Here is a 70,696-nt window from a genome sequence, read left to right as displayed (position 1 = left end):
TTATTGGTATCAGCCAGTAACTATCCTCCACGTTTCCCTTCTTGTATGACGCGAGCGACGACGCGTGCCAAAACCATGGATACACGAGTAGCAGCTCTTGAAGGGTCGGTTCAGGAAATCCAATCTTCCGTTGCGACGATCGGGTCGACAATGCAGAATTTGTCCACCGTCATAGCATCAATGGAGTCTCGATTTGCAGCCTTGGAATTTCATTTTTCTGGTGCTGATCGTCCTCATCGTGCTCCCGGGGATCTTGGAAATTCTTCAAATCCAATGGGGAGTTCTGAAGAAACCTTGTCCGATCGAGTTGATCATATGGGTCAGCGTTTTTTCCGTCAAGATTCATCATTTCACCCACGGCCGCCATTGATCAAGCTTGAGTTTCCTCGGTTTTCTGATGGCGATGATCCTTTGGCATGGGTTTATCGGGCAGAGCACTATTTCGATTATTTCTCGGTTGACGATGCCCAAAAGGTACGGATGGCTTCTTTTCATATGGACAACGAAGCTTTACAATGGTTTCAATGGAGGAATTGTATCAAGAATCACCCAACCTGGGCAGATTTTGTTCATGTCTTCTGTAAAGAATTTGGGCCTTCTGAATTTGAGGATTTTACCGAAGCCCTAGTTCAATTGAAGCAGTTGGGTTCCCTCAAAGAGTACGTCTCGGAGTTTCGTCGATTGGCGAATCGGACTACGGAGATAGGTCCGGTCATGCTACGTGGTTGTTTCATCGGCGGCCTGAAACCGGAGTTACGTCATGACGTCAAATTGCTTCGGCCATCTGATGTACATGAGGCAATTGCGCTGGCCTTCCAAGTGGACATCAAACTATCTGATACCAAGGTTCGAAATTTCTCCAGAAATTCTGTTTCTTCTTTCAGTAATGCTACCAACTCAAAATTTGTGCCTCTGTTATCTGGTAGTAATTTTTCTTCTAGCACATCTAGGGCTAGTAATATGAGGAAAATGTCCTTTGAAGAAATTCAAGATCGTCGGAAAAAGGGGTTGTGTTATTCTTGTCCAGAGAAATGGGTTCGGGGGCATGTTTGTGCTACTCAACAACTACTGTTATTAGATGTCTCTGCTGATAGGATTGAAGATTTCGATGGTGAGGACTGTGATGACCAACAGGTGGAAATCACGGCTTGTGCAGTTTTTGGTTCATCGGCTCCTCAACATATTCAGACTATGAAAGTCTCGGGATTAATCAAGAATTGCCCAGTTATTGTATTGTTGGATTCGGGTAGCTCACACAATTTTATTAGTTTGTCTGTTGCCAAACAGTTGGGGTGGAAGGTTGACTCAAAACATTCTTTTGAGGTGATGATTGCAAATGGGGGTACTATTGCCAGTAAAGGTTGTTGTTCTCAAATTAAGTTGCAGATTCAACAATATGAGTATATTTCTGATTTCTATGTACTACAATTGGGTGGTTGTGATGTGGTTTTGGGAGCTCAGTGGTTAAGAACTTTAGGTCCTATTCTTTGGGATTTTGACAAACTCAAGATGGAATTTACTTTGGGCAAGAAGCACTATTGTATTTCTAGTTCTCCACCTCCTGCACCAACGTCCATTTCAACCTGTCAGGTGGAGAAATTGCTTTCTCAAGGTCCTTTTGGTGTCGTTCTTTTCTTCCTAGAACCCGAGACTCAGGTTGCTATTGTTGGGGATCTCACTATTCTGCAGGAAACTGAGTTAGAGGGCTTATTATCTCGATTTGCTTCTGTATTCCAAGCACCAACCACACTTCCTCTTTCACGTTCTCATGACCATAGAATTCCTCTTTTGGACGGCAGCAAGCCTCCCAGTGCCAGGCCTTATCGGTATGGTCCCTTACAAAAATCTGAAATCGAAAAGTGTGTTCAGGAATTATTGGATTCGGGTTTTATTAGAGCCAGTAACAGTCCATTTTCTTCACCAGTTCTCTTGGTTAAGAAGAAGGATAATAGTTGGCGGATGTGCATGGATTATAGAGCTCTAAATTTGATAACCATTAAGGATAAGTATCCAATACCCTTAATTGATGAATTGTTGGATGAGTTGTTTGGTGCTCAATTTTTTTCGAAGTTGGATTTGCGGGCAGGATATCATCAGATCAGGGTCCATACTAGTGACATTGAGAAGACAGCATTTCGCACCCATGACGGTCACTATGAATTTTTAGTAATGCCATTTGGGCTTACTAATGCCCCAGCCACTTTCCAAAGTTTGATGAATGAGATTTTCCGCCCCTACTTGAGGAAGTTTGTTTTGGTTTTCTTTGATGATATTCTCGTGTACAGTGACTCTTGGGAATCCCATCTTCACCATTTGTCTCTGGTTTTCAAAGTTCTCCAAGACCATCAATTGTTTGTCAAGCGAACTAAGTGTGACTTTGGCAAATCACAAATCGAATATTTGGGCCATGTGGTGTCTCGGCAAGGGGTGGCAGCAGATCCAAGTAAGCTTCAATCCATCCAAGATTGGCCTCTTCCTCATTCGGTTAAGGCTCTCCGGGGTTTTCTTGGCCTCACTGGATATTATCGGAAATTCATTCCGAATTACGGGAAGATTTGTGGACCACTTACTGCGCTCACAAAAAAGGATGCATTTAAGTGGACTGATGAAGCTACTGGGGCCTTCCAGGTTCTCAAGGATCTCATGGTATCTCCTCATGTTCTTGCTTTACCTGATTTTTCCAAACCTTTCATTATCGAAACTGATGCTTCCAATAATGGTCTTGGTGCTGTTTTACACCAAGATGGGAGGCCAATTGCTTTTACAAGCAAAGCTTTAGGCCCACGAGCTCAAGCAATGTCCACATATGAACGGGAAATGTTGGCTATCGTCCATGCCATCAAGAAGTGGCAGTCATATATTCAAGGGAGGCATTTTGTCATTAAAACTGACCACCATAGCCTGAAGTTCTTTTTACAACATCGAGCTCACACCCCTTTTCAACAGAAGTGGGTTTCCAAACTTCTCGGTTTCGACTACGAGATACAATATAAACAAGGTTGTGATAATGTTGCTGCTGATGCTCTTTCTAGACTGCATTCGGATGGGGTATTGTCGGCCATCTCTTATCCTTACATGGGTTGGTTGGATGATATAAGGCGGCATAATGAACAAGATCCTTGGATAATGGAAAAAATTCGGGAGTTACCTGCTGATGGTGCTTCTTCTTCCACAGCTCGGTACCATTTTGATAATGGTTTTCTTAAGTATAAAGGGCGGATTGTTTTCAGTCCATCTAGTGGTTGGAGGGATAAGATTTTCTATGAGCATCACTGTACTCCAGTGGCAGGTCATTCTGGTTTTCTTAAAACATATAAGCGAATTTCCCGATCTTTCTACTGGCAGGGTATGAAATCTGATGTTATGCAGTGGGTGGCAGCTTGCTCAGTTTGTCAACAAAACAAGACTGAAACTTTGGCTTCTCCTGGCCTACTTAATCCACTTCCCATCACATCTACTGTATGGACGGATATAGCAATGGATTTTATTGTTGGTCTTCCTCCTTGCAAGGGTAAAACCATTATTTTTGTGGTCGTTGATCGCCTTTCCAAGTATGCTCATTTCCTGCCCATGTCTCATCCATACACTGCCCATTCCGTAGCACAGATATTTGTTGACCATATATTCAAACTCCATGGTATGCCATCCACAATAGTAAGTGATCGCGATCCTGTTTTCTTGAGCTCTTTTTGGAAGGCATTTTTTACATTGAACGGCTCCAAATTGTGTCTCAGTTCGGGTTACCATCCTCAAACCGATGGACAAACAGAGGTCACTAATAGAGGTTTGGAAACATACTTGCGGTGTTTTTGCAGTCATCAACCAAAGAAGTGGGTTCACTGGCTTCCGTGGGCAGAATGGCATTACAATACTACTTTTCATACTTCATCCAAACTGACACCATATGAAGTTGTGTATGGGCAACCACCTCCCGCTGTACCTACTTATGAATCTGGAGCAACTAAGATTGATTTGGTTAATCGGAGTTTAGAAGAAAGGGGAAGAATTTTGTCTCAGCTCAAGACTAATCTTGTATCGGCTCAAGTGCGGATGAAGCAGCAAGCAGATAAACACCGCACTGAGAGGTCTTTTGAGGTTGGAGATATGGTTTTTCTGCGATTGGTACCTTATCAACACCAATCACTTGCTAAACATCCCTTCCATAAGCTTCAGCCACGGTTCTATGGTCCATTTAAGGTGTTGCAGAAGATTGGTCACGTGGCTTATAAAATTGACTTGCTTACCACATCCAAACTTCACCCAGTTTTTCATGTTTCATGCTTGAAGAAACAGTTAGGCTCTGATATCATTCCTGCAGTTCCATTACCTGTCGTTACGGAGGATGGACTCTTGGAGGATTATCCCTTGGCAATCTTGCGGCGCAGGTTAACAGGTCAGGGCAGTTCATCTAAGACTGAGGTTTTGGTGCAATGGAAGCATCGGCCTAAGGAGGATGCGACTTGGGAAAATTATGCAGAGTTTGTCAACAGGTTTCCTGCATTCCAACCTTGAGGACAAGGTTCATTTTTTAGGGTGGGGTAATGATAGGATACTGTTATTAGTGATAATTGTACAACATTGTGGCGAGCTAATGTTGTTAATTGACAGATGTCTTGTAGTCATTAGTTGAATGTTGTGGATAAGAATAATAGTTTGTTAGATAAAGATTAGATTTGGGAAAATATCTTGTTAGGACCTTAGCCTGCGTTCTGGTATAAATACTGGATAACTGTGCAGATGCAGGGTTATGATTTGTAAAAGAAGTTGTTGGAGTAATACAAGAGAAATACTAGCATACATGTGCAAGGTTAGAACAAGGGGTTCTATTAGGGAAACGAGAAGATGTGAATGGCTCTTGTACACAGGGAGAGATGTAAGGTTCTTCTATGAATGACGACTTTCATACAAATTATTATGGTTAGAACTTAGACCATTGTGTACCATTTGCGGGAGTTGAGTCTAACACCTCCCAAGAGAAGAATACTACTTAACCATAATATTAGTTGCAACCATCATCATTGAGTTAGGATGTCCTCATTGGTGTTTACTAATCATTTCCTGTTCTTTCATGAAGCAGTCAGAGAAACAAGAAGGGATACCGCCTCAAATGTTTAAGACGACGATGGCAGCCAGCTATTCAAAATTTTCTTCCATGAAAGAACAGGTGAATTGCCTAATTCTTCTTGCTCTCTACTATTTTTATTATATGAGACACTTTTGTACAACTTTACGATGTAAACTCAAAATTATTATCATTCTTGCTCTGACTGCTTCAATTTTAATATTACTAATACCTGAAACCTTTTTTCGTTTAGGATGCTTATGAGTTCTTTCTACATTTTCTTATTCAAATTAACAATCTTCATACTGACGGTGGGAGGCGCGGGAGACCTATGTTTGATCCTTCGAGCGGTTTCACCTTTGATATTGATCTTCGTCCCAGCTGTGGAGTTCCTTTTTTCCATCGCTGTTTCTCTTTCCCTAATAATTCCAACTAACGGTCCTTCAACAAGCATTTCTCTACGAAATTGTCTTTCGTCCTCGAACTTCAACCTTTCAGAAAAGAGAATGTATGAACAGAGTGACTGGTACACTAAGGAGAAGAAAACAATTATGTAAGCTTTCTGATTATTTTCTGGTGTCAATGTATTCTCTTGATGATGTTGTGTCTGCTAAAATTTGTCAACATACTACGATGAAGATAAATTATTGTCAGTACACGATGATGTCTCTTAGTAACCATATCGAAAAAACAAAAACAAAAATAAATGTTGTCTCTCTCTCTCTCTAACCTCCCTGTTTTTTTAATAACTGCAGGGAAGCACGTCTAAATTCGTTCCCTAAGTACTTGGTGATGCACATGCAAAGGTTCGTAAAGGAGCCGGGGGTGGAGAATCGATGAGGCATCGTTCTCCGAATCAATCGAAGAGGCGCTCGCTTTCTCAAAAGCTGGGCTGCTCAGAGACCACGAGGGCCGATCTCAGAATTCGAAGAGGCACCTACTTTTCTAGCCTTGTCAGCACCTGTCACACGCACACTCAGCTTTGCAGAAATTATGGGCATTCTGTCGAAGACTTCTGGTGAAGTAGAAAGCACATGAATCTTACTGTTCAATCACCCACTTCCCACACGCAACAATAGCTCATGGGTACCACAGATAACTTTGCCAAAGTTCTCTGCCAAAGTTGAGCACGTGAAGCTTGCAGCTCAGCTCCCACTACCTTTGTGCTTCGTGGCAAGGTAGACTAGCAAACATGCCCAACCTTTACTCACATTCGAGACAACACTCCCAACAAGATTGCTTGCTCCAAAATCGAAGAGGCACCGCCCTCCGAATCTCGAGAGCCAGACTCCCAACATGATTACTTCCTCAAAAATCGAAGAGACACTGCTCCCCGAATCTCGAGAGTCAGACCCCCAACATGATTGCTTTCTCAAAAATCGAAGAGGCATCGTTCTCCGAATCTCGAGAGCCAGATACCACAGACCACTTTTTCAAAGTGCTCTGACAGAGTTAAAACATGTGAAACTGGCAGCTCCCACTACCGTGCTATGACCAAGCAGGGTAAAGGAATAGCATTACTACTTGTTGTTAGGGAGACTCCTATATATGTCGACCTTCATCCCCAACGGACAGGCAGACCTGCAAAAATGCTCAACCCTTCATCATATCTGAGAGGGCACTCCCAACGAAGCCTTTCGAAATATTCAGCTTTCTTTCCCCCCGATAATACCTCTGCAAACAAGCTATACTAGAGCAAGAATATCTCATATCATCAGGGTTAAAAGCAAGAGTATCCCATATCATGCTTTTTCCCTGTCTTTTCTTTTGGCCTTGTTTTTACCTGCAAGACAAGGAGAAAGAGAGCAATCAGTCAGCACTTGGAATCAAGCTTCCAGCCAGGAACTGACTGCCTGGAATCCCTTACCTGATTACTTACCTGGCATTGCTCTCGAGTACTCATCTTCAACATCTTATGTTCCCAGGGAAGATTCCGCATCTGCTTGAGGAACAGATAGGGCAAGTGCGAAGGATACAAGGAAGCATGTGGAGACAAGCGTAACAGCACACGTGCCGATACATCCATTACTCTGTCAAAAGCAAAAGTATCCCATATCAGCAGGGTGGAACGTACTCTAGATTTGATGGACTTGTTTTGACCCTCAAATTCTTCAGTCGGCCTTATACTCTGGAGGAAACCAGAAAACCCTCCAGCTCAGTTCAAGAATAAGCCTGTGGAAAGTTACTTCTTCAAAAGCAAAAGTATCTCATATCATCTCTTCTCATTTTTCTTCTCTTTATCCTTCATGCTGCTGCAAGATGGGGAGAAGGTGAACAATCAGTCGGAGCTCTGATTGCTTACCTTGTCTGTCACCTCTTTCAGCAGACCCCCTAGCTCGGCGACTTGGGGGACTCCTACTACATGGTTTGTATCGCGCTTGACCAAGCCTGAAACTACAAGTAAGCTTCAAGTGAAATTGATACATTACCTTGTGCATCTCCACCAGTTAAAGATACCACCCTTGGATGGAGGAAGAGTACTTCCAGAGAAGATGCCACATCTACCTATGAGACAGATAAGGCAAGTCAAGACGACACCACACTCCGATACTTAGAAGTTTCGTGATTACGAGATCATTCTCCCACAATATTTCCTAATGTCATTTGTACTAAATCATTCACTTGTAATCACTAAAGGAGAGCTTGAACCTATGTACTTGTGTAAACCCTTCACAATTAATGAGAACTCTTCTATTCCGTGGACGTAGCCAATCTGGGTGAACCACGTACATCTTGTGTTTGTTTTCCTATCTCTATCCATTTATATACTTATCCACACTAATGACCGGAGCAATCTAGCGAAGATCACAAAAAGCGACCGTTTTCGCTACCTAGGATCTATCTTGCAAGAGAACGGAGAATTAGATGGAGATCTCAACCATAGAATACGAGCTGGATGGAAAGAGTGCATCCGGCGTGTTGTGTGACCGTCGTAGGCCACTGAAGCTCAAGGGAAAATTTTATAGGACGGCAATAAGGCCAGCGATGTTGTATGGCACAGAATGTTGGGTGGTGAAGCATCAACACGTACACAAAATGGGTGTAGCGGAGATGAGGATGCTTCATGGGATGTGTGGGCACACGAGAAAGGATAAGATTGGGAATGAGGATATCCGAGGTAAAGTAGGAGTAGCCGAAATTGTAGGAAAGATGAGAGAAAATTGGCTCCGGTGATTTGGACATGTGCAAAGAAGGCCGACTGACGCTCCGGTTCGAAGATGTGACTACGGGACAGAGGTTCAGGGCCGAAGGGGTAGAGGAAGACCTAGGAAAACTTTGGAAGAGACTCTAAGAAAAGACTTAGAGTACTTGGATCTAACGGAGGACATGACACAAAACCGAGCGTAATGGCGTTCTAGGATTCATATAGCCGACCCCACTTAGTGGGAAAAGGCTTTGTTGTTGTTGTTTGTTGTTGTTCCTAGTTTGTTTCTATTTATGTTGAGTTTTGAAGGATTCTCATTCTCTTGTCTCTAATTTATGCAGATGTCAGAATAGATGTTGATGATATCATAAACATTGGCCATTTACACAGGGAGAGAGATCAAAATGGAGGAAGTTAGTTTCTCGTACCTAATCTTTCTCTTTTCTTCTGCACATGTATGAGAAATTTGCACAAACACCACACAAACTACATGGACGTCAAAATTAAGGTTGCGTGTGCTGAGAAGTTTTAACTGAATTGTTGACCTAAAACTGTGTAGATGGTACGTACATTGACACGAGATGTAAAGTCTTGGTGCATGTTTATATGATCTATTCGATTAATCAATCAGAGTATTCTCACATGTAAAACAAGATAATATACACTTGTTAGGCTACGTGCAGGGTATAAGCTATCAAAGTATTCTTTACATGTTATGTGTTTGTTTTGTATGTTTTTCAACTGTTAGTTGGCTATGTACAGGGTATGAGCTTATTGGATTCATAAGTCATCTTGGAACCTCTATTGATGATGGTCGATATATTGCACACATCTTGAAACGGGGGAGCTGGGTCGTTTTTGATGATGACAAGGTTGGAGAGTATTGTGAGGGAGGCATCCCTGACAAAGGCAAAGGCTATATTTATTTCTTCAAGAGAATAGAAAAACGAATTTTTTAAGACACAATTTTTGTAGATGATTGTGTGGAAACCTGCAACAAAATTATTGTTATTATTATTATTATTATTATTATTATTATTTTGAAATACAATAGTATGCTAAATATAAATAGTTAAACACCATTTTTTTTAAAGAGAAAAAAAATACCATTGTTTGCGAGATGCTATTTCAACTGGAGTTTTGTGGTGCTAATGTTTTAAATTTTGAAATTGGAATTAAAGATTAACATCTTTTGAAACTATGAACTGCTTGACTTTGCGTAACCCACCACAAGAATAAAAACAAAGCCTCATTCCACTAACTGACCATCAAGTGAGGTCTGTTATAACGTCAATGTGTTCGGTTTTGCACCAAGTATTTAGTTAGCTCCAATTACTCAATGTCTTTTCTTAAAGTCTCTTTCCAAGTCTTAATAAGTTTCTCTATCTCTTTTCCTCCAAGTTTCTGTCTCATAGTCGCATCTTCTAATCGAAACATCTGTAAATCTTTGGTTCACATGTCCAAACCAACTTAACCGATTTTCTTTCATTTTATGTTCAATTGTGGCCACTCCTACTTTACCTCGGATATCATCGTTCTTAATCATGTCTTTTCTCATGTGCCCACACATTTAACGAAACATTCTCATCTCCGCTACACTATTTTTTGCATGTGTTGATGCTTGACCACCTAACATTTGTGTCATAAAACATAGCTAGTTCATTATCGTTCTATAAATTTTTTTATTGGGGTTTAGTGACATATTAAATGAGGATATTTATAGTGGAGTTAAGGCGGCTATAACTTATCACAGTTGATAATAGCCCCCTTAAAGATTAGTTGGCAATGTTTTATGTTTTGAGGCTGTTTGGTTTGAGAACCGTGTGGTTAAATCCAGACTCCCCTCTTTGAAGTTTATAATTTTAACAGACGTTCTAATAAAACCGTTGTTGTTTCACCTAAAAAAATATTATAATAATTACATATAAAAAATAAAAAATAAGTAATTCATGTTCGTGTATTGTGTTTGATAATGGCTGATATCTTACAACCATATCGACCCCAATATAAGTTTTATCAATACCTTGTTCGTCATGGATGCTAACTTGATTGTCTTCATCTGTTATGATTTCTCTTCAATCATGACATCACTTTGAATTGGCGATTCAACTTCATTTTCTTCAATTTCTTCCTCCATCCTTTCTTGGCATATGGGATCATAATTTTTTTTTTCCTCCTTAGGTTTTCTTTAGAAACAACATTTTCCGTTCTTAAAAGAAATAAATCATATTCAAACGGAAACCATACCTTTACAATAACTTTCTTCATTCTACGCCAATATTGGATATAAATTTTTTCCTACTTTCTTTTGTGCCTTTTGCAAAACTATCCCACCAAAAAGCAATATTTCCCCGTAGATGAAAAAACAGCTATCTTGACCATCTTCTCCTCTGGAATATTTATTTTTTCAAAAAATTGCTCCACAACTGAAACCCAATCAAGAAAATCTTCTATGCATTCATCACGCTCAAAACAATAATTGTTCCAACATCAAGTGAACGAATTTGACTTGAGGCAAATCCTCTAGTGCATTCCCCATCAACAAAAGACTGTTTACAACCAACATAGATAATCTTTGGTGTGCCACACATAGCCTTCATCCCACAATCAACGTTGGAGAGAGATTTGCATCTCCCACGATCAATTGCTATTAGAACATGGCAAATCCCTACTCTGATACCAATTGACGCAACATAGGCGTAGAGGGTTGCAAAAGGGAAGGGTGCTCGAGGGGACCATATTTTAGATCTCTTTCTTCTATATGGCGGGAGGTTTATTTCGTATCAAAATCATCGATATCTCTTTCTTATGCATGGCAACAATAAAATAAAAGAAAGAGGGTTTGCCCGCCCAACACAAGTTAACAAGGATTACAAGAAAAAAATCCTTGAAGAACAATGTTTCTAGAATCCACCAGTTTGATAGAAATCCTAAAGGATAATTTGATTAATTGATGAGTTGATCATTACAATGGGAAACAGTCATGACTTAAATAAGCCATTTACAACACATTTGGACAACTCAAAAGGCTTAGGGAATTAAAACAAAAGTAAATGACATTAGTCGGACGACAATTAAAATGTTTCTTGCTGCTTTCTTGTTGCCATATCGATTGAATTTGATATTTTCCAACTTTAATTCTTCTTTACCAGAATTTGAAACATTTTATTTTCTTTATATTTCTTCGTCGGAATTGACCCATATCTTGGCCTACTTCATTTCCAAATGTGAGTTGTTGTCATTCTTTTGCTACCTTTATTTCAAATCGGTTTTTAATTATTTCAGGAACATGCTCCATGCATCATTTTTATTGATGAAATCGTGAGTATCGGATCTGTTTGTATGGAATCTGATAGTGGGAATCGTGACATCTATGAGGTGCATCATGTTAACTACATTGGAAGAGGCATGAAACTATCGAAATTACAGAGAAGAAGAAGATGAAGGTTTAGAACGAAATCAAAGCTTGTATTTGATAGTTGAACATTTTACAGAAAATGAGAGAGAATTTACAATTTATACTAGCCTACAAAGTAACTAACTCTAATCTTCTAACAAACTCTTACTAGACCAATCTCCACCATTCAATCATAAACCAATCTCCGCCATACATCTATTAATATTCCCCCTCAATCTCAACTGGGGTATCCCAATTTGAGATTGCAGCATAGTGAGTATGAGATAAACTGTTGAATACTGCAATTTGAGACATCTGCTTCTTATTGATCTTTGCAATCTCCAAAGTGGTCTGCCATGCACCCGGTCCAGACTCCAGTATATGACTCTTCTGCTATACCTGCCAATCATGTATCAAAGTTTTGGCACTAATGTTGATGCGCATTATCCTTTTCTTCTAAGAAGACAACCACAGTGGGGTAGCAGCAATAGAAATGAGAATTTCCAGAAAGCACAAAACCCAAAACCTCCATCACTTGTGAATACTCCAACTTGTTAAACAATGCACCACAATCTGAAACAGAAAGCACAGACAGAGCTAAACATGCTATCAATGTCATTAGACTCATTTTCTGCGTCATCAACCATATCATCTTCTATATCATCAACCACAAATCAAATAGTTTCCTCTTTGTGGACATATCATTCTGCAAACACTTGTTATTATACAAACTGAAAACTTTAGCAAGCGAACCAATGGACTGAAGCCATGACACTATTCCTTTACCTTTAACAGGAGCTTCACAAAGAACATCATCTTATAAAGTTGTAACACACCCTTATGCCGGTTATCACAATTTCTTGTGGGATTACCCTTCGTGGGATTTGCTGTCAACAACATCATTTAACATTGGCTTCGGCCTTCAAAATAGAAAATTAACAAACTATAGTGTGACATCGGCCTTAACTATAGTACCACGGGATCGCCCTTTGTGGATTTTACCAAAAAACAACTACTCTTAACAGTGGCATCGGCCTTCACAATTTCAACAACAGAAAATCAACATCTATGTAGGATTACCCTTCGTGGGTTTTACCTATTCACATCACCCTTCGTGGGATTTACCGCTAACAACTTCTTCAAATTTCATCGTATAACCGGACTTACAATAGATACATGCTAACAACTGAGCTAGTTAGACTCAACATTATAGGCTGAGATAAGCTCCTGAACAATTTAAACCCAATGAAGAGACAACAGAAATTCAAGGACTTACAGTATATAATCTTGAAACTAAGTCCCATTTGGAACAAATTATGATGGCAACAGCTGCACTATCAGGGACCATGAGTAACTTGACTAGCAGCACACCAAGGCCAGACAGACGGCAGAACAATTGATACAAAAGTTGTGGCATGAAGAAGATGGCCAATTCCCATGGTGAACATGTACCATGCACCTAGTCCAAGGCCAGGAGCTTTCACAGAGTCAAACAGTACGGAAGAAGTCAACAACATAAACAACATGAGGAGATGATCCATTCCAATAATACGAGCTCTCAATAGTTCAACAAAGGTATGAGGAAGTTTCAATCACCCAACAGAAACAAAATACTAAGCTGACAATACTGAAAATTTGGATGAAAACAAATGATTGTCACATCCCAAAAGTAATCACAGTGAGGAAGCAAAAGAGAGTAGATACCACCCATCACCTAAGTTCTGTTATATGCTTTTCAAAATACAATCTTATTACCACTGCCGAATCACTGCATTATAATCAATATATGATAATCAATGCCTTTGTTACTTCAAATGACATAGAGAGAGGATTGTCAACAATCTAATATCATGTTTAATGGAGATGGTATGACATTAACCACAGCGTCTAAAAGCATTAAAGATAAAACTTTCTACCATTGCAACAACTACTTTAACCATTTCACCAAACCTATAATCAGACATGAAAAGGGTAAAACCCAATCTTCAGGAGTGAAAGAATGACTGAGAAAGAATAGTAAAACCTCAAACACTTGCATCCAAGATATGTAGTTGCATTGTTCTGACATTCAATTTCACTGAATCATAAGATCGAACATGTGATATGCAAGAACCCATTAGCCAACAACGTTCAGAGACGAAGAGATAGCTGCCAAGAAGCACACTGCCAAGGAGATTGCCGCCAAGATAGATGTTGCTGCGACGATGAACTGCGACGGCGGGAAGGCCGGGATAACTAACCGGAACGGCCAAGATAAGGGAGGACACGAGAAGATGGAGTGCCCACATAGTAAGATTACGGTGCCGGACGTGAAGTCGATCAAGATTTACCACGCAGTTACATAAAACTAAACCATAACGGACCCAATTCAAGAACCATTGAAGACCTTTGATGAAAATCTAAAAAATCCCCAATTCAAGAACTTCCCACTTTTAATTTGGCCCAAAGGATCAAGATTCAAGCTTACAGACGAAGAAAAATTTGCCACAATTCCAAAGACCAAGATATCATATCACCGATGATCTCTGATCACAACCCAGAACGAAAATTTACCCAGAAATTACAGAACAAACTAAACGATTGAATAAGCACCAAAGAAATTAACGAAATCTCTAACAGAAAAATTAGAAAAGAAGTAAAACTAGAAATAGACGAAACTAATGAGAAGTAGAACCCACTAGAATCCATAGCGTGAGCCTGGTGGCTCTGATACCATGTTAACTACATTGGAAGAGGCATGAAACTATCGAAATTACAGAGAAGAAGAAGATGAAGGTTTAGAAGGAAAATAAGAGAGAATTTACAATTTATACTAGCCTACAAAGTAACTAAATCTAATCTTCTAACAAACTCTTACTAGACCAATCTCCACCATTCAATCATAAACCAATCTCCACCATACATCTATTAATACAGCAGACGACACTGGAGCTTTTAAACCAGCTTGATGGACTTGAGGCATCAAACAAGATCAAGGTACTGAACAGAATGTGGATTCACTGGTTAGAAACGCAGTGATTTATTTATGAACTTTTATCTTCTTGTCACCACCATCTTCTTTAAATTGCATCCTTGACAGGTTCTAATGGCCACAAATCGTATAGATATTTTGGATCGAGCCCTCCTTAGTCCTGGACGAATTGACAGGAAGATTGAACTAAAACTTCCTAATGAAGAGGAATACATGCCAGTCGCTATACTAGTATTGATGTTTGAATTAGGTTGGTTTATGTTGTCATAGGCCACCAACATGAGTGTTGTCTGTTTGCCATGGGAAAAGGCAGATGAGAAAAAAAGAATGTCATTGAAGTCGATCGGAGCCTCCATATAAACACAAAAAGCACATACAATTGCAGGAGCTGCTGAGTTAATGGAAGATGCCAAGTCTCTATGTCTTTTGTTCTTTTCCTTCTTTCCCTTTACCAACTGAATTATACAAGCAGGCTAGCTAGGTTAATTTTCAGTTTTTTTCTTCATATAATAAACCCTAGTTAAGAATGCATTTTCTATGGGTTGTGGTCAATCAAGTTATTCAAGCTTTCAGCTTGTGGTGCTAACTGGTACACTTGCCCATGTATGTTGTCTAGATCTGCTTATTCAATCGTACGTAGCCAATTATTAAGTTTAGTACGTAAACGTCATTGTTACTCAAAGTCATGTGCGTTATGCGTTGTCAATTTTTATGGCACGAAAAATATTTGAGATAGCCTAAATATGAACAAAGCATGCATCTTTGAAATTTCAACATTAGCATGCAAATCATGCAGGAGCATCGATCCAATATTCCATGCTGACTTCGACGTAACTTTTCCGCCGTCGGCAAATTAAGGACAAGAAAGCGAATAAGCTCATCGACAGACATCATATATTTGGATTCTTCCTCAACACGTTGCATGTCGAAACCAAATTTGAATGACACTTTAAAAGTTTGGCCTCTTTCTACTGTGGAAATGTCACAAATAACTAGTCAATACCAAATTTAAAGACGAAATAACTCGTTTTTTGGTGTTTGTATGTATGCTTTGGACAACTTGGACAACAAGTCAAACTGTTATTTGTGTGATCCAGATTGCTGTTCAAGCAACGGAGCAAGAGAGACTCCTTTTTCTAGCTCACGTAGTGTATATAATTTGATCAAGTGGAGTTGATTTGGTCTTTAGTGTGGTATTCCAATACTGCAAAAATGCATTGATTGACCAATATTAGCACAAAAATGCACCATCTACAATGAATGCACGTAGCAGATGTGAACACAATTACATTGTTAAAGTGAATGTGTTTCTCTATATGTATTAATTTCTAAACTCTTTCTTCACAAATTTATATTAGTTTAAAGTATAATCTCGCTATTATAAAGAAACGATAAATGTGTACATGATGACATGTGAAACTAATCGGTAGTTAGAGTACAAGTAGCATTCTCGTGATAAATTTTTATTTCTTGATTCATCTAAATGACTCAACAATCTCGAAATGAAATGAATTTTCTAAACTTGTTTGACATACAAGATATAATCAAAAGGAATTGCTACAATATGAATTAAGAAGATGAAATCAAGAATAAACGGATCTGTTTAATTTAATAAATAATTAGGTGAAATCCCAAGAGCTAATTTAGGGCCTAATAGTTACGTTGCGAGAAGTCGAGGTTATTTTAGTCTAATCACGTTAGTCATCGCTATCATCGCCACCAAAGAGACCGGAATAGCCGGTAAAAATATTCGTCAAAAGCGTACAATCGACCCCACACGGTGCTTAGACTAGTAACATTGTAACTGACACGCGTCCTGCGTTATCCAATTCACAATTCTCCCCTTTAAATTCTGAATCTAACCTCCCCAAAACTGTCGACTGTTCATTTTCCTATTCCAAACTCCCAAAACCATCGTCTCTCTCTCAAAATGTCCACCAGTCTCATCCACTTCCGGCCAAACCTAGCCGCGCCATGCGCCGCCGGAAATCGAAAGTCCAGCTCAGTTGGCGGGAAAGGCTTGCCGTTCAAGTGGTGGACCCCGCTCTTCGGTTGGTCATCCGAACCCGACTACATTGACCCGGAGGCAAAGACAGAGTCGGACGACAAGGCCCAGGGCGGAGCAGCCGACTCGAAACCACGGCGATCGCGGTTCTCGCCTGGCTGCTTCACGGAGGAGAAGGCGCGGCAGCTCCGGATGAAGACGATCGAAACGGAGACGTTTCATGACGCCATGTACCACTCGTCGATCGCCACCAGACTCGCCTCCGATTTTAAGAACCGGTCCGATCTTTGAGCCGGCGATTTAGGGATGATGATAATAATGTTTAGCCCCAAATCATCTATTTTTGTTTTTTCATAAAGTAGGATTAGGGGTGATGGAAAATGTGAAAGATGGTGACATCCATGATGTAATTAACGCTTGTTTTAGCTAATTGCGTGATTTAGACGATTAAGCATGTAATTATTGATGTTGTGTGTGTGTGTGTGTGTGTGTATAATTTTTTTTTTTTTAATTTGGTTTCTCATGAAATATTAAATGACATACCTAAAAAAATTGAGATTTCAACTTTTCTTGTAATTTCGATGATCAAGATGTTTAAATTTAATTGAGATAATGATGGTTATGTGACGATGATTAAGATAAACTAGGTTTGCTTACATCGGTTGAACCGTTCAAGATCAATAATAAATCCTAGTGATATTGGGGTAGGAGGTGACGAGAAGCCGAGAACGCATGACCACGGGTGCAGATGGGCATGGCACAAACGCCTTGCAAGGTCTAGGTCAAGTTGTTGGTTGTGGCATATTTGGATCTTTAGTAGGATCCTACAACTTGGAAAAGTATCCAAACTGCGAATATGCCCGTGAGGTATCGCACAGAATCCATAGATCATGAAACTCGTGATTCATGACAGGCACACCGTACTTGGGAGGCTTGGCCAGATAATTTCACCAAAAAAGTATTGATGTACCATATCGGAGGCCAACTCCGCAAGATAAACTTATATGCACCCGAGATGTCATGTTGGTGGTAGCCCAAGCAAATCGCTCACAGGCACACTGCTGCGTGAGAAAGTCCGAAAATCTTTCAAGTACTAAAGACGTGACACATGACATTGAATGAGGATCCTCTCCGGATCCTCTTTGTGAGGATCCTGGAGATTCTCAAATCGTGTGATCAAAAATTATTTTAAATACTTTTATTTAAAATTAATTATGAACAATACCTGAAGAAAACTGACCGCACAATATCCGATGAACGGACACGATTTGAGGATGAGGATCCTCATTCCACGACGTTGCCCGATTGGCTTGGGATATTGCCTGCGTGGCATCCTATGCATAGGCGAGTTAGTCTCCTACCCTGCAGAAGACAGACAAAATACAAGACTCCGGCACGCAATGTTAGCAAAACCAAGGCACCCCCCCCCCCCCCCCCCCCGACCTCTCAGCATAACAAAGCATGTACAACTGCAAGCATAACAAACCTAGCAATTGACAAAACCAGTTTTGTATTTATTCACTTGCAATTATAAGCCGGAAACAGATTGCAGTCTTGCATCTTCGGCCAATGAAAAGAAGACAAAATGTAGCATCCGTATAACTCCATAATAGATGGAGATAATCTGAAATTATCCTACGACAATGTATCAAAATAGCCTTAAGCTAATGTTGGTGCCACTGGAAAATTGACCTGAAAGAACCCGCAAAACGACTCATGTTGTTGAAGAGGTGTAAGCTACCGCACATCTCAAACCATGCTCTTGACATTCACTTGCTCTCAACATCATACAGATCAGTTCTGAATACATCTATTAAGGATAAAACACAACAGAATGTCGAGAAGACAATAAAGACAGGAAGAGAGTGAAATAAAAAGAGTCCGAAGAATCAAATAAATGAAACATTCACGAGTAGCAAGTTACAAGAGTAAATTCATGATTCCGTACCACTTTGGGTGAGAATTAGTATCTTATGTGACAACGCTACCCTTATGTGTTTCTCTTTACATAAGTCAAACATAAGGACTTCTTCTCAAAGACAGAATTTCAAATTTCAAAAGGAACCACATCGGAACAAACAAGTCAGTCTGTTATGTATGAACCGAGCTCGAAGGTAGTCTATTTTAACAATTGATATCTCCAAACCATCACCGCATTGTTAATACAAATTCTAGCTTGCAATTCAAACAATTCTCTAAAACCAATCCTACGCTGCTCCTTTCACCCACGGTCCACCGCCAGAACATGCAACCATGAAAATAAAAGAGCACTCTCATGGAAACAAGTTCAAACACATCTCAAAGATCTGGCCACGAAAATATCTAACGCATGTGCCCGTCTTATTCAAACACACATTTCTAGCAACACATCATATTCCTACAGCCACTTATTGCAAAAGCATATCCCTAAAAGTCCGAAAATCTGCAGCAAACGGGAAAATCTATAAACTTCAGGTTACTAATTCTTCCACCCATTCGCATCAATTCTGCAACTTATAGCAATCGAAACATATCATTTCTTATAGCACCAACCTATCTGTTGAATATATAATCTATCAATCCCCAAAAAAAGTAAGTATACAAAAGGATACACCAAATAAAAGCCATGAGCAAATGCTCCAACCAGCACGGCAGTAAACAAACGGTCCCGCACAACCGGGTTCCTCCGCAATGACAGTCGAACTGAGAAGATTTTTACATCCACAGAACAAAAATATAATTTTGTTGGTAAAAAACCCAGATGGAAAATATCGATTAAAATCAATAAATAGCAAAATTAAAGCCAAATATAAAAAAAAAAAGTTGAGAAAATTGGAAAAACTTACTGAGGGGAAGAACAGGGGCGTATATAAGAGGAATCAAGAACTTGATTTGATGCCCCGGCTTTCTCTTTCGGATTGCAGCAGCAGCCTCCCTATCAATATTTTCAATTCTATATTAATAAGGCACCTAAAATTTCCATGAATTATAAGAAAAAAAAAACACAAATATAAATAATAAATGAACTAAATTTCCATGCGTTTGGCGGGACTTACTGATTAGAGGAGTCGGACGAGGCGGGCCAGGAGGCCATGGCCGGTGGGTCGATGAAGGGATTTGAGATCTGGAGATGCACTGTCCGATTACTTCTGTGTGCGAAATCAAAACGGTGCGATGATATGTTACTGCGCCAAACGTTTTATTTTTAATCTTTTTCTGCACCTTTTTTTTTAATTTCCAAAAATGTAGAAATCGGCTCCCTTAAAATAAGTGTTTTTGTCAATTTTTGAGAAGTTTGTTATTTCTGCAATTTTTTTTTTAAAATAAAAATCAGCTGATAATTTTTTTACGGTAATTCATTTTTTTAATACCAAAAAAATTTACAAAAATATATCAACCTGAACTACCATTATGCGATTTAACAGTATTTCTGCATTTTTGACATTTGTTTTTAAAGAAGTATTTATAGTTGGGCCCAATTCTGCACAACGCATTCAGATTTTCAAATAGAAAAAGAGTAGTTGGGCCTGGTGTCTGGACCCACCGTGGGACCCGAAAAATTCAAAAATGGTTTGTTCTGGAACATATTGTGAGAGGACAAAATTAATAAGATCCAAAGGCGGAGATGATAGCGTCAATCTAAAGCCACGCGCGGAGTCATCCAAGCCATTTAAGTAGCGTCCCTCCCCCCACCTCCATACTCAATCCCCGCCTTCGTCTCCGTCTGTCTCTGTCACTCCTACGCTGCTCTTAGATTCTCTCTCTCTCTCTCTCTCTCTCTCTCTCGCCATTCGCCGCCTCGAACAACAATGGTATCTCACGCTCGCTCTCTTTCTAATCCTTGTCCTGCTTTCGTTAGGGCTGCTGGTCGATCAATTTTGTTCCGATTTGGTTCGTGTTTGAATTTTTCCTTGTTTTGAATTTGTTCCTGTAGGCTTTGCCGAACCAACAGACTGTTGATTATCCGAGCTTTAAGCTCGTCATCGTTGGCGATGGAGGCACTGGTAATCTTCCGTTTCCATGTTCTGTTTCTTATTTTTTTTAATTGATGTTTTCATCGACTGTATTTAAACAATTATTGCCATTTTTTAAATTAGGGTTTCGAGAAGAATTTGATTCAATTGAATATGTTGTCTGGATTTTTACATATTTGACTAAAAATATTAATTAAATTGAAAGGGCACCATATTTGGTTTGTTTTGTGATACTATCTAATTAAATTGATCTTGATTGAAATAAACAATCTTTTTTCAGTGAAATTATTTCATTCCTGTATGAGGTTTATTTGTCTGTAAATGTGATTTATATGTCTTTTTGAAAAAATAGGGATAAGAGCAGAGAAATGTCGAGCTAATTAGGGATTAATAATGTGTTTTGCAAAATATTAATTTTGTTAAAACAAATTTGGAGCTACATAGCCTGGGAAATAAGAAACAATGTTAACTATTCTTGATGTTGTAGCTTGTTGTGTGATGATTTGGATTGGGGCTGAATGTTGATGATTTATGCAGGAAAAACCACTTTCGTGAAGAGGCATCTCACTGGTGAATTCGAGAAGAAATACGAACGTAACTTTACTACATTGTGACTTTGTTTGCTTATTCATTTTGCTCTACTTTTCCTTGCAAAATGTTAGGTGATTGTTGTAATGAGTTTGATCGTGATATGTTTGCTTATACATTTTGCTCTACTTTTCATTGCAAACAGCAACCATTGGTGTGGAGGTTCATCCACTGGACTTCTTCACAAATTGTGGAAAGATCCGCTTTTACTGCTGGGACACTGCTGGGCAAGAGAAATTTGGCGGTCTTCGTGATGGTTACTAGTAAGTGAAAATATATGTTGCCTCTGCTTTTAGTTTTGGTATTTCAAATCCGCATAAAAATGCATTTGACAGTAACTTATATAACTTCTTGTATATGGGATTAACCATGATTTTGTTTCCTTAGTTTAGGATAATAAATGGTGAATTATGTGATAGGCACTGATTTATTAGTAGGAAGAACAATATGTAAAGGCTTTGGGGGAAGTCTTTTATGATTATCTGATTGTCTCTGAATTGTTTCTCCAACTGTTTATGGGGATGGTTGGAAATTTTTTTGCCGTTTCGTTTTTCTCCTATGTTGAAGGTCTCGCCTAAAATTCTGTGCTGAAATATGCAGCATTCATGGGCAATGTGCAATCATCATGTTTGATGTTACCGCTAGGTTGACATACAAGAATGTTCCTACATGGCACCGTGATCTATGCCGGTGAGTTAAAACTAAATTCGATTTGTGTTAGGTCTATTGTTTCTTTGATTGTTTTATTTTTACGTTTGTTGATGATGGTTTGGTATATGTGACTCTAAATGTAATTTCAGTGTTTGTGAGAACATCCCTATTGTTCTCTGTGGCAACAAGGTTGATGTGAAGAACAGGCAGGTCAAAGCCAAGCAGGTTACCTTCCACAGAAAGAAGAATCTGCAGTACTATGAGATATCAGCAAAGAGCAACTACAACTTTGAGAAACCCTTCCTCTACTTGGCGAGGAAGCTTGCAGGGTAATTACAAGCATTCTCATTTTGATATGGTTGCTATAGAGTTGTCGATAGTAATACGTGAGATTAATACTGTTGTTGTTACTTCAGTGATGCAAATCTTCATTTTGTCGAGTCTCCGGCCCTTGCTCCTCCAGAAGTGCACTTTGACATGGCTGCCCAACAACAGTAAGAATTTTCTCTACGTTGATGAACCTAAATCTTGTTTGATGTTAACAATGAAATTAGTAATATTTCAATTCAAACAACGTGGATTCAGTATCTTCTAAAGAGTAAAAATTGGTCTCATCTCGGTTATTTTGCTTCTTGCAGGCATGAAGCCGAGCTTGCATCAGCGGCTGCCCAGCCTCTTCCTGATGACGATGATGAGGCATTTGAATAGACTGGGAGATGACATTTCAATAGAAAGTGGCTTATTTCTGCTAGGACATGGCTTTCATTCTGCTGGGAAACGGGACTTGTTTTTCGAAATGTCATGTTTAGAACACAATGACTCGGTTTTAGTTAGATTCAACTATAGCTATTATTAGCTATTGTTTCTCATTGGTTGTGCCGGTAGTTAATCGCATGAATGTTTTGTTCTCCAGTCAATTTCTCTTTATTTTCCGCTGTATAATGTTTCCGAAACAACTTTGTTAGGTCGAATAGTTCCCTGTTCTTGGCCCTAAGATGAATTGCCGGTTTTTTATTCCGCAATCGAAATTGGAGGAGTCAGAATTTGGATTCCATCGAAGATGTTTACGATGAAGGCTTTTCTTAAGCAAAGCATTGGATCCGGTTGTGTGTAGCCCTCCGTTGTTTTTAGTACGCCGGTCGGAATGTGATTAGGAGGAAGGCTTTATTGGAGCAATTTGGATTGAGCACTAATCGGCCTTATGAAATACCTGAGTTTGCACAAAACCCTTTTAGGTCATAATTCTGATGGGCTTCTCGCTTGGGAGCAAAGCAAAATCTTGTAGCCAATTTGGGCCGGAAAAAAAGGGCTGGTCCTAACTCCATCCGTTGTGAATTTGTGATAAGGTACCACAAATATGAACTGTACATAGAATGTAGAGACAACAGTTGAAACTGAAACTTTCTGTTAAGGGAAAAAAAAAGGCTACAATCTTTTTGGTACGAAAGATAATAGTGGAGAGAAATTTAAACCACGAACTTTGGTGCAGGCGTAAACATTTTGAACCAGAGGAACTCAAACACAGTACCATTGGTGTAGGCGTAAACACTCTCGAACCAAATAGAATCAAGCAGAGAACCATTAGTGCATGCGTAAACACTCTTATCACTTCAACTACGATCTCGCACAAGGCTACAACTTGAATTGCCCAAATGTCAATGTTTTTTCAACGATATTGACGTTCTTTTTATAGTACAAACATTGCCTTCGTTGCAATAACAATCGCATATGGACGTACTATTCTGGTCTGTCTACGTGAGTAAGGAGGGGAGGTCAAGCAGTTTTATCATGTTTGTGTCATGTTTGTGTCATGTGTTTGTTCCAAATCTCCAATCATGTGTTTGTGTCATATCTTAAGAACATAAGGGAAAGCAGCAATTAACTGCATTACAAAGTAGTACAAACCTTTCAACACCATAAGTTTTGCCTCATCACAACATGTGAAGTCCACATGGCACAGATAAATGCCCTTCTGCTGGCTCTGGCAAATTGCTTCTGGGCCGTACTCACAAACACAAAACATAGGTCCCAAACCCCCACTTGCTGTGTCTCAGGAACTCAATATAGCGAAAGCTATATGCCTATCAGTACATAGTACTCGTGGCGTGGTTTCCTCTGTTAGCTCCACCGTCCCGCTCAGTGCATGACTTCCTGTCTCTTCTAAACTTCAATTTCATTTATTGGTATGATTGATTATTGTAGTGTGCAAAAATCATTATTTGGAACCTAAGTTGTGATATTTTCTTTTGAATACAATGATGTATATAGTTGATTGCTTTAGTGTACAAAATCAAACTCGTCATTCACTAGAGCATAATTTAAAATCCAACACCTACAGATTAAGAAAAATATCACTAAATTATAGTACTGAATGGTATTTTTTATACTTTAAATCTAACATAAAATTTGCCCTAACGAATTATTATTTACCTTGAATAATCAACCCTATCAATAAATGAAATCAAAACTAAAGACAAAGTAGTAGAAGCAAGGTTTTCTTGACGAGTCCAATCTTTAACTAAAACAAGACGCTACACGGAGAATGTTTCGCTAGTAGGATCATTGTTCATTTCAGAAAACAAGAAAGTTAATAATATGGCTCCCCGGTCACTTAATTTCAGCCCCAATTTACCAAAGATCCCAAGGACTCGTCCTCATCCGTGTCGGTTCGAAGAACACTCATAGAGACCCCAATTGCGTTCAATGTGGGTACATACAACTAGAACTAGGGCATCTGCATCATTCCAACCAGGGGTGTGGGGGCATGTGAAAGCTGGTCTTAGCTCTTGCCAGCATGTTCTATGAGAGTCTATGATATCTTATGTTTCTTCTGTGCCTTGAGGCTGTAGGGGTGGCCCTTCAACTTCAAGGACACTGTCCAAAACTTCAGGGGCTCTCATATGGGATCGCAGACCCCATTCCTGTTCCTAACGAGTAAGATGTGATTTTAGCTTTATGGCAGCTACAAGGTGGCTTCCGTTGTCGGTGGTCGGTCGCCAGTCGGGTTTAGTGTTTATGGCTTTGGGCAAAGGCATAATGATATATCCCAATTGGCTTCCATTGTCATTTTTGAAAAGTCATCTTCTATTGCTATTATCCTGAATATGCTCTCTTTGCAGTGACTTCACTGTCTTGCTTCCTTTTTGTGAAATGGCTATTCTTTCTTTTTCATACGGTTTCTCTCTCTTAGCTTTAGTACCGACGTCCATATTCGTTTTCTAACTTCCTAAAAGCTAATTCATTTCATGATACCCAATTGTGACAACTAGCTATGAACTAACACGTTAAAATTTTAAAGAAACAGTTCAGCGGCACAGTACTAACTATTACACCGTGAGAAAACCAATAGGTATAACATTTTTTCACAAACATTTTAGTTTATAAATTAGAAGTCGAACATGGATGTAATTTGTATGTAATTAGGTCAAATTTCCTATGTGATGTGAGACTCATTATTCAACATTACATTTATAGAAAGGGGTCGCACTTTTTTATGTTCCTTAGCTCACTAATTAATCACACTTACTGCTCCTTAATCATGCAACAATTAATTAAAATGCATATAGCATACCTTCATAGTTGGTGCATTTGTATATATAGATAATGCATAGAGAATGCATTTGAGTACTGAGTACTGAAGATTGCGACTCAACATACTTGGCCATCATATGCAAATTCAGATACGAATTCATATGAATAAATATGGAGAGAGAGAGAGAGAGAGGCTCCTCCTCCTCATCGATCCTCATGGTAGGGTAAGATGGTGGAGCATGAAAGACGATGATGGTGTTGAGAGGAATTCATTGTAGCCTGCTGTGTGCTACGCATATATTAAAAATATATCATGTAAACTTGAATCAGAACATGTTCTGCAGAGGAGACATGTGCTTACGCATAACGGGACTAACATAAATACAAGGATAGCAAGCAACCGTCTTTGTCTATACATGTATTTCTCATGCTACTATAGATATTTCCAATTTATAGCTAAAGCTAGGGAAACCTGAATTTAATACCACCATTCATAACTTCATATATACTTGTAGTACATAGCTTCTCTCTCTCTCTCTCTCTCTCTCTCTCTCTCTCTCTCTCTCTCTCTCTCAACCTAGTTGTGATGATCTCGAATCCCATGCTTTTTTTCTTTCAACTTCATGTCACTTGAAAGCGCAAGGACTGGTCCTATAGTTCATCTAATATTCTCAGCTACCTGCTTTTATTGAATTTGCTAAGAAAACTCGTTTGAAAACTATTTAGTTTTTATTTTTTACTTTTTACTTTTTGTGTTAAGATACTGTGTAAAGGGAATGAGATCCATTATGGATCTTTGTGTCTGGAGTCTACAGACTGAGAAATCCAGACTATTCAAGAGAGAGAAAGATATACGGACCGTTCAAGTTTTGAATTTTTATGAAGTGGGCCAGTAGGATGGCCTAATAACAGTCGTAGAGTTGAATTGAGTGGTCCGAATCTCTCGGCATGCGAGCACCAAATACAGCAATCCAAAGTGGATCTCCATCCTGAGTAAAGTATTGGAAGAAAGAAAAACTGAAGAAGGGTGATGGAAGAAGGGGAAGAAATAAGGAACAATGAATATAAACAAAATTTTGAATATGAAAGTTACTTAAAATCTTTTGGTTTTTATGGTAAATGAAATGGTTGAATAATTTAAAAAATGAGATTATTCAGGAATAATCATTGAATAATGCTAAGATTACGCATTGAATTTTTGGTAGTAGATCCATAATAAAAAAAGTGTTTCTGATTGTTCAAGAATAAATGAAACAAAAGATACAATTTCACTTGTCTTTCTTTTTATCAAAAAGTTTAAGGGAGGAATGGTTATCCCATGTCAGGCCTAGGGCATACCACAAGTTTTTTTTAGGACTTACAAAAGGGTCGTAGCTCTTTTTTTGGTTTTTACAAATTGCCCACCAAGAAGGATAGTGGCCAGCAACACTTGAACCTAGGCCTTAGTCTAGCGAAGAGAATGATCCTTACCAACTCAACCGACGCTCGTTGGCACCATCCTTCATCCACTTTTCTTGTCGAATTTATTCTACATCTTTCCCACAATTCTTCATCCATTCTTCTTCATCTTTCCCTTCTCCATGAATTTTCCCTCTATCACTAACACAAAAAGTGAAAACCCAAAAAAAAAAACTAAAAACAAAATGGTTATCGAATATGTTCAAAGCTATATTGACTTCATGTTAACAATTATCGGGTAAATTTTGTTATGATCTAATATTCTTATGTCACGCATGTACCAATTTTCTAACATATATAATGTGACTAAGATATTGTAAACCATTATCGGCCTCCTCAATATTAATATATAGGATATACCAAAACATACTAGAAAATCAAGGATCTAGAGTTATTCATATACAAATGATCCTCTAATCACTAGCTAGCTTAATAATAACGAAGATCCAAGGTTCTGTCCGATCAAAGGATTGACAATCCTGATTACTAGAAAGTTCTACGTATATACTATATACTAGTTCATTAGAGTCAGTCTCATCATGGAATGACATGCCTTCACCCTTGTAATGAGTAAATAGTATTCTGCATTTCTATGAGAATCCTACAAAAAGTAAAAGGGAAAACTAATGAAAATAGTTTGAAAACTTTGAGTTTTAACGATAAGGACAAAATAAAAAGTAAAGTAAATAGTATCAGGATTGACTTTTTAGTGTAAAAATGTAGTTTTTTGTTAAAGTGAACAGTACCACGTGTTTTTCATTAAAACTCCCAAAACAAATCCTTTGCTTCTTCATTCCCTCTTTAATACTTTTTGTTCCTACAAAGTTTAAACCAACAAATTCAATAAGCTGAAAACAATTGTTTGAAAGAAAAAAATAGTTTTCACAATTTTTTTCTTCCCATGTACATATTTATTTATTCAATAAAAAAAATTACAAGACAAAAAATAAACGTGTACTGAAATCATTTCCTCAAAAAATAATGTAAAATTATTGATCGATGCGTCTTGAGCCTCTAGAGGTAAAGTAATGTGATGAAGCATTGTTTATAATGTAATATCTTTGGTGACAATTACTTACAACTGAATCAAATTAAATATTTGAGGGTTACATGATTGCTGTGTAAACATTCCTCCAACATATTCCTAATTCGTACCAGTAAATATAAAAATTGCATTGTATCATGCAACACCACGTGCCTCGATCTCCCACGATTAAGAATTTATATTTAAGAATGTAGAAACACACTTCGGATTCCTTTCCACCTAGTCTGGGATCCAAACCGTTAAAATTTGTTCTAATAACTACAAACATGGGTTTCTTTTAAAAGTAATAATAATTATAATCATTGGATCAAATTTTAATAGCTCAGATCCTGAACTAAGTGGATTAAATGGAAAGAGATCCGGATAAGACTCATTCCTAATTCAATATCCAAAAGAAGAAAAACATATGCAACTATTTTTTGTTTTGAAAAGAGATTAAGCAGTAAACTAGGGAAAACAAAACAAAAGGAGGGTTCTGCGAAGCTATAATACAACCTGGAAGACATGGTTGTTGGGAAGAGACATGAGTGGACAAGTATGGTTTTATAGGGACAAAACATTTGGCATTTTTCACAAGAAAAATGTAGCACTTGTTGCTTGGTTTGGTTCCCTTTTACACTTTTGTGAACTGTAAATTTGTACTTTGCAATATCTGTTACTGTGAGAAAATCTTGGGAAGGTAGAAAAAAGTGGTAAAGTGGTAAATAATCATCATAGATGACTGTGAACAGTAAAACCAGTGGAACTGTATATAAAAATAAGAAATTAAGGTAATTTAAAACAAAAGCCCTGGATTCACGAGGGGATGTGGCCAGTGTGTGGGTGGAGGGAAGTACGGATTTGACATTGCCTCTGCCTGTGTGATTCTTGTACATCAGTGCCAGAGGTTGTTATCTTTGTACTCAAAGACAAACCTTGCCAGAGGCAGAGGTTGTTATTTTCTTACTCAAAAGACGGAACTTTTTTACTATGCACCGGTATGTATCTTAAATACTGAATTCTTGACCGTTGATTTTTGGATTCTTTAGTTGCAATGTAATGTTTGATTATCATTGCTCAACATACGCATACCATACACCCAAACATAATCCAAAAAACAAACCAAACCTGCCTTTGCACTCCCGTTTTCTGTCCCATTGATTTTGGTACGATGTTACAAAACTGCCCTTGTCGACTTTGTTTATACTCCTGAGGATGACAATGGAGTAGTGGAAAGGGTCCACTTTGACAGTCCAAACTCATCACTGCATGATGACATTCTTCCTTCGGTTAACCATATCTTTCTTTGCACCAAGACATACAAATCCTAACGCTGCATGTTTGGGTGGATGTGTCTATTGTCTGTCAATGAATTGCCTAGTCGATTGATCTACCTTTTTCAAAAAATGCCTTGCTACTTTTTGGTAACTGAAAATTACTTGAATTTGGCTTTCCACGAGTTGTGTAAATCAACAAAAGGAAGTATATATGAGTTCCACACTCCATGTTTTGGTCTTAATAATATTCAAAATGGAGACCATCATTTACAAACAAACAATTGAATGAGAGAGCTAGTCTCTATTATGGATGGAAATGTTTTGTAGTTTCTAAGTAATGAGTGTGAAATTTGTGGAGGAACAATCGATCAACTATGTCAAGAATATTCACTTATATATTCATATACAACACATATAACTAAATGTTTATTGAAAGAATCCAGTTATGTGAAACAACAATATTAATGTGACGGCCAGCACGCCTTGATTTTAGGATCGGAGTGTGTCAAGTAAGCTCTTAGGATTAGTTCAGGTGGTGAGAAAGGTGAAGTAACGAGTTAAGATTATGATGCGTTAAAAGAATCTGACTTCTCTAGTGTAACTTCTTCTTTTTTATTTATAATTTTATTTTAAAATTTTCACTAGTGTAACTAAAAGTATAGTGTTGTTGTAAAAGTTTACACTCTTAGTATGAAGCATCAGTTTAGATTAACTCATAATAGTTTGGGGAATTATATTGTTTACTTTTTTTAAACATTTTAGATCACAATATTAATTAGTTGGGCAATATCCAACAGGATTCTCTTCGGATCCTCTTTGTAAGGATCTCGGGGATCCATGAATTGTGTCTGTTCGTACATCGTGCGGTCAATTTTTTACCGGTACTGTTTGTGTTCAATTTTAAATAAAATAATTTAAAATAATTTCTGACCACACAATGTATAATAAACGATATGATTCACGGATTTTTGAAATCTTCATAAAAATGATCCAGTGAGAATCCTGATTCGGGCTATATAACCTGATTTACTTTTGTCCAAAAAAAAAGGATGTGTTATCCACACACCCCTTGATAATTTATGTCCGTTGATCTTCTTCAATTCATCTTATCCGACGGCTGAAAATTAAAAAGGTATGTGAGAAGTAAAATAGGATGTGTGGATATCACACTCCAAAAAAAAACCTGATTTACCAATTAGGTAGGGATAGGAAGGGTGATTCGGTAAATTTCATGGGGGGAAACGGAAAAAAAGGAGAGGAATACTGAATCTGCCAAAGCTTGGAGTGATGTAACGAAAGGCTATTGGATGCGGACAAAATGTAGGGAAAAGTCAATGATTGGACGACACGTGGATGATTTGACTTGGATAGGGTGTAATAAGACAGTGCAGCTGGAGCCTGGAGAGCCTAGACCCGTCACACCGTTGATTGCGTGGACGAAAACTCGTAAAACCCTTTACTTAGTCTCACATGCATGATAAAGGCATATATGAAATTATATGATCTCACAAATCAACCAAACCAAAATACGTGATGCAATTGTGCACACAATCGGTTGGTTTAGCGATACTCAACTTTTATTTAGGAAATTCCATGAGGTGGTGATATGTATTTATAGTGCGAATTATCAAACTTTTAATAATGGGAATAAGGATTGATGCAACTGTGAATAAATTTCTATAAGGCTTGTTTTTATAGGCGTCTTTTATCTACGAGTTCCTTACCAAATAGGTTTATGTGAGAGACGTGATTAGCAAATGACAATGTAGCAAATGGAGCATCATCATTCTATTCAGGGGCGTAGCCATGCATAGATTGTAGTTTTATCATTATCAATTGATCTTATGGTGAAATCCTAATTTATCATAGTATCAGAGTAGGTTGCTTTCGTGTGAAAGCCCAAAGGCCTCACACTAGTAAAAAAAACACTTTGCGCGACGCAGGTCCTTCGTCACGCAAAGTAAAAAACCGTAGCTCAAACATTAGCGCAACGAACCTTCGTCGCGCGCCAATTGTTGCAGCAAGGCAATGACAGAAGCGTTTGCGAACGAAGAAGTAACCTACGTCGCGCAAAGTAGTTTTGCGCAACGAAGAAATAACATACGTCGCGAAAAGTAGTTTTGCACGACGTAGGACCTGTGTTGCGCAAGGCCACTTTGCGTGATGTATGCTACTTCTTCGTCGCGCAAACCCTTTTTTTTTTTTTTTGCAATATTTTTTTTATTTACTTTTTAATAAATATTATAATTAAATTCTAAACAATAATTAATAAACCAAGAAAAAATATTTAATTATAAAATATATGAAAATGTACATACAAGATGTCCGAACAAAAAAGAAAAATCTACAACAAGTAGTCTTCTAGGTTTGATGCTTAATGTTTTCTTCTATTACAAATTCTCTCCAGGTAAGATTAATTGGTTAAACTGAATTATCTATTAAAATGTACTTTTATTGATAATTTCAGGGTGTAACACGATCATCGGCATGCCATGCATGAGTTAATTCAGCTTTAAGCTCATGCAATCGAGAAACATATTCCTGGCCCGTGATGACCTTGCCCCCCTCTTCTGCAAATTTTTCTGGATCTTCCAGTTCCTCCATATGTTATCGAAGATTTCTCATGTGCTGTAAATTCATATCAGTAAAACAAATCAAAGTGACTATCATAGCTGCTCTAGTTGGGCAACAAAAATACTTGTGAAAATAATACTTGTTCCAAAAAATTATAGGAACAAAGCAAAGGAGGCTGACATATTTTTCCTGCCTTTAGTCATGTAGAACATCTGTAAGTAATTAGAAAAAAGGAAAATAAAAAGTTAGAAGATAGGTTACAGCTTTCTGTGAGAAACTTAAGGAAGTAAATAACTTGCAATGAAGGTTCAGAAAAAGATATGTCCATGAGCAACGTTGTTAACTTACAAAATTTGAAAAATTAAAATAAATTGGCATTCAATTGATAGATTGAAGACATACTTAGGGCTGGTTTGGTATTGCTGTGCTTTGAAAAAAAACTGCTGTGAGAATAAGCGGTCGTGCTGTGAAAATAAGCGGCTGTGAAATAAATCAGCAGAATGTTTGGTAAACTTTTTTGTAAAAGTGCTTTTGGAAAAGAAAAAAAGTCTAATAGTGGGTCTTTTCATTAAAGAAGCACTGTAGCTCCGTGTGCTTGGAAAAAAAACCAATTTTCCAAAGCTGCAAATAGCAACTTCAGCTTTTTCCTTTGATTTCAGCTTATTCTCATAGCAGCTTCCAAAATAAGCCCTTTTTTTTCAGTTTACCAAACACCTAAAACCCTCACAGCTTTTTTTCATGGGTGTTTTTTTTTTTAAGCACCTCACTCCCAAACTAGGTCTTAGTAGATCCATCCCCAACAAGCGGAAGAAAGCCATATTTTTTCGCAAAAAAGGCCTAGCGATTCAAAATCCGATCCGCAATACCAACCATCACAGCAGGTCTCAAAATGGTGGCCTATTGATAAAAGTGAATGTTAGACACTGCTCCTTAAATAAGCATGCCAACATACAAGAAGGAAATGAAATAACTCTACCACAGGCAATTCACTTAAAACAGCTTCCTCTGCAGCAGCTTTAGTCCTTAGGCATCTGGAGGAAGACGAGGAAGATGCCCCCAAGCAAGAAACTTGAATAAATCTCATGATAACCCCATGTTCTTTGGAAATCTGCAAAAATATAGAGATTAAAAAGAAGACCGATATGTGTCTAACAACAAAACCTGAATAAATGACATCCAACTTTTATATCTCCACCAATTGGATATTGAACAGAATTTTAGATCCCGAAAGATACTTCTATCTATCTTGAAAGAAAAGTCCAATTGCAAGCAGGCTAAATAGCTGCCCGCAGACTGCAACTTGTGTGTAGAAGTGTATGATACATAACAAACTATCGTAACTGTGGCAAAATAATCTTGATAAACACTTTTTTACTATTTTTGTTAAGGATGATGCTTTGGGAACCAACTTTTAAGAGAAGTAGATGGTAGTATGATCAGAAGCAGCACATGAACGAAAATAATGTCATGAATGTCAATGCATGATACCTACTGTTGCCAGTTGTTGCGCCATGGAATGATTCACTTCCTCAAAGCCAAAGTTTCTTGTCTCATAATCCCTCCATGCCAAGCTACAAAGTGTTCCTTCATTGAATCCAAAGATTAAAGTATCTTTAATATATAAAGTCACGACTCAAGAATGCATACCAATGAAATTGATAACCATGTTTGCTTTTGCAATGACTGCCTTAATTGAATCTTCATCTCGCGGATTGTATTTCATTGGTACAATCTGAGTAAGTGAAATGTGAGAACATCAGAAACATAATAATTGAATAATGGAGAAAAATGAGTTCCCCAATCAAGAAGGAACATTAACTAAGAAACAGCACAGATTACCCTACCTGTCCCAAATCCCCTATTAACTTGAGGTGACGATGGGAGTCCTCAGAACCACTGAAAGGAACTAACACCTGACTTCCCGTTTTGGCTGGAAGAGAAGTAAAGAATTAGCACTAGCATGCTTAACAGATACTACAAACACTTAAGGGATGTTTGGTATTCTTCTTGAATCTGATTTTTGAAAACCATAAATTATCCTCAAGGTAAATGTCAAACAACCCATTATACTTCTGTCATTTTTTCAAGGATAAAATACAAAATCACATTTTCCCATATCAAGTTCAGTCCAACAATCATCTACTAGAAATGTTCTCAATCATAACAATCACAGTATGAAACAATGCATACATGCAATTCAATGGAATTCCAATTAAAAACATTTATTGACAGTTAGCTCACCAAGTTGTTGCACAAGATAATGCCCAAGGAATCCCGTAGATCCAAAGACTGCAACAACAATGCCACTGAAAAAAGACAGATTATTTTCCAAATAACATAAACAACACAATCATGTGAAACACGTACAACCGAGTTTCGATATCTATGTTTGCTGGGTTTTCTCTATCTGCATAGTTAAAGCATTATTAGCACATTATCTTCACTCTTCACCCGACACATTCATAAAACATTTTTGGTTTCTCAAGAATTCAGCTGGTTATTAGCTTCTTAAAAGTTGCATTCCATCTCCAATGACAACTTTACTTACTGAGAAAAATATAAGAAATCTATCCTACCCCAATGGGCTCATATAGTTCATACATTCAATAAAAGAAATAACTTTGACAAAAGGTTTACTTTTCCTACATTTTCCCGGAAAACTAACGAAGCAACAACAATTAAACATTCTAACTCTTTCAATAATATTCAATGTAGTACACAGAGACGATATCCGATACAGAAATTCTTCCAAACGCTTATCACACCCAGAGATTCATGATGTCAAATTTACTAAAGTTTACTTGGTTTTTCATTCACACTCACAACGCACAACACCATCAACATCTTAATATTTGATTTAACACTAAAACCCTAAAATTCCTAACCCCAAAATTCGATTTAACACTAAAACCCCCAATTTCTAATTTAATTTTCCAGATTGAATCTAATTACAATACCAAAATCTTCAAGTTAAGGCATTAAAGCCTGATTCTGACCTTAGAAAGAAGAAAAATAAAGAATTAAGAAAAGATAGATGCATGGGTCAATCTTCAGCGTGATGTTGCCTATTGGCTGGGTGTAGTCGGGATGGCTGGAAAAAAGATGAGGAGAGAGACCGAGTGAGAGAGAGGGAGAGAGACCGAGTGAAAGAGAGGGAGAGAGGGCGAGATGAGAGAGAGGGAAGATAGACGCAAGTATACATTTTTACAAATGCCTATTTTTTAACAATTGGGAAAGTTTAAAAGAACCGCCTATTGTAAACAATTGCCCCGCCAAAATTTTAACAATGGCGCGACGCAAGTGCACATCTTGACGTCGCGCAAAACGTTTTTGCGCAACAACCACATTGTGGTGTCGCGCAAGGTACTTTTTTTATAAAAAAAAATTACTATAAAATTTACTAAAAATGTAATTTTACTTTATTCAAATTCAATTTTTTTACATAAAACCCACAATAATATATTTTTTCTAACAAAAACCCGACCCGAACTACAATAATAAATTTAAAACTACTTAATAAATATGCATATCATTCAATTTCTTAAGTGTTACACGTACAAAATAAATAAATTTAAAGCTACTTAATAAATATATATATATATATATATATACCATTGAACTTGATTGGATATGCATTGTACGAAACTAGTTTCAATGATCCAACCATCAAACTTGTTTGTATATATTTCGAGATCGCATACGCCAAAAATCACAAAAAACAAACATTCAGAGATCAAGTAACGGGACAAAAAATTTCGACGGTTATAAACGAAAAATCACGATTTAACGGTTATTTTAACCTCGATTTTGATTATTTTTTACATTTACACTTCTTGACCCTATATGAATACAATGAACTAATTCAATCGTCAATTTAAAACATTTACACTAGTGGATACCACAAAATCTTATGTTATACTTAATGAAAGTATAAATAAACTCTTAAGTGTTAGTGAATCTATTGTTTTGATGGGATACACATTCTACCAAACTAATTTCAACGATCCAACCGTCAAACTTGTTTGTATATGCTTCAAGATCACATACGCCAAAAATCGGAAAAAACAAACATTCAGAGATCAAGTAACGAGACAAAACTTTTCGACGGTTATAAACGAAAAATCACTATTTAACGGTTATTTTAACTCCGATTTTGATTATTTTTTACATCTACACTCCTTGATCCTATATGAATATAATGAACTAATTTGATCGTCAATTTAAAACATTTACACTTGTTATACTTAATGAAAGTATAAATAAACTCTTGAGTGTTAGTGAATCTATTGTTTTGATGGGATACGCATTCTACCAAACTAATTTCAACGATCCAACCGTCAAACTTGTTTGTATATAATTCGAGATCACATACGCCAAAAAGCACAAAAAACAAACATTCAGAGATAAAGTAATGGGATAAAACTTTTCGACGGTTATTAACGAAAAATCAAAATTTAATGGTTATTTTAACTCTGATTTTTGTGATTTTTTACACCTACACTCTTTAACCCTATATGAATACAATGAACTAATTTGATCATCAATTTAAAACATTTACACAAGTGGATACCACAAAAGAAAAAGGCAATGCAAGAACCCAAAAAAAAAAAAAAAAAACTTTGCGCGACATAGGTGCCACTGCGTTGCACAAAACAGCTTTGCACAACGCAAGTGCACGTACGTCGCGCAAAGTTGGCAAAAAAGCGGTAAAACATTCTTTGTTTGGCGCCAAGATCTTGCGCGACGCACAAAACGTCGCGCAAATGATGTTTTCGCGACGTTTTGTGTTTTGCGTCACGCAAACATACTTTGCATGACGAAAATTGCTCCATTGCGCAAGATTCAGTCGCGCAAACATGTTTTTCTACTAGTGACACATGCTTACACGTCACCCACTTGTTGTCCACGTGTAGACTTGAAAATCAGCCACACGTGCGGAGGCGTGTTGAGAGTTGAATATGTATGGACAATTTGTCCCACATCAATTAGGGACAAGGCTAGCTAAGGGCTTGTATGGTCTTGAGCTACTCCTCATATTGTCTATTGGTTTTATGGTAGAACCTCAATTTCATCACCTCCAACAATCCATTTGAGCAAGCTTATATCATTCCTTGATTTGCACAAATTGTATGCTATTATTTATTATTTCTTTTATATTACATGGGTTGCCTATCGGCCATCTACATATAAAATCTTGGCTCTACCACTGACTATATTCAAATAGCAAAACAATATCATCCAAAATCCATTGGGTTTCCATGCTGGTGGAGAAGGGGGTTTCTTTTGTGTGTAGGCTTTAGGAAAAAATGCAAAGTAAAAAGAAGTTATATAATTTTTCGAAGAAGAATACGATGTTTCATTCATTAAAAAAGGACATATACACGTATCCTAAAAATCACACAGCAAGAAGTTATGTCATTTCCTAACAAGTAAGCTAAAAAGAGGAAGAAAATCCTGTAACAAAAATCGTGTTCTTTTTGCTAAAACCATGCGCATACGCATGCTATCTTTTTAGCTGATAGTGAAACTTAACTTTCTTTTTCTTGGTTGACCATCTATTTAAGTGCGCATTTCTTGACCATAAGTCTTATTAAATCAAATCCAATCACAATCACATTATTACACGGATGAAAATTTGAAGGATCACCAACTCTCTCGTTTAAATTGGATTTGGCATGAGTACATATGGATACTCCAACTAAACTTCTCACTTCTCATCATGCAAGTCAAATTACCTTTTAATTGTAAAAATTACACCAAATTGACTAGATATGCCAGAATGACACGTGGACACAATATTACTCCAAACTGGCTGGATTAGATTTGGGTTTTTATTTATCATATCCTTGCTTGTAGGATGAAGTCATAGCTAGGGAGCGGTGACTTATGATGATCATTAGAAGAAAAATATATGAGATATGGTGGGGAGAGGGATTTGCTAGCAAATCATGTGTGCAAATCCCCCATCTTTTGCTCTTGTAGCAATTGTTTTTGCCAACTAAATCTTTTTTAATTATCACCTTATAAAAGTTCCAATTCTTTTATCCTCAATTATTTTCATTTCAAACTTGGGTCCAAAGTCTATCAATAAATCTCAATCATTTGATTCATTTTGTTTGCATCCAATATTTATAATAATAATAATAATTACAATTTTGAATGAGAATTGTTATTGGTATTCCAAAATTCTAATTTTGAACTCTAAACTTTTAATATTTAGAAATTAAAATATATTTGTGAAGAGTACAAAATGATATTTTAATTTAAAGTGCTAATAACAGTTTCCTTCTAAATTTTTTTTCTAGAACAAAATTTATATAAGTTCATGAAATATGCATATTTCATGAAGTGACAACACACAAATGTACAAACAAAATGTTAAATATTATGTATTGGACTGCAGTTTTTTCTGGTTCAGTTGGTACCATTTATTTAAATTTGGATTCTTATAAAGGTTGGGAAATGAAAATATATATAAATTTGCAAGCAAAGGTACCTCATCCTCATCGGGCTGCAGCCTTTTCTTGATTGGATTATTTTGGTCATTTTCGAAAACTCTGTACCTTTGTTAAGTGATTGCATATTCTACTTTGTCCTTTCGGCCTTTTCATTTTTGCAGAGAAAATATTCACGTTTTGTAAGGCTAGGGCCAACCAGATTCTGTAAAATATTTACCCTTTATAAAGTTTCGTTCGTATCCGCCACTAACTAAAGTTAGACACTGAACGCAGCGAAGGGGCCTCTCAAGGGCGAATTCAGATCTTCAGTGAAATCTACAATTGGATGCTCTCTCTAATCTAATATACTCTCTCTCTCTCTCTCTCTCTCTCTCTCTCTCTCTCTCTCTCTCTCTCGCTCTCTCACCCCCCCCCCCCGCGCGACACATAAACAATTAACATCACACTTAACTAAAGCGTTCAGACCCTAATGCATGCTTAACTATCTTACTTAAGTTTGATCACAACTCTTTGCTTAAATTGCTCTACATAATCTAGACAGATATTGTTGCATCATTCTCTGCAGAGAAAAGGACTTGCATGCATGCAACATGTTTTATTTTATTTTATTTCTTTGTATCTCTTATCACGTAACATGATGGATGATGCAAACAGAGTGAGTATGAACACTGGTTACTAATACGTGCAGGCCTATCACGTAAAAGAAGCCTCGTGACCACCTACTCAACCTTTGTGGTCTTGTACAATCTAACATACACATCGAGCCACATGAATCTCGCGTGCCTTTGTCCCCACTACAGACAATGTTTCTATGTCCTTCATCAACATGTTCCCTTTGGTTAAATATTGTGTGTGTGTGTAACTGATGATCATCAAAATAGAGGTCAATGTGAACGGTTACTCTTTGTGTTTATTACATATTCGTATGTGTGTAATTCATGATCATCAAAGCAGAGGTCAATGTAAACGGTTACTTAGTGTATTTTGGCCACGAACTGGTAACAGTATTTGTAGGTTTTGGTTTGAGTCAGCAGCTGCATGCAGTTGTTGTCACCCTTTGCCACAAAACTTCAAGTGTAACGGTTGAGTTTGTTTTAAATTTGTAGGACCCCATGGAAGGGCACATGGCCCAACATGTCATGGGGCTATTAGGACAAGATTAAGGGAGGGTGCCTTTGCGTGGGTACCGCAGTGTTGGGTCAACTAGAGCATATTTCCCCACCTAGAGCACAGATAGAAACCCTAAAATAGACAGCCTTGTTTTCCATGTGCACAAATTTAAGAGCAACATTCCAAAACTACAAACCTCCTTTGTGCCCCGGCCCTCTCTTCTAACTTCGTCCTCTCCTCCCAAATCACCCTTTTGGGACACTAGGAAGAAGATATAGGAACCATAGTAAAAATCGCTTCGACATTCTATCCTCAAATCCCTTTTCACATCGAGATTAAGTAGGATATATATGCATAGTTTTGATTGCAAGAAACCCTATTAGATGTTCAATATTTATGTGATACTTTTCTTATTTTATGTAGCTAGATTGGAAAAAAAAAGTGTGCAAAAAAATTCTTGATTTGGTTATCATTATTTTCAACGTCAATACATGAACTATTTAAGAACATGGGTTATAATTATTGAATAAGATCATAGAGTTGACTGATCAATAACTTTAACAAATCTTTTTCTTCATTGTTTGTAAAAAGAATATAAACATGTTGTGGGGCTCATAATTTTAGTTTAATCAAGAAACCATACAATACAACAATAAATGTTGTGAAAGTTACATATTAATTGCCACGTCACTATATTTTTTGTCAATCCAAGAGTTTTGAAATCAAGACTTAATCCAACAGTAAAAATTCAAAGTCACTAAATCAAATGATTATATATGCCATCGTGTAATTCTACATAAGAATTAGGTGAGGAATTTTCTAATTAAATCCTTAAATTATGTAAACTTCCAAAACTCAAGTCAAATGGAATTGGAACATATAACGAAATAGCAATAAAGAATAGAATGGTGCTATCCACACACCTCTTTTTACATTTCAAACATTCATCTTAATTTCTAAGCATTAAATCGAATGAATTGAAGATGATCAAATGACAGAAATGAATATAGGAGATATGAAAAGTAAAATAATATGTGTGAATATAACCACTCTAAAAAATATAGTAAAAAAAAATTAAACTAAAACGAATCAAGAACTTCTTTAACTTAGTAAAGCAAGCGTCATCCCTTTTATAGGAGAGACCATTAGCAGTTCTGCCTTAGTTTTTGTATTAGAATGTCAATATATATATATATTTGGTGGGAGAGAAATATTAAATATAAAATCATAACGAAAACGTCTTATAAGCTTGGAACATTCTTACATTAGAATGTTCATCTTGCTATACGTGTCATTATTTTTCAAAGAAAAGTAAAAGAAAGTTGTGATATTTTCAATAAACTGAAACATTTCATATGGAAAAAAGGAGAAATAGAAATTGATAGTGGAAAACGAGTGGAGGGATATAATAATACTAATAGAAAAAGACAAGGGTAACATTGTAGGAAATTGAAACATTAACAAAAAGCTCGTTGACCCTTACGATTCCAATGGCGCCCCCTACGCCGTTGGCCTTGCTCTTGCTTATATCCTCCTATCTCCCTCCTAAATTAAAGCCTTGTCCATTAGTGCTTTTAAAATAATTGAAAGTAATTTTAATAAAATATTTTTATACCAATTCTTAGTTAAATGTAAGTAAATCTTGAAAAAAACACTTTAACACTATATTTGAACGAAGAAATTTAAGATTACTAAGGAATTTTAAAATGATGGAAATTGAAATGACAAGATTTTATTTTCAAGAATTTGTAATTTTCTTGTTTGGTTAATCTAAAAGAACAATGGAATTGAATACTGAATTTGTTATTTTTAAACTCTAAATCATAGAAATTGGGAAATGACACCTATTTACATGGAATTTGAACTTGGGAATTGGAGGTCCCAAATTCCAAGTTTTTTTTTCCACGCGGAAATTCTAAATTTCTATGTTTATGAATCCAAACAAGGGAATTGGTGCATGTTAATTTATAAATTCTGACTTTTACCAAAATTCCAAGTTTATTTCCCTCATCCAAACATAGTGTAAGTGTTTTTGAAACCTAAAAATATTTTCACTAAAAACGTTTTAAGTTATTTTAAAATAATTGAAAATACTTTTAATGAAATATTTTTCGAACCAATTCTTAGTCAAATGTAAGTGAATCTTGAAAAAAAACACTTTTAAGTGTTTTTGAAACCTAAAAATATTTTCACTAAAAACATTTTAAGTCATTTTAAAAAGAACATTACTTGGCTACTCAAAGATAAGTACGAACTCCTACTCAAAACATTTAGTATTTGAATCACAGAGCTTTGTGCATATAATCAAAACCGTTTATATTATCAATCACACTGTAAAGATTATCTCTAAAAAAAAATTAAAACTAAGATCGTTTAGTCAATGTATTCTAGCAAATATACAGGCGGTTCGTAATGTTTTTACCAATTTTGTTCATTTGTTTTTATACAGTTTGATGACTAAATAACCTTAGTTTTAATTGATTTTTTTCAGAGATGATCTTTATAGGTGATTTATAATATGAACGGTTCCGATTATAAACACGAAATTTTATAAATTGGTAACGAACAATTTTAAGTAGGAGTTCCTACTCATTATTTGAGTAGCCAAATATTGTTCTTTTAAAAATACTTCCAAACGAGACCTAAAACAACAAAAATGCTACTCTTACCATATTTCTCATATCACATTTATACCACATCTCTAACAGAGATGAAACTGACATGTTTTAGTGGACCCAATTTCTATTAGAAGAGTGGTACAAAATATGATAGGAAAATGTGATAATTAATTGTAGCGTTACTCTTAAAACAATCTCTCTCCTCTCTCTCTCTCTCTCTCTCTCTCTCTCTCTTTTTGTAGTATTAAAACCCCAAAAACCACCCTAGAAACACTATAACAAGTAAACAGCAGCACAAGCAAAGCAGATAAAAGAAGCAAAGCAAAGAAGGGCTGCTTCACTCTCCATACTAAGGAAAGGAGAGCGGTTTTATTAGAACGTTAGGATGGAACAGGAGCTCTTCTTTTCGTGGCTCAAATTTGTTTCCATATCTTTAATGGTGTTGGTTTTTTCTCTGAGGATGGCGGTGGTTCTCTGGTGGAGGCCCAGAAAAATTGAACAACATTTTGGGAAGCAAGGGATCAGAGGACCCCCTTACCGTTTCTTCATTGGAAATTACAAAGAACTTGCTGGCATGATGATCAAGGCCTCCTCTCAAACCCTTCCTTCCTCCTCTCACCATATTCTCCCTAGAGTTCTTCCTTTTTACCATCACTGGAGAAAAATCTATGGTACTACCTTCTCTCTCTCTCTCTCTCTCTCATCATTTTTGGTTCCTTGTTTTGAAGTCATTTCAAGTTTCAGCAACTGGGTTTTCAATTGTTTGGCTTGTCATCATTTCTCTTGTTTTTTTATACAAGCAATATTGAGGGAGGGGGGTTCGAACTCAGACCTCGAGTGTAAAAGAAGAACGCTATTAAACATTTGAGCTACAAACCATTTCTCATCCTTTCTCTCGTTTTAAAACCTTTAAATATTTGGATATTGCATTGACATATTTGGATCTTGGCCTTATGTTTTTCTTGAAAATCATTAAAGTGGCTGTTGATGTGTGCTATCTTCTACTATACATGATTGTTCCTTTACCTTAGTTTTGTGATGCTCAAAGTTTATGGCTTTTTTAAAGGCTTTTTTTTTTCAGTTTTGGGTACTTCTTCTGAATCCTTTTTCAGGCTTTCTTTTCTTCTGAGCTTGGATGCTTGATGTTGAAGTTGAGATTTTGTTATTTTCCGCAACTTTTTTTCCCCATTCATTTCCTTTAAAACCTCCATGGTAACAATAATCTTGTTAATGTCCTTTTTTTTCCCTTTTCAAAGTGAAATATGATGAAAAATGTTCAACTTTTTGCGGGAGTAAAGCTTTCACTATTTTTTTCAGTTTTCCATGTCTTGTTTTCTTTTGTTTGTTTTTTTGGAAGGCTTGAGTTTCCCAAATGAACTTGTATTTTTCTGCTTTGTATTGTTAATAGCTTCGTTTTGAGTTGTCTTCTTCCTTACTTTCTTTTGGTTTTGCTCTCTCTTTGTAGGGACTACATTATACATCCTTATAATTACTCCTCCATTATTAAATTTATTTATTTATAAAAAATTTAACCTACCTTTTATTCGGTTACGTTGAAAGATTTTGAATCCTGAAATTTTAACCACATAATAATTACTTTACTGTTTTTTTATTTTCTCCAATATTGTTACCGCAGGTGCAACATTTCTTGTGTGGTTTGGACCTACAGTTCGACTCACAGTTGCTAATCCTGATCTAATTAGGGAAATATTTACCTCGAAATCAGAATTTTATGAGAAAAACGAGGCTCACCCACTTGTTAAAAAACTGGAAGGTAATGGCCTCCTAAGTCTCAAAGGTGAAAAATGGGCTCGCCACAGAAAAATTATTACCCCTACCTTCCATATGGAGAATGTCAAGGTAAATATTTATTTAACTCCTTAATTATTTTTTATATTTACTTAATTATAAGAAAATTATTTGATTGAAACTATAACTGGTTTCAGTTGTTGATACCGGTGATGGCAACAAGTATAGTAGACGTGATGGACAAATGGTCAGCAATGTCCAGCTCCGGTGAGGTAGAGATTGAAGTTTCCGAGTGGTTCCAAAACCTAACTGAAGACATAATCACCCGTACGGCGTTCGGAAGCAGCTACGAAGATGGAAAGGCCGTTTTCCGGCTACAAGCTCAGCAAATGGCGTTTGTTACCGATGCTTTTCAAAAAGTTTGCATCCCTGGTTACAGGTAACGTATATTAGAACTCCCTCGTGCATATATATGGCACTTCACCTTAGTATAACCGCCGGCGGCGATCCTTAAGGGTTAACATTTTAATTCGATTTTCAGATTCCTGCCCACAAGAAGGAACATAAATTCTTGGAAATTGGACAAGCAAATTAGGAAGTCATTGATAAAGCTGATCGATCGACGGGTGGAGAATTCGAACTCGGGCGACAATGTGCATGAAAAATGTCCAAAAGATTTACTAGGTCTTATGATTCAGGCCTCAAATTCTTCCCCTTCCTCCAATATCACTGTCAATGACATTGTTGAAGAATGCAAGAGCTTCTTCTTTGCGGGAAAACACACCACTTCCAATTTGCTGACATGGACAACGGCTCTCCTAGCAATGCACCCACAGTGGCAGCTACAGGCACGCGACGAGGTGCTGAGGGTGTGTGGATCACGTGACATACCCACAAAAGATGATGTTGTAAAGCTTAAGACGGTAAGCCAAACAAAAGCTTTGGATAATGTCTAATTAGGACGGAAATCGTGTTTTGTCTCTTGTCCCATGTTTGTTTCCTGAAAAAAACAAACGGCCACCTTTTGCTTTTTTGTTACATGTTTAGATTGAAAACATCCACCGGCAGTATAGTCATTTTCACATGCACAAGTTAGGCACCGAGGGCATTCCAGTCATTTCGCACTTTTGATTTCGACCTTCTATTTACGGGGCAAATGATATGGTGTGCAGCTGAATATGATCCTCAATGAATCACTACGATTGTACCCACCTGTGATCGCGACGATCCGGCGGTCGAGAACAGATGTGGAGCTCGGGGGATACAAGGTCCCACGTGGAACCGAGCTTCTGATTCCGATCATAGCCGTCCATCATGATCAGAGCATATGGGGCAATGATGCGAAGGAGTTCAACCCGGGACGGTTCGCGGAGGGCGTGGCACGGGCCGCCAAGCACCCGGTGGCGTTCATTCCTTTCGGGCTTGGGGTCCGCACATGCATCGGGCAGAATCTAGCGCTGTTGCAGGCAAAAATAGCCCTTGCCATCATGCTTCAACGCTTCTCTTTCAGGCTGGCCCCCACCTATCAACATGCACCTACGGTACTGATGCTACTTCACCCACAATATGGTGTACCCATCATTTTCCAACGCCTGCCACAACATGATCAGGGTCAAGATCAAGATCGAAATCAAGGGCCATGATCTCTTATTGTCACTATGCAATACCAGTCATTTGCGTGTGAGTGTGCCGTATGATTGGAAGTGAATTGACCGAAATACCCTTTTGGCCCCTCTTTTTTTTTTTTTTTTTGTTTTCTTTTTCTTTTTGTGCTGGGTTTCCTTAAAACTATAGAAGCTAAGCTTATTAGGGTCAAAGCTAATATCTTAAGAGAAAGATGTTGCACTCCCTTTCATCTAGCTTTTTACTGACCCTCATGACCATGGTTTTCTTACCAAAGGGGAAAAGAAAAAAAAACTAACCCTGGCCTGTAAGCTTTTCTTCTTTTTTTTTTATTTTTTTTTTTTTTATTTTATATATTTTTATTTCCCTGAATTTAATTAGGAATTAGTGAATTGCTAACAACTAGGTTAGCCTCCTTTCTCTATTGTTTGTATGTAATGTATATTCCGATCTCTTTTATTCTACAAGGTTTGTGATATCATTCGCATCAATGGACCTTAGTTGGTTACATATCTCTGCCTTTGAAGAATTTCACTTTTTCCACGTTGAATTTTTTGGGCAATTTTTGAATGTGGGCGTAGTTATATTGATCAATCAAAGCATGCGTTATCTTTTATGCACTTGAGTTCGAATTCACTTCTTACATTTCATATTAGTTTTAACAGTAGAGTTTTCGGGAGTAGTATATGTTAAACTCAATTCGAAATTTGGGAGAAGCGAGTTGGGTTGATTGGAAAACAAGCTGTTGGAACCCAAACAAATGTATTGATATATGTTACCAATGCAAAGTTATGTGCGCATTAAGATTTGCATATTTCATGGCTTACTCTACAGCAGGCTGTATAATATATGCTATTCTAAATGGGAAATGACTACCAGTTAAGGTGAGAAAACCAATGTAATTATGTCTAATAAAATATTATGCATGCATGAAGATTTTTTATAACACCATTTGGGGCACCTAATAATTTATTCAAAATGTTGAGTCCATGTATTTAGTAGTAGCAAGCATTAGGAAACAATATTGCTCACAATGCAACAAGTTTTTCCATTTTACATACATAAGAAAAACTTGTATATTATGTGATGAACATTAGGTGCTGAAATACTTGATCCTTGAATTTTTTTTTTCTCCGAATTTTCAAATGGAATTGTTATTGGTACTTCAAAATTCTTATTTTGCACTCTAAACTTTTTATATTTATATAAAAAAATATTTATAAGGAGTGTATAATGAAATTTTTGGAGTGCCAATAACAGTTCCTTTTAAAAAAAGAGGCATTGGCCGATCCCCCCTAATCTCGGAACTTGTAAGAAGCTGCTAATTTCTCCCTGAACTTTGATTTAAGCCAATTACCCTCCTCAATTTTTGTAACTGGCCAATTTTACACTTGAATTTTAATTTTAGCCGATTATCCCCATGAACTTTTAAAATTGGCTAATTTCCCCCTTGAATTTTAATTTCTCTCCAAACCCTGAACATTCAAGCAAGAAGTGTATGGGTGAGCTAGATGAAGAAGAAGAAGAAGAGAAAAAACAATATGTTGTCTAAATTAGGGATAAAATTACCTTTCTGCAATCATAAAATTAAAATTCAACGGGGAAATTGACCGATTATAACAGTGCAGAGGGATAACCGGCTAAAATTAAAATTCAAATGGAAATTGGCAAATTATCAAAGTTAAATGAGTAATTAACTAAAATTAAAGTTCATAAAAAAATTAACAGCTCCTTGCGAGTTTAGAGAAAAATTTCGACAAATACCTCTTTAAAAAATATATGTACTATTAATTTTTGGTGTTACTAACAACGCAAGGACAAATGCAGCACCCAAGGCATGAAATATTGTTTTAAAGCAAATTAAGAGACTGCAATCCAGCATGCAAATGCACTTTTTTTTATACATTCTCCTTTATGGGGTCTAGGGCTTTTAGTTATAGTTTAGTAAGGAGTAAGATTTGAGAGAAACCGAACCTTTATTTTTGTATTACTTTTTGGGATCTTCTCATGCTCTTGGAAGGTAGCCTCTCTGATTTTTGGGGTTTGATGGTCCCCATGGAAGCATGTGGTTTTGAGCTACAAGTAACAAATCTCTCCTCTTTCTGTTTTGCTGTATAATTTTAGCTTTTTGTTAAAGGAATCAACAACAGCATGCCAAGAGGCATGTGATCTCATTACTCATCCCTAATTGCCTTATTATATGATCCAATTTTAAAATTCACGAATTAGAGGAATGTTAGCAATTTTCTCAATTGAACATTCTTATTCTACAATATTACATGATGATTCAAATTTATTCTTATGTCACTCTTTGAAGATTAACTTTATCAAAATCAACATATTCTAAAATCGTTGAGCATCTAACGGTTATTTAATAAATAGACAAACCATGTTCTTCAATTAAACATTGAAAATTTAAAAACATTCATTAAACAACTTATGATTGAATTGATTTTCTTAGAGTTGAACTAGAAAATAAACGATTTCAATCACCATTCAACATGGTAGAATTAGATAGAATATTGAGAAGAACAAAAAAGTCTGACTAAGAAGGTCGGTAGCAGACTAGCATCAACCCTTCCCCCACCAAACCAAAAAAAAAAAGAATAATAATAATCTCCTCTCTCTCTCTCACTGCACGCAGAACTGACAACTTTCTATTTAGGACACCATTATTATGTAGATTGTAATCTGATTACTCTTCCTTATCACGACGATTATCTTAAAATTTGTGCTGCAAGGACATGAAGAACCATTACTATGTTATCTGCATTTCTTATTAATCTTGGTGAGGTGTGCTTCCTTTGCTTGCTTTCTATCTGATTCTTCATTAACTTTTTTCCCAGTTGTTTAATCTGTAACACGATTCCCATGATTAAAAGTAATCCATGTCCTAATCTTAAAATGTTTAAATTTAACTTTTCTTTCATAGGTTAGAGGCTTCTTTGTTCGCTTGTGCTTCGTCCTGAGCATGCTTCCCACATTAACATCTAGGGCTATGTCTCCCCAACTTTGCTAGGCGACAAAATCAACACTCCAATGGCTGATGGCTCCATCTTAAAAGGTCAAGCTAAATTTGTGAATAATATTTGATAAATATTTCCCTCTCCATCTTTATAATTTAATACATGAGACAATATTCCAGAAAAACATGAGGTAAAGTTATAGACTTACAGTTATTTGAACAAACTATTTTCTTTTGTGCAAGTAGCCGTTCGATTTAACCCTAAGAACAGGAAGGTCAAGCTAAGAGCCTAAATGTTATGGACGACAGGTTTTTTAATGTAATCGACACACTGTCACGTAGTATTAATAATCTACTTATATTATAACAAGCATGCATGCATGTATGCTCATTTTTTATTTATTAATACGAAATCTCTAGTATATATATCAAATTTATCAATCACCCTTCTTATAACATATGAATTAGGTACAACACCCTTCATTATCGCATGCACATTCAAAACTTTCTTGGCAGTCGGCATGGACAAGGGATTAAACTGATTATCTCCATGGAAGATGTCCCAACTCCTAGCTTGTATATTGTCTCAGGAATTAAAATGGGGTTTTTTGTCCCCTCCACCAAATTAAAAAACTAGGGTTTTATAGATCCCTAGGAAAATACTTAAGATCTATGGTTGTGACAGAGTCATCTCCCAATTCCCTAATCAAATTGTATAGTATATTACACCAGTATTTAAAAGCAATATTAATACAAATTCCCTTCAATATTGTCTCCCAAATTTGCAGCCATGCCAAAGGAGCTGAGCTGGCTAATGTCTGCCCTTGATTAATGCGACCCTGACGGTCCAAAGGCCTAGCTCTTTCTGTTTTGCATGATTGGCCATTTTCTCTTGCCTCCATTTGCCAATTTCGTATGAACTTCTGACTCCTCCTATAGACTATTACATGATTCCATATCTCAGTGTTCCAGATAGTTACCCCATCATCTTCTTCTCCACCTACCATATGATCACTGGGACTTGTCACAAGGCTTAACTAGTTAGTTGTATACGTAATAATACACACACACACATATATATATGTATGTATGTATGTCTGTATATATGCCAGATGTCAGATAATTAATTTAAGTGGAATGTGATGAACATGATCTGCATCTGATATAAATATTAAGCAGATCCCAACATATGCTGACAACCCAATACATTAATACTGATTTGATTGAATTTCTATCCAAGTTTACAGTAGCGTACTCACATTTGCGTGTTCACTGTTCCAAAAGGAAGTGGCATGGAAAACTCGATGGAGAGACATAGAAAAAGTCGGCCAGGCATTTAATAAGTGTTGCATATCTTAGGTGAAGGTAACTAAATTTTGTGTTGGACATTCAAACGACAACTTATAAGTTATAAAATTCTTGTCCATATTGAAGGTGATAACTAATAAGATGGTGCAGCCAAGCACCCCCAAACAGGTCATTTGTTGATAAGTTAAGTTCTCCTGTCGGAATAAGTTGCAGTAACTTAAAACCGACTTTGCATGTTAAAATTTCGTAGTGTTAGTTTTGTTTGTTTTTATTGTTGGTGTTTGGTTTAACTAAGCCGTCAAATTTACTTAACAAAATATAAGTTAAGTTCACGAGTTGATCGGAATAAATTGCAGTAACTCTTATAAAAGTTTGGTTCTGTGAGTTGGTAGCGTTTTTCAATAAGAGTCTATAGTTTTATTTTATTTTATTTTTTTTTGTGTTGTTGGTGCTTGGTTTAACTAAATAAACTGACCTTTAAACGACAGATACATATCGTTTTCTAGTTAATGACGGTTGAAATAAGAACCATTGAACTTCATTAGAAGGCTTAATCCAACTAATTGAGTCACAGTCATAGACAGGCATCTCTATCTGTCTCTATTTGTGGGAGAGGCAAAATCACATGGGATTGACAATCATGAAGAGATTATAGTGAGATAATAAGAGAGGATTTGGTGGAGCCACATAAATGCACCACTCATTTCTTAATCCAAAAACGCCTTTGCAAAGAATGACACCTTGGAATTTTGTTGGTCATTTTTGTGACAAGCCCACCTGTTTGGTTGCTCTTTCGCTCCTAAGATTCTATCTAATTACTCTCTCTCTCTCTCTCTCAAGGAAGGAGACGAGAAATTAAGAAACAAAACAAGAAAAATAGAAAATTTTAATCAGCGTATGAACTACGAAGGACGCGTATATAAAGTTGAAGATTGGCATGTGGTTTTCCTCTGTGCTGCTTTCTGTCATCACTGCAGTCGAACACGTCGTGGGTGAATAAGATCGTAGTAGTACCAAGCACTCAAAGTCATAGAATTCTTCTGCAAAATATATGTTATGTCCATCTTTTACCTTTAAATTGGACATAATTGGAAAGTTATCATCCATTTTTTCATGCAATTAGCCTCGAATCTAGTGAATTACACTATCTAACCCAAGCCTTTCTAACAACGGCAGCCTAAGTTTCCAATCAACTGCCTCAACGCGTTTTGGAACGAACTAACTTGGTTTGTGTTCGAGTGGCATTTCTTCCATACCCACAAATCATTCGCAAATTTTTTAATATCAATCGGTTCGGACATCTACTTTTAATATCAATCAGTTCAGACATCTACTTAGTTTCACGTAAACTTCAACGTAATCAATGAAGAATAGTAGTTGTGAAGATGTGCAAGAAATGCCCTTGTCCAAATTTTTCCTACTTAATTCATATCAATTCAATACTTTTTTTTATTAGCTTTTCATTTAATACTTGAATAGTAATTTATCCAAAAACTTATGTTGTGATGTGCTTAGTAGATTTTCTTCCAAGCCATCAAATCATATCTTTGTCAAAATTTAATATGATTTCTGATGGTGGGTTGCAAGTTGCAACCCAATGTGGGATACATGAAGCCCAAAAGTCTTATCCCTACTTATTAGCAAGTACACTACCTAAACCTGGGCCCATTAAATTGTTTTTTTTCTTTTGTCAAAGGGCCCATAAAACAGTGCTGTTATGCAGCGCGGATAATTGGCTGTCCTTTTGAACTTCAGACTCTAAGCAACTTACATGAAACAGGTTCACCGCCACTTAACGTTCAAATCTAATACATTATCATGAGGAGAAAAATTTGCACTTAGCAATGTCTTATTAGATCCGGAGTGCCGCGTGGCAGTGAACCCGTTCCATATAAGACCTTCTCCTCAAGTTAGTACTTATAGATCTCCACAAGACATGAAAATCTTCACAAGATACAAAATCATGTGACGGTCTCATCTCATCTCATGCAGTGAATTCTCTGGTGATAAAAAACAAACGAATTTCTGGCATGAGCTTTCTGACTCCCAGACTTGCCAGAGGGGATGACAATACAAGTGATCTAAGATTTGGCTGAATTATTTGGGATTGCCGAGGCAATGAAATTTTTCCGAGCGTGATGTCATCGTTACTTGCTCAAGATCCTGGAATATTTTGCAGTTCACAGTCATGAGCTTATACCACAGACCAACCAGCAATTCTTACCATAATCAAAAGCTTCTGGTAGTTGGATATGTAGCTTTCAGGTTGGTTTCTAGCCAAGCTGATATATAGTTTTCGTCGAAAGCATCTGCAGCAGGAACCATAAAAACTGTAATTCAGGCAATGCTTAAACAGAAGGTGCAGTAAAAACAAATTACCCTTTCAAACTACGAAGGACGGAAAAAAAGGTAATGTTTTACTACAGAAACTTGACAAGGACAAAAAAAGAAGAGGTAATGTTTTTCTACAGAAACTTGATAAGGACAAAAACTAATGATTAAGAACAACGATAATCTAATGTACCATTAACAGAAAAAGACAACTTTGTTTCCTTCCGTAACCAATTTTAACCCTTTCTGGCCTACCTCAGTTCAACTCTTGTAGTAAAAGAACATGGCTGACAATTTTTGTAGATCAGGGCAAGCAAAAGCGTGCGCATATGCTTTATTCGAAGTTCTCCATTCGCTTTTTCTTGGAACATATTGTTCATCACTCTGCTCTCTGGTCGAAATGGAAATATGATCCAGTTGCCAAAGCTAAAGCAATGAGTGTAAGCTACAGAACCAGTCAGATCAATTACATATAAAAACTACAATAATCACAAAGAATTGAAGAGCTGTAGGGTAGTCGAGTAGCGTATACATTGACATCTACTTGCTGTTTACACCTGAAGATTTGGCAAATTGGTTACTGATTTGTTGACTGAAGAATAGAGGTTGAAACTTGGAAGTTTGAAACATTCTGAATCAGAAGCTGAGGAATAATATCAAGAAAAAAATTGCATACGTCCTGCTGATCAACTTAAGATATAGCTTCTGAATAATATCAAGAAAAAACTTGCATACTTCATGCCGATCAACATAAGATACCAACCTTTATTCCAGCAAGAGGACCACCATATGCTAACTCAGCGAATGGCATATTCAAACACTTCAATAGAGAAAAATATGCAGCTAAGGTACATATTAATCACATCTTTTGGAAAATTTACAATGTAAAATTTGTCAAGCTACAACTTTCGGAAGCAGCTTAGAACTAGAAACAATAAGAAACGAAGCTGACTTTTAGCATCTTGGTTTGTTTTGAAGAACTTTTCCAAAACTGGAAAAATAAAACCTAGAATTCATCAGTTATTTAAAATGCATTTGGCTTCTGCATAATCAACACAAGCCGTTTGCTCTCCTGCCAAATTTGTTGTTATATCAGAACAATGCTTACCTTTTTCATTGAACTTTAAGCTTCAAAATATACTTCCCATGCTTATGGACAATTTCAATATCCTGAACTTTTACATTCAAAAATACCCTTGATCAGAAAATAGAAAGGATAAAAACACACAGAAACGAAGAATATTGTGAAAAAAGATCTGTAATCACATGATAATCTTGTAGCAGATGGAGAATATAAAAGATATCACTAAGCAATTTGTAAGTGGACGTGCTGAAGAAAATGTTTGAAATAAAACCTTTCGAGCATCCACATCACATGTCATCCTGTGTTAGCAACAAGATTGTCTTACATCCTCAGCAAAACAGGTAGCTAAGGCTCACAGGTGGCCTGACATAGTGACATGGACAAATGAAGAAACTGGATATGTTAATGAGAACAGCAGCATCAGAAGCTGTCGTACAATTGCCCTCAAGTCTAGGCCGAGAAAAAGCTGGCATGCCCCAAGCTCATCTTTGGAGACTTGAAAGCGAGACAAGCCTCCTACTTTGGCCCTGGAAAATGCAGTGGATGCATTAATACTGCCCACAAATGAAATCATGGAGCATATTATATACAACTCAAGGAACCGAAGCGAAACAAATTAGCCTCAGAAATCAACAAACGAAGAAAAGATACAACACTCTATATCACTAAATGTACAGATGTGGGATAAGCGAACATGCACATTCGTTACTTCCAAGTTGCAATATACATCGATAATACCCAAATGCTTACACACAAAATACAGAAACTTCATATGCTAAAGTTTATTTTGAACCTCTAAATCTTGATATGCTGTCAGTACAAACCCAGAGAAAAGCAAAAAAAGAATAATTGATTCACAACGAAGACTTTGATAAAAGGCATACTTGGAAAAGTTTGTACTACATTGCGTTTGAACTATGTGTTGTTAACTAAACACAAAAGAACATCAAAACATCTCATCTTGTTTCTTACAGTGGAGCAAGGTCATTAATGAAAATGCTCATCGAGATTCTACAGCTACAAGAAAAATATGAATCGGAAGACGCAGTTCCAGATTTCCTGTCATCTGATATGAATGCTGGTATCTCCAGAAATTAGGTTTCTAAGCTCCATTAAATGTTCATCATTTGATATATGGAGTGAAAGACGAAGATTTGTCACCAATTCTTCTTGTTCCCAACTTAAAGGTCCTGATGCATGTAATGCCCCTATTGTGCAACGGTAAGCATGCAACTCTAACCTATGGATCTCCGCTGCCAATTCTTCTTTAGCGGGAAGGAGAGAGATTCCTTCCTCATATCCCAATTGACAAATAGATTCGGCATCAGAAAACTGATCATCAAAATCTTCAGTAGAACTAGCTGAAACAGGAGGAGGTAACTTATTGGAATCATTCGTATCGATACTACAACTACCAACAGAGCACGTAATACTATCAGCATCGTTCGATTTAAGGTTCACAGCAAACGCACGCCCAACATCACCATTTGGTTTCCTCCTTTCCACATCCACATCAGGCAATACAGCTTTTCTGTTGTAAAGAGAAGCACGTAAATCTTTTCCACCCTGCATACGTCTTGGTAAATCAACATCTACCTGTTCAGAAAATGTAGATAAATTCGCAGAAATTACTCGGAGACACCTGCCCTCTATATCAACAGCTCTAAACTTCTCAGCAGATCCATCATATGCTTCATCTTGAGAACAAAAGTAAGGTGATCTTCTCTTCAGATGAGAGGAGGCAGTCTTTGTTACATTCTTCTGAGCTTTAAGGTATGAATTTTGGTTGAACTTTAGAGTTAAAAGTTCACCACGTTGTCGATTCTCATAATGGTTCAAACCCTGCAAGCAAGTAACCAAAGATTAGCACTTGGAAAACATAGAGGAAATCACTGAAAGTTATTTATGATCAGTACTATCCTAATAACCAAAGCAAACTTCCAACTTCAAACATTCAAAACGAAACCCTACAGAGTTTACATCAATCACTTACAGAGTTTATATCAATCACTGTTATTGATGCTTATATTTTGTACCACTACTAATTAACTTTAATACATCTTTTCGAGGTCCTCATTAACACTTGAAAATTCTTGGACACATAAAACTGAAAAATGCTAATAAACAAATTGCATCGAGAAATATATTAGGATGATATTACCTTTCCAATCACAACCCATTTGTCATCTTGCCAAAACTGTCTGACTCGGATTTCAAATTTTCTGACCTTGTGCTGCCGGGAGGATCCGACTGGCCTGATTAAAAAGCACTCCATTCCCAAAACCTTTGTAATTGTTGCCATTTTCCAAGAAAATTTGTCAAAAACCTCAATGACATCACCAGGAATTAAATTCTCTGAAACTTCCAGTGGAGGTGGGCAAGGCCTGATGGCATCCCTGGATACCCTCTCCACAACGGCGTTATCAGCATTACCCTCATATGCATCATATCTGACTGTGTAGTTGTGGCCATTACCACAGATTATCTTAGCACAGCACCAGCAGCCTGAAGGCATCTCCTTTTTGCTCAGTACTTCTACGTTGCTCCCTCGTTTGAATCTCATGATGCTAGATGCAAAATCCCAATTATAAACCTGCTTTCAACAATAGAACTAACGTAAGATACAAGACAGAATCCAAATTACAGAATAAGATTATATTAATCTCAGCATCTCATAAGGAAGAGTGAAGATCAATGGCAATCAATCGATTCGAAACGGTCATGAAATAAGATTAAAAAAAATTAGAGAATCTAAGCAAACAAGTCAGATAAAAAAAAAAAAAATCAATGATTTAAATTCCAACGCTTCTTTGCATCTTCTATTCAGCCAAACAGTCATGAAATTGAAAAACTTGCAGAAACCCTTTGGTTTAAGATTAAAGGAAAAAAGAAATTGAACAACATAAGAAATTCAAATCGGACTGCCAATATGCTCTGTTGGGCTGTTGAGAAAATGCAAGAAAATTAAAAAAGCACCAAACTTTAATTCCCAGCTTTTTCATTGATTAAGACATGAGAAAACTCAAACCAGCACTCAACTGAGCTAAATTCAACTACACGGTTTAGTTTCATCGACCCAATTTCACAAAACCATCTACCAAACCAGCAAAATTACAGACCAACCCAATGTTTATTTTCTTCCTGTTTCCACCGTTTTCTCGGCAACCAAACAGTCTGGGTAAGGAAAACGATTGAACCCAATAAGCAAAATCAAAACTTTTTTTCTGTCAATTCATTCTCTTCACCCAGAAGACGATTAAACTGAAAGGAGATAAACAGATTGCAAAGCAAACAAATTTAATAAAAAAAATATAAATGCAGAGAGAGATTAAAGAATCAAGAAACGTAAACAGAGCTTTTTCACTGACCTTCTTTCCAATTCAGAGAGAAAATTTTGGTAATCAGAAAAAGTTTGAACTCTGTGATTCTTGTTGTTGTTGTTGTTGTGTTTTTGTGTTAGTTTTATTGTTTTTTATGTGTTTTTTTTTTAAATATTTTTGTGGGTATTTAAAAGGTCCAAATATTTAGCTTAATAAGCAACGAATATGGCATGGTTTTGGTTTCCATGCCAAGTTGCCACCTGCCCAAAAATAGCTTGTTGAGGTGGGAATTAACTGTTTACATTTACCCTCTCCTCTTTTTTACCCTTTTCCATTTACGATTTGTATTTTGAGAATTATTTACCTCGGGTTAAATTTTGACTGCAAATGTTAGATAAATTCTTAATACATATAATTTGAGTTTACAACTTGTATTTTTGACAGATGATAGGATACTATAAACTATAAAAAGAGAAATTCTAACACCGGAGATTGAGCTATAAGCCACTTACCAGTTTACAACTTGTTCATATTTACATTTTTTTTGTTTCAAATCGCTTGTGCGCAATTCCAAGTCAAACTTTCAAGCTATGCTAAAAAATGAACAACATTAGTTACAATTTTGACTATGTTATTACTTTCATCGCTACTAAACGAAAATTACTTTTTTTAAGAAAAATATATTTTAAATTACTTTAGTATAAAAAAGAAGGAAATCCAACTTAAGTAAGGGGCAAACACATTGCTCTAATCAGCAAATTTAACATAATGAATATTTAATTGCATTTTCACGAGCTAATTAATTATTGGATTGTCACGTTGGCTTCTATTGTAGAATTGCGTTCTTTTGGATGCCAAATTGAGATATGGGTGAATGAATGGTTATCCATCCCAAGGAATTTTTCAAATATTCTGTTGGATATCGAATTTATGAATGCATAATTTCTTAAACGAATAATTTCCATTAAAAAAAAAAAGAATGCTTGGTATTTTGTATTAGGAAAGTTTGAGAAAGAATTCTCTAGTTTTCTTTTCTTTCTTTTTCCTTTACTTTTATTCAAATATGAAGAAGGTGAGCCTTGACCAAAATGTCACATGTTCAAGTTATGAAAACAAATTCTCTTTGCAAAGTAAAAGTAAAGTTACGTACGATTGACGTACCTCTCCCGACCTTCGCAAATCGGAGAACCTTATTAGCTTGAAGTCATCTTTTTTTCACTTTTATTCAATATCAAGAAGAAGAGAAACTAATAAGTGGTAAATTGTCTTAGTAGTTAGGATTTCCTGCTTCAACTTTTTACGCTCTAGGTTCAGATCCTTCCCCTTACCTCTTAATGTAAACATTTCTTGTACTAAAACAAAGGAATCGAACATAAGAATTTGAGGAATCGAACATAAAATTATAATTGGGACAAATAAATATAGATATTCCTAAATTAGTCAATAGGGAAATAGAGGACTTTGATACTAAAAAAGAAGCAACATGATTTGATAATCTATTGAAAACTTGAAATTGTTGAGAAAAATAAAATCGAAAAGCATCTTTTGGACACGTGGGGGTTTTTTTCTTTCTCCTTTTTCTTGGGGACCAGTTAAGGAAGACCAAATATAAAATTAGAGACCAGAGAGTTGTCTTACTTTGAATTTGAACTGCGAACGGTGGCTAACTCAAAATGTATATGATCAACTGTTTTGACTAGAACCTGTGAAGAACATGTCAACACGCATATTGTATTTAACTTTCATACGTATAATATATCAATTTTGTATTGTATATACCATATAGTCAATATATACTCATAACAAGTAAGCAACGTGACGACATTAACTTTCTTGAAGTTTGCAGGGTGAGTTCAAATTACGTAATCCACGATTAGGGAGTAAATTTTTTATGTACTAAATGCTATCAGTCTGCGTATTATGAAAGGACAATACAGAAATGAGTTACGACTAAATTAGGTCAAAAACTAGATTTCTTCCTTACGCATGCATGGCCGTCAATACTTATTTTCTTCAAAGCACGGGATCATACTTGCAATTAGCATGTCTTTTCCATGCAGTGCATGTTGATCGTTCAAAGGTCAAGTTTTCACAAACCAATCAATACGGCACTATTTTTTAACCTTTATTTTTCACTTTAGTAGAGAAATAATCTTAGAACCCAAAATATGCAAATTTATTTCCGAAAATATAGAAGGCGTTTGAGATTTGAGATATTAAGGGGAGAGTTAGGGGAGTTCAAATCTTCTATGCATCCCAAAATTTATTTGGTCTCTTTGTAATTTATCTTATTTGTCAGATACTTGGTCATTCATTTAAACCCTACTTTACAATATTAACTCTTTAACTTATCTCCTTAATAGAAAAAAAATTAAAACTTAAAAATAAATTAAGTCAAAATAACACATATCTCTCAAGAAAATAGGTCACAGATAAACCACAAAATATTGTAGATGCAAAAGATTTAAACTTGAGCTAGGGTACCTAATTTCTGGTAGAAGTATATAATTTTAATTTTCTAATGAAGTGACATTTGCCTGCCATTATTTTCATCAACCAGTTGTCGTTTATAATTAATTGTGATATATAGCATAACATTCTAAATTAAAAGAAAAAAAGAAAAAAAAAAGATGTTGATGTTCATGCGAGACCACATATTTGGCAGTTTGGATAAGCCAACTTAGCCAAGCCACAGTGCAACCATAACCCTCTCACCCTCAGCCCCTCCCATTTGGGTGGGCATACACGTAACAAAGATTAGTTGTACTTACTTCTTGTTTGTCCCTTTTGAATTGATAATCCGTGCGTTAATTAACCCATTATATGCAAAATATACTCACCTTTTGTTTCCGTCTTAAAATTCCGTCATTTCAATTTGAGAATCCATTAAAATTCTTTTTTCCATAGCCTAAACGAATTTAATGTAGGTTATATTATCATTTGTCAAAATAATAATAAGGCTTATTTACACCTATACCCAATGTCTATGTGTTATACTCCTTTAACCAAATTGTGTTTTCAATTTAGCCGATTTAATTCCCGTGTTTGAAATCATTAGCCAACATCATCCTTTTAGTTAAATTGCCGTTTAAACAAACTTCTTAAACTTAGTTTTCTGAAATTATAAGGGTTTTTAAAACTATTTAAAAAAAATAAAGTTGATTAGTATAATATTAAAACGTAAAAATTTGAACAAGATGGAGAAGGGGAAGGGGACTTAAGGGTAGGGATGGGCAACGGTTATGGCGGGCAGGTAACCGCGGTTATTTACCCATAACCGTTTATGTTCATACCCGCATAACCGTTTACCCATTGGGTAATTACATAAATGGTTATACCCATAACCATAACCGTTTATAAATGATTATCCATACCCATAACCGTGTACCCATTTAATGATAACCATTTACCCATTTAACCATAACCATAACCATTTACCCGTTTACCCATTTTTTCACCTGTTTATCCTTTTTTTACCCATTTACCCTCTTTTTCACCCGTCTATATTATTTTTTTTAACAATTTGAAAATTACAAAAGAAAATTTTGTCATAATTTTCATTTTCTGACAATTAAACACCGTTATAAGTACATTTTAGCATACATTTCCCTATTTTAATCATTTAAGTCCTCATATAATTCCAATAATTAAAATAATAGTTTACGAACGATATTTTTCTACTACACCCATAACCGAGAAATCAGGATTAAAAAGTAAAAGATTAAGAAACAAACAAAGATCACGGCCCGAAACGACGATGCATGGAAGAACATAAAAACCCAAAACGCGAAAACGATGACAATTCAATGTGAGTGTCTATATATATATGTGTGTGTGTGTGTGTACAAAGAAGAAGAAGAAAAAAGAAACGTACCTCTTTGACCTCGGCAATAGGGTCAAAAGAGAGAACCAAGTTGGCAACAGCAGGAGAAGACTGCTGCTGATCAGAAGCGGAGGCAAGCAACAGATAACCGATGTGCCCTAAGGGAAGCAACAAATAATAGTAACTTACAAGTGTAAGTTCTCTGAGGGTTTTTAATTTTTTTTTTTTAATTTTACATATATTAAATTAAATGGGTAAATGGATACTCGTTATAACCGCGAATATTATCCATAACCGATGGATATCCGTTATAACAGCGGATAATACTCATAACCGCCCATTTAAATTTCATGGATAAACGGTTATACCCATAATCGTTTATTTGTCTAAACGATTACCCATAATCATAACCATCAACTTTTAATGGGCGGGTAACCGCAGTTACCCATACCCATGGGTATTTTGCCCATCCCTACTTAAGGGAGATGATGATATTTAAACAAGGCGGAGAGAGTAGAAGAGGGGGGATGTAGTGGGAGATGTGGAGGATGGGCACCGTGATGGCGATTGGGGTGACACCAACGATGTGGCCTGTCGGCGAGAACAACGAGCGATTGGCTTAAGAACGGGGATGGCCATATCGATAGAGACTTGGTGCTGGTGGGGTGGTGATGGCTTGGATTATGGTGTGTTTCTTTCTATTTCAAAATTGAATTTAAGTGTATAATAATAAAACTTTCAATGATTTAACATAAAGTTAACAGATTAGACTTAATTGGCTAACTGTGTTAAACACACTAGCTTTAAAAACACAGGAACTAAATTGACTAAAAGAGTAAAACACAATTATTATTTTAGCATTTGAGCCTTGGTTTTTTGTTTACTTTTTTTTCCGCTTTAGATTCCAAACTATTTTGCAATTTTGATTTTGTATTTTATCCACATGGCAATATTTCTTTGGTTGTGTGGCTGTCACATGAATGCTATATCAGCATATTAACAGAAGTTTTAACCGAACTTAACAGCACAGAAAAAAGTAAGAGACTAAATAGTTAAGTGGATAAGATAGACATTTTCATAAGATTCAATAAAAGACAACAAGAAAACGTAGGTAATCTTATCTGTTTGCTATTTACATAAAGCTTTCATAAAACTAGTTTAAGCGAAATGTAGAAAACGTATATAGTTTCTTGGATAACACGTTTCTTCATAATATTAGTTTTAATAAAGTTGGAATGTCACTTTTGGCCATCCTCCATTATCCTCTGTGATATTCATGAGTTTGCTTGCAGAGCACAACAACATTCCAAGCTGTCGAACCAAAATTGAAACAACGTTATTCATTTCTCTCACCTTTCTATTTCATTTGTTATTCTTTATTTATGGGAAATAAATATGACCTCCTACGACACGTATTTAATGTATCATTGCATGCATGGATGATGGATCCACGTCATTCTTTGCCACCATCGGTCTCTGGTGAGAAAATAGTAAAGAAGAGATCCCGAACACAAGAAGAACTTTCATACACTTGAAATTCTATAATATGGTTATCTTTTATCACACACTTAAAATATGTATGAAGGAGGCATAATATATAATCACAGTCCCGATGATCCTGGATGCTAGGGAAAATGTGGTAGGGGGGTTAGAGGTGGGTGAAGATTGAAGCCTTATGGTTGGCAAGATGTTGGGTCTTGACCAAGCCCATCCAATTGCTATTGCCTCCAACATTCAACCTTGTTGAAAACAGAAAATGACAACTAGCACCCTCAAATATGCGAGCAAGAGCAATCAGAAATTGGTTAATTAAGTATAAATTTACGGCAAAACCAAAGACAAAGCTAGGAAATATCATTGTCTCAATGTCACGATCATATTAATGGTGATTGCAAATTTACATTTCCATATTATCAACTTTTTTTGTTGTTGTAGAGAGCAATTGAGATAACTGCATATGTGCGTAGGATGAGCACATGTGCTCACTCTAACTAATGTGGCTACGACTACGTCTGCTAAAGAGACGACATATTTAAGTTACATAAAACCAAGTTTACAGTTTCGTAGGATGAGAGAAAATCCAAAGTACAAAACCGCAGAGGAACAGAATGACGGGAATTAGATGAATGGCATTCTCTCCTCCTGGAGAGCTATGAAGCAGACCAATTTCCTTTTTGGTAGCATGGTCTGAGTTTTCAATGGAATACACCGGTAAGTCTCCGGAAGCTGCTGCGGTACTTAGAAGCGGAGTTGAGGCCAGGGACAGAGACGTTGGTGAGAAGTTCACCAGGAACTCTTCCGAGGCTTGGGCAGAGCTCGGTGATCTATGCATTTTTCGGAACAAGAAGGGGAAAGGGTAATCGAAAACGATGGAGAAGAAGAAGAACAAATTGCTTTCAGATCTTATAGTGGAGAAGATCAGGAAAGTAATTACTATATATAATGGAGCTTGCTAACATTGTTAGAAAAGGCTGGAAAATCAAAGGATAACAGCTTTGCTTGCAGAGCAAAAAATGCAGGGAAGTAGCACGAGAGAATGTCAACTTAGCTTAAAAGCAGCTTCCAAGACAATTTAAGGCATGCATGTGATGAACAAAAATGTCAAATTACCTCTTCTTTAGCATAAGGAAAAGAGATTATGCATGTCATGCGTAACACACTTGTTTTATTTTAAGATATTATCAACTAATAGATAAGACGACAAGAACATCTGAGTCAAAATCATGTGAATCAACGTCGATAACAAACTAAAAAGATCAAAGAGTCCCTACCACGTCAGCTAAATTAACGCTTCTCTCTTCTGTTGACGGTATGGGATAAAGCGAGACACAAGGGATAAGTCGATAAGTAGAACATAATTGAGTGCGAGGAGTAGAGTGACATTTTGTATAGAGGACAAGAAACATGGCCAAAAATAATTCTTATTTTAAGCAATTATCAACCGAACATTTGAGTCGAAAGTCATGAAAAGATATAAAAATAGACCAATTGGTTAAAGTACTCTCGTCTCTTGCTCCTAATTTCCTCGTAGAATAAATTGGTTTAGAATGCATTGTCAAAACAAAACAAACATATGAATCCAGGTTTCATATCTGGTTGCTAGTTTTCATGAACTAGATACCATTCTGGTATGTATCGTTACTAATAGCTAGCTAAAACTGGATTCGACAAACAGCTCACTAAAACTGAATAACCACATTAAATCTCAACCCTAAGACATAATATTTTGTTTTGAAAAATTTATCAGATATTTTCCGGAAAGAGTATGATACATTTTGGGGCCGTATAGACGTTTGAACGGAACCCAGAAAAGGGGAAAAAGGGGTTCAAACGTTCTCTGGTGTGACACTGCAAAACTAAATGTGACCATAAGGACCTGATTCTCATCAAACTGACATAACTTAGCTTTAAAATATCAAAAAATAAAGACATAACGAATATCTAAGTATAGTAAAACGGCTGCAAAACTGCCACACAACTTGCACATATGATTTGGAGGACTGATCACATCTTACAATCCAGTCTTACAGGATCTGTGTCTCCGGTCACTCTATGAAATATCTATTTGTGAAACGAGGAACTAACTCGCCAGATTGCTGTCTAATCTCACAGCTGAACTCAGCCTCCATCAATCTATGATTCTCCTTTGATCGTTTCATTGAGAAAGAACCATTTAGTTGATCCCCTTCAGTGATGCGAGCAGGAGGGCTCAACAGAAAAACCTGTCCAATAAACAAGGGGGGACAAGCATGGAGGAAAATTAAGTGCTGTGAAATCAATTTTTATTGGATTTCCTAGAACATAGTAACGAAAACGTTACGTCTAAGATTATTCCACAAAAGCTAAATTTTAGTAAAATTTATCAACATGCTCCACATAAATTTGTCGTGCCTTTGCTCATCATATAGTTCCTGGAACGGTGCCTATGTATAAAAGAAGGTAATGGACAAAGCTATTCGAAGTTAATTGTGATATTCTACTTATTCAGTGGCCTGTCAATATAGGGATTCTAGGCTCTAATTACACAAAACTAACAGTGGTACAGAATACAGATAGATGAAGTAAAGCTTTGCAAAGTTAATATTTTTTTTCATTGAAATATGTACATCTTCTTATGATATTGCCCAACGGCATGTTGACTTTGACAATTACAAAAATAAGAGGCAAAAGATTTTTGGCAGAACAAACCTGTTGGCCCCAGTGAGTGCCATCGTTCACACTAGGAGCGGTAGTCAACTCAACTTCTTCCTGAGCTGGATCCTCCTTTCTTCCCTGGTACACCAGAAGAAGATAAGTTTCATGTTACATTGAGCATTAAAATATTGAGAGTTTTTTCATTCTCAAAGATGAAGGGATGCTAAGATCCACTTACTCGAAATTGAACATCAAACCATCCCCCGTAGCCACAAAGCCTTGTGTTCTGAAGAGTTACTGTTGACGAAAAGTTTGATTTGACTTCAAGGATGTCACTGACTGAGGCAGTTAAACAATCAATCTCCTTTATTGAAGCAGCTGCACCTATAACTTGATGCGGATGAAGGTTGTTCCACAATGATGTCTGCAGAAATTTCATAGCATGCAATGTAGGATATTGGACACTCGAAGGAGTATGCATTAATCGACAAATTGAAGAACATCTATTGTGTTCCATTTTCTTTATAGTAGAGAAAGTGATGTCGAGAATTAAGTATGACTGAACACAGTGAGGTAAAGAAAGAAAAAGAGAAGAAATTTTTAATAAGTTGGAAAATCCTGACTAAAACTCCAAACAGCACAACAATGTGCAACATAAAATACAAGTCTAGCAACAGACTCTGATGAATTGAACGCTCATATAATTACAAAATTACCTGAAGATAGTATTTCTTCTGCTCTTGAGAGAAAGGCTTTGTTAAAACACTCATATCAACACCATAATAATTTTTGGTCTCATCTGTGAAACGTTCCCAATCGTCCATAGAAGACTCATAATCATTACTTTTTTGATCTCCCAATCCAGTCCTAATAGGTGCCACCCACATAGTAGCATGGCTAGGATACCTGTGAAACCACAAATTCATTCAAGTTATAATTTAAAATCATCTGTAAACAATTTGAGGATTGCCTAATTAACATTCTAAAACTAGTGGCAACGGGGTTAAGATAAACTTTCCTCTCTCCACAGAATACGGATTATTCCCATCATAGGACAAGCAAACTCCAAGACTCAAATCTAAGGACCAATAACAAGGAATAAGGAATTGGAGAAAGCATAGTTCGAAAAGACAATTTATCACATTTTGAAAAGACATGCAAGCTTTTCGACAAGTACTCATATAATCTTGTCATATGGGGCTGCATTCAAATGACTTATAAACAGATGCATAAACAGATGCAAGTGTTGAGTTTCAAAAAAATAAAGATCTTTCTAAGTACTTAGTAGAACAGAAATTCACAAAACTTCAGACTACGGACACAAAGTAACTTATAAAATTGTGTTTGCAACATCTGATGTAAATGCCAGGGAAAACTTACATGACTCCAGTTGGCTTTAACCATCGGTCACGTGCGCATATCACAGAATCAAACATTGATTCACGCAGTAGGAAATACCCCATCCACTCCGAAATTATCACATCCACTATGCACCAATACAGAATTACTTTAGCGTGACACTAATCAAAACAACATTATTAAAACCTAAATTGTCAAATTCTTCAACAATGCCAAACCTTTCTCTGGCAGGACAACATCCTCCATGGAGCCCTCAATCACCTCAACCACGTCTTGAAGATTATTCGCTTTCACAACTGCACGTGCATGTTCAGCCATGGAAGTCGCTTCAACGGCGTAAACCTTCCTCGCCCCGGCTTGCGCTGACCAAATTGCGAGAATGCCACTTCCTGCTCCCACATCCAACACAGCCTGCTCCACAACTAAACAAAATTAGTCCCAAATATCCAATAGCACAACAAAATTCTCACATTCCTGAGAAACAAATGTCTACTACATAGCAAAGATGAGTAACAGACACCATTTTCAGCAAAATTTCGTTCTTTTCTGTCCAAGAAACCAAATTAATCCCAACTTTTAGATAGTATGAAAAAATTTCACATTCCAAAGAAACAAATGTCTACTTCAAAGCAAAGCTGAGCCAAAAATACAGCCTTTTCGGTAAAGTTTTGTCCTTTTCGGTTCTTAAAACCAAATTAATCCCAAATTTTGACAGTATAACACGATTATAACATTCCAAAGAAACAAATGTCTACTATAGAGCAAAGCTGAGTTAAAATACAGCTTTTTCAGTAACTTTTCGTTCTTTTCGGTTCTTAGAACTAAATTAATCTAACTTTTCGATAGTATAACAACAGAGGGTAAAATTTATAGCTTTTTCCAGTAAAGTTTAGTTCTTTCCAGTTCACAGAGCAACGAAACAGGGAACAAAAGAGTAATTAACTAGTGGGCTATGAGGTGTTGTACCTTGCCATGGAAGTGGTGCGTGTTCTTGAAAACGGCGTTGTAGTAAGCGTCCATGCGGACTCGATCAGAGAGCATCTCCTTCTGGTGGTAGAGGAAGGCGTAGGTGCAGAAGTAGTTGGCGAAGTCGACGCCTTTGTCCACCGCGGCGCCGCCAGCGTCGCCATTGCTGGTGCCGCTTTGGTCCCCGACAACGCCGTTTTTGTAGCTACCCATGAAGTTATGCAGGAAATGGTGGTGGCGGGTGGTCAGTGAATGCTCTCTCTCAGTCGGGCAAGACAAAGGGAAGAGAGAGGAGGGGCATTTTGTATTGGGGTTTTAGGGCAACGTCGATGTAGCCATTGCGTCAACTTGCCACTTGCAAAGTCTTATTTATAAAAGGGTGCGGTATCCACACCCTATTTTACTTCTCACACACTTTTTTAATTTTCAATCATCGGATCATATGAATTGAAAAAGATCAACGGACATAAATTATCAATGAGTGTGTGAGAAACAAAATAGGATGTGTGGATAGCACACCCCTTAATAAATTAGGGCATAACCATAAAAACTCAATTTTGATCCAGATTTTACAATAACTTAAAAGTCATCTAAACTTAAAATTCGTTGAACTTTAACTTATTAACTTTGACTTTCAAACTTGAAATTCGTTTCACTTTATTTATGTTTTTTTGGCCTTATCCTTCACTTTTGAAAGAGTCCCCTTACCATTTCCATTCCAATAAATAATTTCAAATACAATGGAAAATCATAACATTACAACAAACATAATTAATTTTAAACTAGGTGATAAAATCATAATAAAAAATGTCGATTTGTGGTGTGAAGAATGAAGAATATGGTTGGGGTATTAGAGCAAGTCCAGCGTATCAAAACCCTCTAAGGCAACTTCCTATTGAATAGCCTCCAGTGAACAGTAACTACCTTTAATAAACAGTAATTGCTTTTTGCATCTCCACCCCTAACTGAATAGCCATAGCAATAGGTAATAAAATATTAATATTTTTATTTTATAAAATATTAATATTTTTATTTTATAAAATATTAAATTTTAATTTTATTTATAATTTCGAATAGGATTTTTAATCGGTCTCGTTGTACCACGTGTCATTAAATAAAAAATTAGAACCCAAAGTATTTGAGAAAATATAAAATTGTGGTGTAAGTTAAAAGATAATGATAACATATTTATAGAAAAATTAAATCAAATATTTTTTAATTTAAAAAAAAAATTCCGTAATTTTTATTAATTTTTTACTTTTTATTAATTTTTTACATTTTTTTACATTTTTTTTATTAATTTTATAACATGGCTGATGACACACCCCGTCCCGAAGGAGGGCATGCTGGCCGTCACGTGAGAGTGACGTAACCATTTGCACAGTACGGAAGCTTTAAGATACAATTTAAATTGATACACCTGAAGGTGAGTCCTAATTTTGTCCAATCTGTCAGAACACCGTCGAATTCCTCGTAGTCACCACACCTTTGTGATTCCTGAACCTGGAGGGGCGCAAAACCAAAATTGAGTGGGTCAGTAAAACAATTCTTTTCCAAATCCAAACATTTCTCAAAACGTTGTAACCCCTCTCCGTAAAACCTGTATACTTTCCCAGAAATGTAAAATATAAATATACATATATATTCTCAAAACTTCATTTTTACTATCTCAACATTATCTCTTTATCAATCATACCATGCCATGTCATCTCAACATTTCTCATATTAATTATGCCATGCCACATCATCTCAACAGTAATAAGGTATGAATGCATCAACATAATCATATCAGGTGCAAGAAAGTAATCAACCGTAGGCCCTCTAATAGCCCTATACGGTTGAACCTAGAGCTCAAAATCTATCATTATCACTCTACCGGAGTCACCTCTGTGACCCGTCCGGCCTTCTGCACACAAGTTACGCTCTAGTGCTTCTCATAAATCATCTGTGCACATAATCTAAGGTCACCCACCAGTCGGAATCTCACTAACACTCTCGCGACTGGTCTGTCGTACCCACTCCGCGTGGACTGTACGACTAGCATCTACTTGGATCCAAGGCGAGCGTGCGATGCGGTGAATACTATAAGCACTAAACCATGGTGCAGGATTTGAGCTCAATATATATCATCATCATCATAACAGTAATTAAATACTCATCTGTGCGTCCACCGCACCATTTCATACATATGCATCATAAATCAATTCTTACCTGTGCGTCCACCGCACCAATTCATACATATGCATCATATATTAATTCATGCATGGCATTTCAACTCACATTTCTATATACTTTTCATATCAATTCTATGCATGGTATTTCACTTCCCGTTTTTCCACATAACTCATATGCATTTCATTTTAAACATAATTTCATGCATTTTCAATTTCTGGGAAAACGTTAAGTATATATATATATACGGAAAACAAAACTGCCCACTCACCTGGAGTTCGTCCAACAACTCCCTAGCACCACACATCAAGGCGTCATGACGATCGCCGCCTAGAATAGTAATCAAATCCAGGCTCAGAATTCATATCGATAGAATATATAACTTATATAAAATACGTCACTATGTTGATCGATCCGGAAGATCTGCCACTCAGAATTTAAATCCATAACTTCCAGAGGTCCACATTATACCTCTAGGACAACATCCTAAAATTTCATTACCATCCAACGGTCGGATCTCCGTCAATTTCCAAAACTAAGTGACGGTTAACATTTTATATTATGGACTTACAATTCCAATTCCGGAAGATCCGTAACTCGGATTCCCAATCCGTAAGTTCCAATAATCCTCAAATATTACGTATTACAACGTATCAAAGTTTGGTGACGATCCAACGGTCGGATCATCAATTCACATTTTCACCTAAATGTGAAAACTATAAAACGTTATTTGAACACCTAACCAACAATCTTCAATAACTTTCTCATACGGTGTTCAATTTAGGTATATGAATATACCACAGTGATCTACTCGACGTCACGGACGTCGACATATTTTTAAAATAATTTTTTACTGTAGCACGCGCCCCCACGCGCAAAGGAAGGCACGGGTCCACGCGCGCCCACGCGCACCTTCTTCCTCGCGGGTTCGCCGGACTGGTTTTTCCGGTGGCCGGAAAACTGGGGAATTTTCAAATGCTTCGTTCTCCTTCGTTTCTCAACCATTTTCTTCGTATAATATATCAATTTAAAGCCCTCAACATGTAGAATCACAATATACTACTTTTAAGCTTCAAAAACAACTAAATCTCACCGGAAAAATCCAAGCAAAACCGGCCAAACTTAACCCTCGTGATCCCGACGTCCAAATCCTTCCAACGAAGCACTCCGAGCTTCCTTGGGACCTCACTAAGCTCACTATGAGCTTGGATTGTCCTAAAAATCAACCAATTCAAAGCTCATGAACAGTACACATTCACGGCAACTTTAGAAACTAGGGTTTTCGAAGTGAAACTTACCTTAAACTGGTACCTACGTGATCGTGGAGTCCTCAGGAGTGCAATGGTGGTTTTAAATCCGGCGTTGGTAATAGTTTTAGGTGGTTTTGATGGTTGCCCGTGTGTTCGAGAGGGTGAGAGAGAGAGAGTGAGGTCTGAGGAAGAGAAAGAGAGTATGAAGGACAGTATACGGGAAATGGGGAGGGAAATAAGGAATGGGGATCCCACGTGGTCCTTTTCCAATCCCCAACTCTAAACCACAAAATTTTAACCTAAAAATCTAAGTTCCATCCTTATTAAATTCCATTTTATTTTCAAAACTTAGGAACCTAGATAATTATCAATTTGAGCTTCACATACTTAGTATTTCTTAAGGGCAATTTCGTCCATTCACAGCCACGAATGTAATATTTTGGAACGGGCTGTGACAGCTGACGTCACCATAAAGTCATGTGACAACCCGTCCCAAATTCTACATTTTTATTAATTTTAAAAGCATGAATTTACGAAAATGCCCTTAGAGGCGGGAGTATTGACTTTCGTGATGAGCTTATAGTGAGGTGTACAAATTAATCCTTTAGAGTTTTCCTGAAGTACTCGACATTATGGACTCATAGGCGCAAGCAGAAGAGGATTTGGGGTTACGGTTAAAGTTTTACGGAACTGTAAACTCGAGAAGTAATTTGGTTTCAGTCACTATTTATATTTTTATATATTTTTATAATGTTGATATTATTTATCAATTAATTATTTTAAAGAGGAA

At 36.7% G+C, this 70,696-nt stretch overlaps 7 protein-coding genes, 3 long non-coding RNA genes and 1 pseudogene across 16 annotated transcripts; 5 read left to right on the top strand and 6 right to left on the bottom strand.

Moving 5' to 3' along the window:
* Positions 1-75: 75 nt before the first annotated feature.
* LOC126602687 (transposon Ty3-G Gag-Pol polyprotein) lies at positions 76-4,512 on the top strand. Its single transcript, XM_050269591.1, has one exon. The coding sequence runs from the start codon at positions 76-78 to the stop codon at positions 4,510-4,512; it is 4,437 nt and encodes a 1,478-aa protein (XP_050125548.1).
* A 7,142-nt stretch (positions 4,513-11,654) lies between these two features.
* Positions 11,655-13,025, bottom strand: LOC126603517 (uncharacterized). Its single transcript, XR_007616269.1, has 2 exons — positions 12,881-13,025; positions 11,655-12,177 (listed from the first exon to the last, which is right to left on the bottom strand). It is a non-coding gene; the product is annotated as an uncharacterized LOC126603517 (long non-coding RNA).
* Positions 13,026-16,436: 3,411 nt separating this feature from the next.
* On the top strand, positions 16,437-17,039 carry LOC126603515 (uncharacterized). Its single transcript, XM_050270393.1, has one exon. The coding sequence runs from the start codon at positions 16,506-16,508 to the stop codon at positions 16,869-16,871; it is 366 nt and encodes a 121-aa protein (XP_050126350.1). The 5' UTR covers positions 16,437-16,505; the 3' UTR covers positions 16,872-17,039.
* A 1,034-nt stretch (positions 17,040-18,073) lies between these two features.
* LOC126603516 (uncharacterized) lies at positions 18,074-19,808 on the bottom strand. The gene is made up of 4 exons (XM_050270394.1): positions 19,616-19,808; positions 19,406-19,494; positions 19,172-19,262; positions 18,074-18,380 (listed from the first exon to the last, which is right to left on the bottom strand). Exons 1-4 carry the CDS (start codon positions 19,651-19,653, stop codon positions 18,350-18,352), a joined length of 249 nt encoding a protein of 82 aa, XP_050126351.1. The 5' UTR covers positions 19,654-19,808; the 3' UTR covers positions 18,074-18,349.
* A 388-nt stretch (positions 19,809-20,196) lies between these two features.
* LOC126603514 (GTP-binding nuclear protein Ran-3-like) lies at positions 20,197-22,684 on the top strand. Its single transcript, XM_050270392.1, has 8 exons — positions 20,197-20,371; positions 20,494-20,563; positions 21,071-21,127; positions 21,267-21,384; positions 21,722-21,811; positions 21,922-22,101; positions 22,189-22,266; positions 22,411-22,684. Exons 1-8 carry the CDS (start codon positions 20,369-20,371, stop codon positions 22,478-22,480), a joined length of 666 nt encoding a protein of 221 aa, XP_050126349.1. The 5' UTR covers positions 20,197-20,368; the 3' UTR covers positions 22,481-22,684.
* Positions 22,685-32,410: 9,726 nt separating this feature from the next.
* LOC126602686 (NADH dehydrogenase [ubiquinone] 1 alpha subcomplex subunit 9, mitochondrial-like) lies at positions 32,411-34,226 on the bottom strand (annotated as a pseudogene).
* A 7,839-nt stretch (positions 34,227-42,065) lies between these two features.
* On the top strand, positions 42,066-45,704 carry LOC126601566 (cytochrome P450 734A1-like). The gene is made up of 5 exons (XM_050268295.1): positions 42,066-42,493; positions 43,459-43,682; positions 43,769-44,010; positions 44,113-44,494; positions 44,744-45,704. Exons 1-5 carry the CDS (start codon positions 42,208-42,210, stop codon positions 45,212-45,214), a joined length of 1,605 nt encoding a protein of 534 aa, XP_050124252.1. The 5' UTR covers positions 42,066-42,207; the 3' UTR covers positions 45,215-45,704.
* A 1,814-nt stretch (positions 45,705-47,518) lies between these two features.
* On the top strand, positions 47,519-48,592 carry LOC126605234 (uncharacterized). The gene is made up of 2 exons (XR_007616868.1): positions 47,519-47,987; positions 48,127-48,592. It is a non-coding gene; the product is annotated as an uncharacterized LOC126605234 (long non-coding RNA).
* A 2,590-nt stretch (positions 48,593-51,182) lies between these two features.
* LOC126605340 (uncharacterized) lies at positions 51,183-56,418 on the bottom strand. Of its 5 annotated transcripts, none has more exons than XR_007616921.1 (6): positions 56,251-56,418; positions 55,044-55,475; positions 53,855-54,724; positions 53,154-53,409; positions 52,054-52,973; positions 51,183-51,776 (listed from the first exon to the last, which is right to left on the bottom strand). XR_007616921.1 is itself a non-coding variant. In XM_050272712.1 (3 exons), exons 2-3 carry the CDS (start codon positions 55,443-55,445, stop codon positions 53,945-53,947), a joined length of 1,182 nt encoding a protein of 393 aa, XP_050128669.1. In that variant the 5' UTR covers positions 55,446-55,475; positions 56,251-56,418; the 3' UTR covers positions 53,732-53,944. The 5 variants fall into 5 exon arrangements, 1 of the variants encoding a protein (XP_050128669.1); XR_007616920.1 differs by having other exon boundaries at positions 52,054-52,968; XR_007616919.1 differs by having other exon boundaries at positions 52,054-53,409.
* A 6,987-nt stretch (positions 56,419-63,405) lies between these two features.
* Positions 63,406-66,836, bottom strand: LOC126605542 (protein arginine N-methyltransferase PRMT10-like). The gene is made up of 7 exons (XM_050272958.1): positions 66,485-66,836; positions 65,737-65,929; positions 65,540-65,645; positions 64,876-65,065; positions 64,398-64,583; positions 64,214-64,297; positions 63,406-63,747 (listed from the first exon to the last, which is right to left on the bottom strand). The coding sequence occupies exons 1-7, from the start codon at positions 66,695-66,697 to the stop codon at positions 63,571-63,573; spliced, it is 1,149 nt and encodes a 382-aa protein (XP_050128915.1). The 5' UTR covers positions 66,698-66,836; the 3' UTR covers positions 63,406-63,570.
* Positions 66,837-68,573: 1,737 nt separating this feature from the next.
* On the bottom strand, positions 68,574-70,253 carry LOC126602174 (uncharacterized). 3 transcript variants are annotated; one of them, XR_007616005.1, is made up of 3 exons: positions 69,955-70,253; positions 69,750-69,871; positions 68,574-69,664 (listed from the first exon to the last, which is right to left on the bottom strand). It is a non-coding gene; the product is annotated as an uncharacterized LOC126602174 (long non-coding RNA). The 3 variants fall into 3 exon arrangements; XR_007616004.1 differs by having other exon boundaries at positions 68,574-68,986; XR_007616003.1 differs by having other exon boundaries at positions 68,574-69,871.
* Between the last annotated feature and the right edge of the window lie 443 nt (positions 70,254-70,696).

Source organism: Malus sylvestris, chromosome 15 (genome assembly GCF_916048215.2).
Source record: "Malus sylvestris chromosome 15, drMalSylv7.2, whole genome shotgun sequence".
Taxonomy (NCBI): Eukaryota; Viridiplantae; Streptophyta; class Magnoliopsida; order Rosales; family Rosaceae; genus Malus; species Malus sylvestris.
The sequence above is the reverse complement of the archived record's forward strand: the minus strand, read 5'-3'. Positions and strand labels throughout refer to the sequence as shown.

What these genes read in the sequence shown, in the direction of transcription:
- LOC126605542 (XM_050272958.1), bottom strand. Translation starts at nt 66,697, where the DNA reads ATGGGTAGCTACAAAAACGGCGTTGTCGGGGACCAAAGCGGCACCAGC. An exon ending in TTAAAGCCAACTGGAGTCAT is followed by an intron (nt 65,066 to 65,539) that starts GTAAGTTTTCCC and finishes GTGGTTTCACAG; the next exon opens with GTATCCTAGCCATGCTACTA. An exon ending in GGTTTGATGTTCAATTTCGA is followed by an intron (nt 64,298 to 64,397) that starts GTAAGTGGATCT and finishes CTGGTGTACCAG; the next exon opens with GGAAGAAAGGAGGATCCAGC.
- LOC126602687 (XM_050269591.1), top strand. Translation starts at nt 76, where the DNA reads ATGGATACACGAGTAGCAGCTCTTGAAGGGTCGGTTCAGGAAATCCAA.
- LOC126605340 (XM_050272712.1), bottom strand. Translation starts at nt 55,445, where the DNA reads ATGAGATTCAAACGAGGGAGCAACGTAGAAGTACTGAGCAAAAAGGAG. An exon ending in AATGGGTTGTGATTGGAAAG is followed by an intron (nt 54,725 to 55,043) that starts GTAATATCATCC and finishes ACTTGCTTGCAG; the next exon opens with GGTTTGAACCATTATGAGAA.
- LOC126601566 (XM_050268295.1), top strand. Translation starts at nt 42,208, where the DNA reads ATGGAACAGGAGCTCTTCTTTTCGTGGCTCAAATTTGTTTCCATATCT. An exon ending in GTTTGCATCCCTGGTTACAG is followed by an intron (nt 44,011 to 44,112) that starts GTAACGTATATT and finishes TTCGATTTTCAG; the next exon opens with ATTCCTGCCCACAAGAAGGA. An exon ending in ATGTTGTAAAGCTTAAGACG is followed by an intron (nt 44,495 to 44,743) that starts GTAAGCCAAACA and finishes TATGGTGTGCAG; the next exon opens with CTGAATATGATCCTCAATGA.
- LOC126603516 (XM_050270394.1), bottom strand. Translation starts at nt 19,653, where the DNA reads ATGGCCTCCTGGCCCGCCTCGTCCGACTCCTCTAATCA. An exon ending in CGCCCCTGTTCTTCCCCTCA is followed by an intron (nt 19,263 to 19,405) that starts GTAAGTTTTTCC and finishes AAATCTTCTCAG; the next exon opens with TTCGACTGTCATTGCGGAGG. An exon ending in GCTCATGGCTTTTATTTGGT is followed by an intron (nt 18,381 to 19,171) that starts GTATCCTTTTGT and finishes AGATGTATTCAG; the next exon opens with AACTGATCTGTATGATGTTG.
- LOC126603514 (XM_050270392.1), top strand. An exon ending in CGTTGGCGATGGAGGCACTG is followed by an intron (nt 20,564 to 21,070) that starts GTAATCTTCCGT and finishes TGATTTATGCAG; the next exon opens with GAAAAACCACTTTCGTGAAG. An exon ending in GGTCTTCGTGATGGTTACTA is followed by an intron (nt 21,385 to 21,721) that starts GTAAGTGAAAAT and finishes TGAAATATGCAG; the next exon opens with CATTCATGGGCAATGTGCAA.
- LOC126603515 (XM_050270393.1), top strand. Translation starts at nt 16,506, where the DNA reads ATGTCCACCAGTCTCATCCACTTCCGGCCAAACCTAGCCGCGCCATGC.